Genomic DNA, 60948 nt, shown 5'->3' with positions numbered 1-60948 from the left:
CCGGGTGTCCCTGCATTTTTTTTTTCCTGTTATATACAAGGTGGTAATAAATGTTTGCATATCTAAACCTCTGTGTCTCTGGTTGCTTCCTTCCTTCCTTCCTTCCTTCCTTCCTTCCTTCCTTCCTTCCTTCCTTCTTTCCTTCCTTCCTTCTTTCCTTCCTTCCTCTATTTTGAAGTCAAATTAGCTTTCTTAGAGTGGAATGGCTGGGCCTGTCCTGGAGAGCAGGGGAGGTGGGGTGAGCCCTGGGTCTGAGAAGGGGTGTCGGTGGTGGTCTTGGGAAAGGGAGACCCTGGGAGCAGGGAAATGAGTTAGGAAGTCCCGAGGCCCCAAGAGCCACGGTGGAAATGGGACGGGAAGGTGGGAGCCAATGAGGAGACAGTGACTGGTTAGTCAGTGCCCACGTGGGGCCCGAGCCTCCTGCCATCCACGTGGAGGCCCTCAGGTGGCAGTGAAAGCCCCGCCCTCCTCACAGACCTGAGTGAGGCCCTGCTGGGTCTCTGGTTGGCAGTGCTAGTTGGCACCTCACCAAAATGGGAACGATAATAGCCTACTTCCTGGGATCACGGCGAGAACTAATTGAGGGAACGCCGTAAGGTAGATAAGGCACCTGGATGCTGCACAGTAACGCGTGGTCCCACGGCGGCCTGATTGCTGCGCTGCGCTGGGCCTGTGATGAGCCCCAGGCCTGAGCCCCCGCCTACGCGCACCCCCGGTGAGAAAGCTGTAAATGAACGACTTAAACCGCCAAGGCTCGCCCAGCTCTTACGGGTCCCAATACCCGGCCTTCTGGGCGCGGCCTGAACGGGCCCAGGCTGACCTCTCTCCGGGAGAAGTGGCCACCTTCGGGGCCGGGAGACTGACGCTCAGAGAAGTGGAGAGTGGCCCGGTGTAGACTCAGGCCTCCCAACTCTGAGCCCCGAGACGCGGTCGTGACGTCCCGGAGCCTCCCGCCGTTGGGACCTCCCGGTGCATGAGGATGGAGACAGCAGGCCACGCTCCACGGAGGTCCCTTTGTCCTGACTGGGCTGTGCCCTCATGTCTCCGCCGGCACCGCTCCCCGGGCTCCACTCCAGTGGCTCGGAGCCCTCCACCCAGAGGAGCCCCTTCCCCGCCGGGAGAGCGGAGCAAGCGGCACAAGGGGGCTGAGCCCGCGGAGCAGGGCGTGGAGCCGGGCCGGCAGCCCCGGGGAGCCCCTGGCTGAGCCGCCGCCAGGGAGGTGAGCTCCGTGCTCAGTGCTCACCGAGCAACAGCGGAAGCGAAGAGGAGCCGCAGCGGCTCTTCATTACACTTGACTGGGGCGGGCAGGGCTGCGGTCTGGAGCTTTCGGCTCTTTGTGCAAAGGGAGACGTCAGGCTCACGCTTCCGCCACTTCCCAAACACGCGCCAGTGGCGTCTCTCCCAGTCCGGGGGTCCACCGCGCAGGGCCAGCCCAGAATAGTTTATCTTTCCCGCAGGACAGGACTGACCCCTCTCCCGGCAAGGTCTCTGGAGCTCCAGCCCCCACCGTCTCCCCCCTTCAGTCCCGAATGTTTATCATCACCCTCTGTGTTTGTCTCCAGCGCTCTGGCTCTCGAGGAACCTTCCGGTACCATCCTGTTTTCTCACAACAGGAAGAGCTTGGAATATTTCCTGATAGATAAGATGGTAAATCTGAGGCCCGGGGAAGGAAAGCATCCTCTGCGTGGCTGAGCCATGGTCCCTGAGCAAATACCCAGTCTGGGGTTCGATAGACTAATGCTCCTACCCAGTCCTTGTCTGGCAGGCTGGGGCACGCATGCATCCGGGCCACTTAGGAGACTAGGCAGGGGACCGAGTCTAGGCAGGGGACCGTCTCTCAGGCCTTTCTCCTTGGCCTCTGCTGGGTACCTGGGGGCTCCTCTCCGCTAGCCTACAAGTCCTCTTTGCTGTCAGCACCTGTGGCTGGGCTGAGACACCTTCAATATAAAAGGTCATGATAAGATCAGGGACGCCTGGGAGCTTATAGGGGAACTTGGGTCCATCTTGCTTTGCCCAGTGCCTCCCGGGTTCCCAGCTCCACAGCCACGAGGGCCACCTGCACAGTCTGGTGACGGGTGTACCCCACCTCAGCAGCCAGTCCCTTGTTCCTTTGCTCAGCTGCTTCTGAGCCTGGGCACGGCCTGGCTGCTTGACGCAGCCCCTCAGGTTCACTATCTTCCTATCCTGGAACGTGCAGGAGGGCAGGGCCCTGTATTTCCTTCCCGTGCTCACTACTGGCGCCAGCGGCTGGCATATAGCAGGTGCTCAGTAAAGACCGTAGAAACAGCAAATGTGACGTTGTGTGTGAGTGGTTATGTGTGCGTGGCTGTGTGCATGTCTGCGCCAACTGTCGGGGGCTTCCTGCCTCTCGGGGCAATCTCCCGGCACACGTCAAATAAACAGAGCCTGCAAGACGTTAGGCAGGTGTGTAGTCAGGTGGGATGCACGAAGGGGACCCTTCCCCTTGAGAGCAGGTGTGTAGTCAGGTGGGCTGCACGGAGGGGACCCCTCCCCTTGAGAGCAGGTGTGTAGTCAGGTGGGCTGCACGGGGGGGACCCCTCCCTTTGAGAGCAGGTGTGTAGTCAGGTGGGCTGCACGGAGGGGACCCCTCCCCTTGAGAGCAGGTGTGTAGTCAGGTGGGCTGCATGGGGGGGACCCCTCGCCTTGAAAGCAGGTATGTAGTCAGGTGGGCTGCATGGAGGGGACCTCTAAGTGGCTGTCAGTGGCAATGCTGGTAGTCTGGGCCGAGGGGACGGCACTCTGGGTCCCCATTCAGATGGGCCAATACCTGGCTCCGGAGACTTGGGCAAGTGGCAGGCCTCGTGCTCCTCACTGGTAAAACAAAGGAGTCGAAGTAGGTCAGTAGGTTCCACATCAAGCAGATGGTCAGAGCCTTCGGGGCGCTTGTTGAAAGCACAGAACCCTGGCCCTACCTGCAACCCTCTCAAGCTGGAGCCCGGGAATCAGCGTTTCCAGTAAGCCCCGCCCCCCTCATGATTCTGAGGTTTCCAGGCCAAGAGAATGATGCTCAATGGCTCTGAGAGCCAATCAAGAGCTCAGGGCTGCTGTCCTGGCCTCTGGTGTTTGGGGCCCGGGATCCTGGTCAGGGGTTCCTGAGCAGAGCCTGCTGCGTGGTGTTACACATATACACACGCTGCGAGCTCCTACATACCCACGGAGCCTCAGGTGCCGCAGTCCTGGGGAGTGCCGTCTGGCAGCAAGGGCACTCTTATTTCTCCATTTCCTGTATCTCGGGGTTTTACTTTCCCTGATCCCCCCCCTTATCAGAAAAGTCCCTGGAGAAGGAGCCCACATGGGCAGCTGGCCTCTGGCCGCACTCTTACCGCGCCTGGCTCTCAGTTTGCAGAAATGTGGCATGGAGACAAGGATCCTCCCTCCGTCCAGGAATACTATGGGAACGAGTGAGGTCAGGAAGACAGCACAAGCGAGCGTGCGGTGCAGTGTGAACGCCTGGACTATCTGCAGGTAGCGTCTGTTGATTCCCTGAGGCGAGCCCTCCCCTGGCAGCCCTGCTCTGGTCTTTCCAAGCCAGCTCCACACTCCCCTTGAGTCTCTGTTCCTGCCTCGACCTCCCTGGTCCCTGCTGTGCCTTTGAGACCCAGTTTGGGGGTCCCGGAAAGGCCCCAGCGGTCTCCGCCTCCTGCTGTATTTGTACGAACCCCTCCCCTTGAGAGCAGATTGGCCTCGTGACTAGGATGGGATGGGGGGTCCTTCTGTGATTAGGCTCCATAAGGCTGTGCTCTCCATCGGGCTCGTTCGGACCCTCGCCCTCGCTCACTCGCCGAAGCAAACTGCCATGTCGGGGAGGCTCCTGTGCCAGGAACCGAGGGTGGCCTCTGGCCCGAAGCCCAAAAGGGTGAGGCTGGAAGCAGCTTCCTCCCCCGCCAAGCCTTCCCCTGGGACCCCGCTCCTGGCTGACATCCCGACTTCTGACAGGGGCCCAGCCAGGCATTTCTGGATTCCTGACCCGCAGAAACTATGAGACGATAAACGTGTGTTGTTTTACGCTTCTTCATTTGTGCTAATTTGTTGCGTAGCAATGGATAAATAATACAGACGCCTCCTTCGGGATGGCTTCCCCTGATTCTCTTCATGCCCCCGTCATGGAGCACCCTCCCCTGCTCGCGTTCATCAGAGCCCGGCACGCACTCTTTCCGGCCTGACATTGGTCTACTTGTCTCCCTCTCGAGGTAGGGACCACGTTCCTTTCCCCCCCGGGGCTGGGCCCTGCGCCTGGCACACAACAAGACTGCAATTAATGTTTGCCGAGTGATTGAGATTCTAGAATCTCTCTCCGGCCTCACCTCCCCGTCTTTCCCCAGATTTGATGGTTTGCTTTTTTCAGAAAGGCGGGGGTCAGGTCACCCCAAGATTTCTGAGCTCTGGGCTGTGGGAGGGTGCCGGGTGAGCACAGAGAAGATGCTCAGGGCTCAGCCCAGTGGTTTGGGAGACCTCAAGAGTCACCAGAAAGCTGAGAGCAGGGGGTAGGGAAGAGTGGGGGATCTCCTGGGGCACTGCACCATCTCCCGCTGGCCTGCTGGGCACAGGACATCTACCTTCCTACCCCGGGATTATTCTGGAGTGTTTCCAGGCTGGAATGATGATGCCCTCGGCCAACTGAAAGTGCTATCCCATGTTCTAGGAAGATGATCTCCTAGAAAAAGAAATTACCCAAATGCAATATAAAAAAAAAAAAAAGAACTACTCTGCGAGGAGCCAGGCCAGGCACATGCTCCCCTCGTCCCACCAGGCCAGGGGAGCACAAGCAGCAGCTCCCTGCTAGAATAATCTCCTGGGTGGCTTGAACCCACAGAAATGTGTTCTTTCACAGCTCTGGAGGCCATGAGTCCAAAGTCAGCGTTGGGCTGATACCAGGCCGTTCTCCCCCCGGCGCGGGGGGCTCCGGGTGAGAGCTGGGTCCCTGCCCCTTCCGGCTTCTGTGGCGCCGGGTGTTGTTGGCTTGTGGCGGTGCCCTCCACGCCCTGCTCCCGTGGTCACGCTGCCCTCTGCTCCTCTGTCTGCAGTCTCCGTGCGCCTCCGTCTCATGAAGACCCTTGTCATGACACTCGCAGCCCGCCTGGGTAGTCCTAGATCATCTCCCCACCTTAAGATCCTTGCTGTCACGGCATTTCCAACGTCTTTGCCGCATAAGACAAAACTCACACGTTCCAGAGATTAGAATTAGCACGTTTTTGAGGGCCATTGTCAAGCTGACCCTGGAGGCTGTGCCCAGGAGAGAAACTGAGGCATAGAGCGGCCCCTCCCCCTCCCCCACATCATATTCTCCTCTAAAAGTTGAAGGCTGGAGTCTGAACTTCCGGACCTGCTTCTCTGCCGCTAACTCCTGTCTCCAAATGAGGGGAGGCCCAGGAGGGACAGGGCCAGCTCTGCCTTGGTCATCCCGGTAGGGGGAGTCCAGCCCTGTCTTCTCCTGGACCCCTTGGCTCCTCTTTCCTGGCCCTCCCCTCCGCTGGCGCCTGCGTGGGAGGCCCTGGCTGCATGACAGGGCAGTCTGGCTTCCGAGGGGGGGACTCTTCCTTTTCTCTCCTGAGAGCAGCATCTTTCCCCAGCCCCTGCCCGGTAGCCCCCTGCGGGGGAGGCTGTAAATCCCCCACCCAGCCACATGGGGAAACAGCTGGGTCCCAGGCACATCCTGTGGACTTAACCCTTTCCACTCCCTGGGCCCGAGCTTGGGCTCCTGCGTGTCACGCTGGCAGATGGCCCCAGTCCTGTTTATTGCCGGGCTTCAAGCCGCCCATCCTGCCGGGAGCCGGGAAGGGGCAGGGTCTGGGCTGCCCCCGGGGCTGGCCGGTGACGACCACGGAAGGGGCACGGTTGCCCCGAGCACATGAGCCTCCTCTGTGGTCATCACCAGCATCCAAAAGGCCTTTGTTCAGGACTGAACTGCACAGGGCTCTGGGATGAACCAGGATCAGCTGGAAATACCCATCTTGGCCCCAGGGCGAGGCTGCTGGAATCTGTTTACTTAGCTTTCTCCTCACCAGACTGCATGTGTCTAGGGAGTAGGGACTTTGTTTATCTTCGGCTGATAATAAATTCTGATAAATGGCCTGAATAATGCTGAAAGTTTCCAGCTGTCCAAAATTATTCTCTCTCTCTCTCTCTCTCCCGCTCTCTCTGCCTCTCCTGGCATTGGATTCATTTGGGAAAGTTACAATGGTTCGAAGGGTGTGAAAATGGTTTGTAAAGTTAGGAAATCACACACCTCAGGGATAAGTATTATTAGAGTCTCAGAGGAGCTGGAAGCAGACACCCTTATCGCAGGAGGGTGGGGAGGCCATCCATCAGCAAGTTCGAGGTGGTAATAATCTCTCTGCTGTGTGTGGCGGTAATAAAATTTCATGGGGCTTTCATAAATACATCTTATTTAATCTTTCCCACTGCTCGGAGCAGAGATGATCCTTCTCACTCGTGGGTTTAAGAAAAAAAAAATGAGAATGCAGAGACTTCCAGTAATTTGTTCAAGATCACACAGTGATTGTGCGATGCTGGGGCTGGGGACGGAACCCAGAGCTGCAGGGCTGCGAACCGGCCAGCGCGGAGCAAGGAGATGCTGTAGGCACCTGGGGAAAAGCAGAAAGCAGGGCCAGCAGGAGAAGCAGCAAACCCAAACTGGAATATGATGCCTGGGATAAAGGTTGGGTGGTCCTGGATCCCTACCCTGGGTGACTTAGGGTGGTGGCTGGGCAATAATTGCAGTCTGTTGAATGCTAGATGTGGGCCAGTACTCTGCTAGGTGCACGGTATGAATTATGAATAATTCATGTAATAAGGCAGCAAAGGAGCAAGGATGGGATGCAAGCTGTGAGGACAGAAGATGGGAATTGAGGTTTTTCAGGAGGAGGAAGGGGCCTGGGGCAGAGGCACGGAGATTAACGATCTGCTTGCCCGCTCAGAATAGATCGCGGCACACGTGTAGACCACGGGGGCTGCGAGGGGGCATCAAAACCCAGCACTCCAGAAGTGGGCTGGGGTGTCAGCCTGGACACTCTGGACCCTCCCCGATGGGCTCTGACTGGACCCGCCCCCAACTCTCAACAGAAAGACAATAGTCCCAGAGAGCCACCTCCTCGGGGACAGGACAGGCGGGTGCCAGCCTGCCCAGCAGGACAAGGAACCCTTGTGCCGGCCTCCATTCCAGATCCTGCTCCACCCTCCCCGGCCCTGGAGGGTGGTCGGAAGTTTAGGTCCTGGGGTGGGAGGAGGCCCGGAGCTGACACCAAGAACCAGCACTGGGGCCGGGGTCACCTGGAGGTCTCGGGGAGCAGGGTGGGGCTGGGTAGCAAGCTCCGGGTTTCCAGACTGGCTCCCCAGGGCAGCTTCTGGTGGAGCTTGAGGAGGTGGGAGCTTTACCCGAGGCCACCCGGGGAGTAAGACCCAAGCGGGAGCCCCGGGGTTCCTGCCTGTGGGGAGCGGGTAGGAGGGGAGGTGTGCGGTGTTGATCCAGGGGGCCCAGACCGCCTGAGGGGGGGCTCCCCTGCGGCACCCCAGGCCGCCTCTCCCCGGCCCCTGCCCCCAGCCCGCAGGCCCTGGGAGCGCGGGCCAAGCCTGCCGCCGTCCAGGGAGGGAGGCCCAGGGTCCGCCGCGGCCCAGATCTGCTCAGCTTCTCCTTGAAATTCCACACACCCTGCGCGTTTGGCAGGAGCCCGGAATGCGCTTCATCCGAACAATTTGTCTTTCATGGCGCGTTTGCATCAATCACCCCATTGTTTCCTTTCCCTTTCCAGGACCACTGGGGCTGCCGAGGGCTCCGTGCGCACTCGGGGAGCGGGGGACACGCGGGGGCCAGGGCACCCCCAGTCTGCACCCCCCCCAGCCCGCAGCCCCGCCCCCTCCCAGGGTGGCCCCCCGCGCCCACCACTCCCCATCCAGTTCCCAGGCCCCTGGGGGCAGCGGGGGAGTCACAGGATGGGAGGCAAGAGGGTGCAACACCGGGGCTCAGGCACTTCATGAAAGGAGGGGTGCTGTTGTGAGAAAACGGGACAGTCTGCGGGTCCAGGGCCAGGCTGCAGCCCCCTGGCTGCCCCGACACCCGGGTGGCCACAGGCGACTCAGCTTTGGGGCTCGGGGCCTCATCTAGGGAACGAGAGGCCTGGCCCGGAGAACGGGGTGCAGGGGGCCCTGGGTGTGGACGCCCGACTCATGGGGTCCGAACCCTGCCTCTGTCACGCGTGGCCGTGCCAGCCGTGAACTGGTGACCGTGATACGGCCGGTTGTCCCCCCGGTGGATTCCGTGCCTGCAAATCGGCCTGTTAGGACGCGTGCTGGCAGCCCCGTGGTCACCCACAGACTGGCCCGGTGGGGGCGGCCCGGCCCTGGTGGCGGTGGCCCTGGGCGTGCTCCTGGCCTCCCTGCACTGCTGGTCGGTGACTGCGCGGCTTGAAAGGGCCCAAGCGCGGGGCGCGGGGCTGCCGGGGTTCCTGCGCGCCAGGAGGCCGCGATACGTCCTGTTTTTTTCTTTTTAAGAAAATGCTCAGTTCTTTCAATGTGTCTGGAATATGAGAACAGCATTTCGATATGTAAATACGCAGCCCCGTTCCAAAGTCCAGTTTAGATTATCTGGATTTTTTTTTCTTTGCTTTTCTCTAACAATGACAACTAAGACCCTTCTACCCACAGTCACACACACACACACACACACACATATTTTTAAAGGGTTTATTTCTTACTTGAGAGAGCGCGTGCGCGGGCACAGAGGGAGAAGCAGACGCCCCGCCGAGCAGGGAGCCCGATGCGGGGCTCCATCCCAGGACCCCAGGGTCGTGACCTGAGCCTTAGGCAGACACTGAACCCACTGAGCCCCCAGGCGCCCCTGCTGGGATGTGTCTCACAGAGAAAATACATGTGCTAGAAAAGCTTTGTGCAGGTTGAGTTACGGTGCTGCTGGGCATGACTTCAATGCTAATGAATCAACCGTATATATTCATAAAGTGGCTTTTATTTTTTTAAAAAGATTTTATTGATTTATGCAGGAGAGACACACAGAGACAGGGACAGACACAGGCAGAGGGAGAAGCAGGCTCCATGCAGGGAGCCGGAGGAGGGGCTCGATCCTGGGACCCCGGGGTCACGACCTGAACTAAAGGCAGACCCTAAGCCCAGACGCACCTCCCCTTATAACTTGTGTGCACCTGCGGCCCCCGCCCGCCCCACTGCACCTGCCCCCACCTCCTGCTGCAGGCTGCTAGTTGGGCTGGGTATCTATAGCATTCTAATTAGCAACTGTTTTCCCTTAGAATTTTGAAGGCATTTTTTCTATTGTCTCCTAGTTTCCAGTATTGCTACTGAGAGATGCACAGCCATTCAACTTCTCAGTCTTTTGTATGTGACCCACTTTTTCTCCCTGGGAGCCTGAAATATCTTTTGTCCCCTCTGCCTTAGGTCCCCGTCGTAACGGCGCTGGGTGCTTGGCGAGCCCCGTCCCTTCCGCTCCGGGAGGCGTACGTTTCATTTCTCTGATAACCATCTCCTTCTAAATTCTCTGATCCCTCTTTCTGGAGCTACAGATAGTAAAACATTTGACGTCCTGGCTGATCCTTTTCCATTTTCTTATCCTTCCGGGTCTATTTCCCATACTTTTGAGAAGATTTCTTCAACCGTCTCCCCCAGCCCTTCTAGTGAATGTTAGATCGTTGCTATCGTATTTCTAACTTCCAAGAGTTTTAAAACACTTTCTGAATGTCTCTTTTCCTCTTTATACAGCACCGTGCTCTTATTTCATGGACAAAATAGCTTCTCCCTCTCTCTACGAACCACAGTTTCTTGACGCTTTGTTCTGTTCCTTGCATTGGGTGCTTTTTCCACATGGCTTTCGATCTGCTTCTTTGAGTTCTCTTTCAACTTAGACATTTTCCTTAAATATCTGGTGATTCTGGGGCACCTGGGTGGCTCAGTTGGTTAAGCGTCCGACTCTTGGTTTGAGCTCAGGACATGATCATGGGGTCCTGGGATCAAGCCCCACATCGGGCTCCACACTCAGCAGGGAGTCTGCTGGAGGATTCTTGCTCTCTTTCTGAAATAAATAAATAAATCTTTTTTAAAAACCTGGTGATCCAGGGGAGCCTGGGTGGCTCAGCGGTTTAGCACCTCCTTCAGCCCAGGGCCTGATCCTGGAGACCCAGGATCGAGTCCCACATTGGGTTCCCTGCATGGAGCCTGCTTCTCCCTCTGCCTGTCTCTCTCTCTCTCTCTCTCTCTCTCTCTCTGTGTGTGTGTGTGTCTCATGAATAAATAAATAAAATCTTTAAAAATAAAAATAAAATAAAATAAAATAAAAAACCCGCTATCCTTAAATGTCCATTTGTATATATACATTTAAGACACCCAAAAGCTGACTGGAAGCTCTGTGTATGGGTGGGGCTGGTTTCTCACGGCTCTGACTCCAGGGCGATCAAGCGGCAGCGTGGTGGCCCCATGGCAGGTCTCTCCAACGTCAACGCCTTCTCTTGGGAGGGTTAGTTTCCCTGAATCAGAATCTTCAAGTCTCTGGCCAGGGCGGGCCTAGTAGGAGCTTCCGCCTCTGGACCAGAAGTAGGAGGGGGTGAGTGGACCTTACACTTCCATCTGTCACCTTCCCTTAACCCCCTTGTTTTTAATGTGAGGGCCCTGTTCCCAGCTGTGCCTGCTGTCCCCGAATCCCAGAGCGCTCTGGTCCAGGGTCCCTGAAGAGAACACCTCTCTTTTACCACGAAGGCCTGAATCCTAGTATTTTGGTGTTTGCACTGAAACCATCCCACCAAGACTTCCCACTCGCGGGAACACCGTTGGTGGAGAGAGCTTCTAGGATGTTGGCACAGTTGATTACCCCTCCTCTCCCGGGACTCCGTCTCCTCTGGACTCCCCTGCTGAGCCTGTTCTACCCACATCTCTTTTCCATCCGCTCCTCCGGATTCCTTTCTCTGCCTCCCCATCACATGTCCATTCCTCTTGGGGCTTCAGCCTCAGCTTTGGGCTCCTGCCTTTCCCTCCTTCCTCTTTCCTGCTGTCTCCCCACGCTGCTGCCCGGCTGATCCATGCCCGTGGCTTGAACTACTGTGGGGGACTGTGATCCACACTCTGCCTTTCTAGCCACCATCTCCCTTCGAGCTCTTTTCTTTTTTAAGATTTTACTTACTTATTTGAGAGACAGCACAAGCAGGGGAGGGAGGAGGGGCAGAGGGAGAGGGAGAAGCGGGCTCCACACCAAGCAGGGAGCCCCACGGGGGGTCATAACCCGAGCCAGAGGCAGACACCTACCCGACTGAGCCCCCCAGGCTCCCCTCCACTTGAGCTCTATGCCCGATTATCCAACCCACAGGCTCCTGGCTGTTACCACGTGTCTGTTTACTGAGGATCTCCAGTCCTCCTCCAGAATGGAGCTCATCATCATCCTCCCAAACCAGTTCCTTCTCTGACATATTTCATTTTCAGTTGAAGGCACCGCGCTCATCCCGTTGACTAAGCCAGAAAATCCATCGAGATTCTTCTCCTTTTCCACCGCCATCGCCACTGCCCCTCCACCCAACACACATCTGCTCAGCCAGCGCTGAAGATTGTCCTTCAATTGCCTTTTGGACCTCCTCTGCTCCATGCTATTTTTTTTTAAATATTTTATTTTTTTTAAATTTTTATTTATCTATGATAGTCATACAGAGAGAGAGAGAGGCAGAGGCATAGGCAGAGGGAGAAGCAGGCTCCATGCACCGGGAGCCCGATGTGGGATTCAATCCCGGGTCTCCAGGATTGTGCCCTGGGCCAAAGGCAGGCGCCAAACCGCTGCGCCACCCAGGGATCCCCTGCTCCATGCTATTGCTGCTGCCTTCATTCAGATCCTCCGCAGCAGTCGCCTCTTATTATTATTATTATCATTATTTGGTTATATTTGTATATTATTTATATTATCAGTTTTTATTATATTTGTTTATTATTATCATCACTCCCTCTGAGCTGGGTCCCCGGGGCCTCCAGTTCTTCCATTGTCTAATCCAGCTTTTTTACTACAGTCTTTTGTGAACTTTCTACATTTCACACCTGACCGTGCTACGCGGCTTTATTACCCTTTAATGGACCTCAGTTAAAGGTGTGAAGTCCGGGCTCCCTGGCACCTAACATGCCGATCAGGTTTTGTGACTTGTCACCGTCCCACATCTACTCCCAGCTTCGTCTCCTCCTGCTGTGCCCAGCCCGAGTCTTTCCCACCCTGGCAAGAGCAACCTGCCCGTGGTTACCCACACCTCACACCTCTGGCGGCCGCGGCATGCCTTGGGGCATGATGCCCTTCTCCCTGGATGCCTGATGAACTCCTGGACTTCCTCCAAAAGGTAGCTCAGGGGTTGCCCTCTTGTGAAGCTTCCTTTGAGTCGCTTCTTTTTGTTTAATTATTATTTTTAAATTTAAGCGGGCTCCATGCTGGGCCCATGCGGGGCTTGAACTCATGACCTTGAGATGGAGACCTGAGCTGAGACGGGGAGTCAGCCCCTCCACCCAGCGGGCCGCTCGGGCGCCCTGGCGGCCCTTCTGAGGGAACTCATCACACCTTGTCGGGACGGTAACAGAACCCGCACGTGGTCGTGTGTACGGCAGACGTTTGAGGAGCTTTTGAACATATTCACGTGGACACCAGCGCAGGAGACGAACGGCGGGCGTTTTAGTCGGAATCACGAAGGACCCGCGTGGACGGGGTAGCGGGAGGATGACGGGGGTCTAGCGAGAGAGCAGCTCACCCCAGGCTGACGGCACAGGGAGGTAGAGGCGCTGGTGAGTGTGAACCGCTGTGTCACGGGCTGCGAAATACGTTGGCCCCCGGCCCCCACAAGGCATCCTGAGAACCCCAAGTGCCTTAAATAGCAGAAACAGTCCTAGGAATGTTCCTCATCCTTCCATACCTTTATTCTTTGCCTACAGACGAACCAAGAAATGGTCCCTTCAGTCCTTGGTCCACACTGCTCTCTGCTGTTGGCCGCCTTGTCCTGCAGCTCCATTTGCTGGGCTCCAGGCACCAGAGAGAAGCAGGGGCTGGAGGTGCCCCCCCCCCCCCCGCCCCCGCCACCCCAGCCCCCAATGAGAAGCCCTCAGACCTCGCAGTCAGCTGCACACACCCCTGGCTCAGCCGGTCCCCTCTGGTGAGGTCCCCGAACAGGTTTTCAGAGGGCCTCGGCTCCCCAGATTGATGTGTGTGAAGGCTACGACTTTTCTTTTTTAGGATTTTATTTATGCATTTGAGAGAACGAGCAGGAGCACAAGCTGGGGTGGGGGGAGGCAGGGAGAAGCAGCCCCCCCGAGCAGGAAGGCCGATGTGCCAGGGCAGCCCAGGCCCCGGCATCTGCAGCCCAGGCCCCCACCCCACGGGCCTGAGCCGAGGCAGCCAACGACTTCCCACATGTCCTTTAAGGAACCCGTCCTTAAAAGATTTCAAAAGCCTTCAAGAAAGTTCGAACCCTTCCCAGAAAGTAAAGAACCATGTAAGGGCTGAGATCCTCCAGGGAACTCCTAGACTGGAGGGAGACAGGCCTGCCCCAGAGCCCTGAGCCCTGAGCCCCGAACCCCGAGCCCCGAGCCCCGTATGGGGCTTCCAGGCACCGCGCTGAACCCCTGCCGCCCGGCTGCGTGGGTGGCCCCGAGCTCCCTGCTGCCCTGGGCCCCGCTTACCAAGTGGGGGCACAGATGTGCCCGGAAAGTTCTGCCTGTGAGGGGGACGCGCTGGGACAGGACCACTTCTGATGTCCTCCGGGGTGGGGGCGGCGGGGGGAGAGGCAAATGGAAAGGGATTCACACCTGAGGTTTGCACAAACGATCTCATATACGGAGTTGGCAGGGGCCAAGGAGAGGCCGCACACAGGCTCGCGCTCTCTCTCTCTCTCTCTCTCTCTCCTCCCCACCCCCCCTCTGGTGGCGAAGAGGAGAACTTCATCTCTTCATCTCCAGCTCCTAAGAACCAGAATTTCATGTTGGAGGATGCCCGTTTCCTCACACAAAACCACACAGAGGACGGAAATAAAAATCACAGGTGCACAACCTGTTTAATGCACTTTCTTTTTTAATATATTTTATTTATTCATGAGAGACACACAGAGACAGAGGCAGGGACACAGGCGGAGGGAGAAGCAGGCTCCCTGCGGGGAGCCCGACAGGGGACTCGATCCCGGGACCCCCGGGGTCACGCCCTGGGCCGAAGGCGGACGCTCCACCCCCAAGCCCCCCGGGCGCCCCTGTTTCGCACACTTTCTTATGAAAATTTCCCTCGCGTGTCATTTTAGGGATATTTTATTAAGCCACAAAACCACAAAGTCCGCTGTGGCCAATCCTGCCTTTAATAACTTGGATATTGTGACCGATTCCTGTCACTGCCTGTCATTTGACAAAATTAAAAATCATATTTCATTTTTTCTTGATCATTTTTTTGATCATTTTTAAACTGTATTTTATAGATAAAATAAGTGAATCAGGAAAATAGCAATAATAATCTACTAAAAACATGAAATGATGATCCCCAAATTTGGGGCATTTAAGACCCCTTTACACTCTTTATTGAGAACCCTAAATACTCTTTGCTTAAGTAGGTCATAGCCATCAATATTTACCTTATTAGAGGGGCGCCTGGGTGGCTCAGTCAGTAAAGTGTCTGTCTTGGGCTCAGGTCATGATCCCGGGTCCTGGGATTGAGCCCCAAGTGGGGCTCCCTGCTCAGCAGAGAGTCTGCTTCTCCTCTGCCTGTTGCTCCCCCTGCTTGTGCTCTTTGGCTCTCCCTCTCTCAAATAAGTTAAATCTTTAAAAAAGATATTTACCTTATTAGAAATTAAAACAAGAAGTTTTAAAATACTGATTTAAAAAAATAATAATAATAAAAAATAAAAAATAAAAAAATAATAAAATAAAATACGGATCAATCCATTTAATAATTATAACAATATCCCACCTCACATGTTAATAGAAATAAAATATTTCAGTAAATCCTATAAACAAAAATAATGTAAATGAAACGAATGGTCACTATCTGTTTTAAACAAAACGTCTTATAATAAAATTACAAAATAAAACTACCTAAGAAGAGTGACTTATTCTACGTTTTTATAAATCCTTTCCACGTTTGGCTTAATAGGAGACAGTGGCGTTCTCATACCTGCTTCTGCAGTCCATCTGTTATGATGTTTTGGTTGAAGTACATGAAAACATCCACATTTACAAAGGCGTGGTTAGGAGAGAGAGGAGCCTTTTCAGAGAACTGGGCATAGTCTTCTATATTAAAACTCACCAGGGGGAACACCTGGGTAGCTCAGTGGTTGAGCATCTGCCTTCGGCTCAGGGCCTGATCCCAGGGTCTGAGGATCGTGTCTCATATCAGGCTCCCTGCAGGGAGCCTGCTTTTCCCTCTGCCTGTGTCTCTGCCTCTCTCTCTGGGACTCTCATGAATAAATAAAATACACACAAAAAATTAAAAAACAAACAAAAAAAACTCACCAGGGGCGCTGGGGCGGAGCAGTCGGTTGAGCATCTGACTCTTGGTTTCAGCTCTGGTCGTGATCCTGGGCTTGTGGCCTCTGCGTCTTGGGATCGAGCCCCAAGACAGGCTCTGTGCTCAGCGCCTCACCGGCTTCAGCTTCTCTCTCTCTCTCTCCCTTTGCTCCCCCGCACTGTGCTCTCTCTCTAAAATATATGAATGAATCTTAAAAAAAAAAAAAAAAAAATCAACAACTCACCAAGAGGTTTTTTTTTTTTAAAGGTCAGCTACCATATGGAATCTGAAAGCACCTAATAGTGTTCATAGTCTGTTACATTGAAATCCAATGTTTCATGTAGCACCTTTTAAAGATTTGTATTTATTTATTTGAGGGAGAGACAGTGTATCCAAGTGGGAGGAAGGGCAGGGGGAGAAAACCTTCCAGCAGAGCCCCATCCACGCTCGGTCCCAGGACCCTGAGGTCATGACCTGAGCTGGAACCAAGAGTCCGACACCCCACCGACGGAGCCCCCCAGGTGCCCTCATGTACTGAATGGATCTTTTGCCCACGTGTGGTTTTGTAGCCCTCTGCGTTGGGCATTTGGAAAATATTGGAACTCTGGCTCATGCGTATCTTCCCAACGTGGACACACTTATACGTGGTACGATGATTTTTAAAGGTCGCAGTCTTTCGTATCAGTGCTGATCTCATCCGAAAAGTCTGCATATTTGGGAAACTCTCGAGTCCACAAAGGCGGATACACATTTTGCCAGATTTGGACTTTCCCTTGAAAGCTTGAATTTTATAACTAACAACAAATAATACACGTAGCTGTTTTCTCTGCAGCGACAGTCCCATTTCTTTCATTTTCGAGAAAATTATCCACCAATGCGCAGGTCCAACTAACTGTAGTTTCTCACTTAGCTGTTCTATCGAGTAAAGGTGACACGCCGTGACAAGAGCAGCCGGAAGCGCTGCACTGCATCCCACTTTGGTGTACGGCTGATGAGCAGGATGTACACGAACCATACTGGGTAGGACACAATGAGCACCTCCTCCTGTTTCATCGCAAGTGAATAGAGCTGGCCTTTCCCCGTGAGCGGACGGCGGGAAGCACACAGTGACCACTAGCGGCGCTTGTTTGGTGCCACTGCCTGATTCCTGTTTTGGCATCAGCAGCTCTCGCCACCATTGTCTTTGCACCATTGGTTCAAATACCAACGTGATGAAAAAGGAAAAGTGACGTGGAGCCAAGAGTCAGCAGACCGCCCCGGAGAAGCACAGCCGCGGACAAGCACAGGGCGGCCGTGATGGGGGAGGGATGGTCTGTCTTGTAAGGCCCGACCTCACCTCCACCTCCGGCTTGGTCTGGGAGGATGAGTGTCACCCCACCCCCGGGGGTCCCAACCTCTGCTCCAGGGCCTTCCACCTGGGTGCACAGTACTGTTTCCCCTGCTGGACGGCACCGAGCAAGTCCAGGGCGGGGCTGTGGGTTATGAAGCCTCCTGTAGGTGAGACCTCGGATGAGGAGAGAGGGGACGGGTGCAGTTGTGAGCTGGCCTCTGGCTGGGAGTCTGCAATGGGGAGGACACAAACGAGGGCATGGCCTTCCTTGCACAGGCAGGAGCGCCACAGCTCCCCCCAACCCCTCTGTGCCCCAGTGTGAAAAGGGGTGGGGGGCACCCACGGAAGCTCTGCCCTCAGAAAGAGATTCCCTCAGCCTTGGGGTTTTGGGGAGCCTGGCTCGGGTCTTTTTTTTTTTAAGGTTGTATTTATTTATTTGAGAAAGGGCGCGAGAGCAAGCATGAGTGGCTGGAGAGGGCGAAGCAGACCCCCCGCTGAGCAGGGAGCCAGGTGCAGGGATGCAGGACTCCACCCATCGCAGGACCCCGAGATCAGGACCTGAGCGGGAGGTGGACACTTAATGGACTGAGCCCTGGCGGGGACTTAGGGGAACTTCCCTCTGATGGGAAGGCCCCCTCCACATCAATTCCTCCCCAGGATTCCTGAGACACAGCCGTGGCCTGGGGGGCAGGTGTGAGGGAGGGTGAGGAACGGGGGCTGGAGTCTGCAGATGAGGGTTTGGAGCGAACGGAGAGGGGAGGAGGACCCGGCAGGGCCCTAGGTGTCCACCAGGCGTCCCGGCGGGGCCCTTTGTGGGGGCCTCTGCCCCTGACGTCCTGGCCCAGCCTGGACCAGGGGTGAGGAGGTGGTCATAGTCCCGGGTGACCTCTGGGAGGCTAAGTTTACCATCAACAAAGGCACAGCTGTCCCGCTGTTGTTTCTATGTCTGTGTGAGCACATTGTTGGAGGGGACAGCAGGTCATCACCTGTGTCAAGGTCAGTGAGTGGCTGTGGCTGCTTCTCCCAGGGGAGGGAGCCCAGACCGCTGGGTGCCAAGAACTCGAACGAGGAGGCTTCCCAGAAGCTCTTGACCTGCTCCCTTAGCCACGAGCACTCTAATGTCACTTCAAGACCCCAGGGAACAAGGAAAGACTCTCCAAGCCCTGGGGGCCAATTTCCTGCACTGTCTTTGGTCATAAGGCTCCTCTGTGTGTGTGTGTGTGTGTGTGTGTTTTAAGATTTTATTTATTTATTCATGAGACACCCAGAGAGAGAGGCAGAGACACAGGCAGGGGGAGAGGCAGGCTCCCAGCAGGGAGCCCGACGTGGGACTTGATCCTGGGACCCCGGGGTCATGTCCTGAGCCCAAGGCAGATGCCCGACCACCCATCTTTGGGGCCCCCCGAGGCATCTCTCCCCTTCACTGAGCACTTATTGAGCACCTACTATGTGCCAGCCGCTGTGCTGGGCACTGAGGATACAAAAATGAATAAGACATGGTGTCAACATTCAAGTTTGTCCAGAATGTGACTTGAACTTCGTGGGTTAAATGCGGGGAAAGAGCGACACACGGAGGCTGTGGAGCCTGGACGAGCGCTCCTAACGCGGTCTGGGGTGGTCAGGGCAGGCTTCCTGGAGGAGCCAGTGTGCTGCTGAGACCCGGAGGAGGGTAGGTGCGGTGGGCCTGGGGTGGAGTGAGAGAGAAAGGCCTTCCCGGAAGCCTCTGCAGCTCCCTGTGGCCAGAGCTAAGGGGGTGTGGAAGCCAGGGAAGCTTCCAGAGAGATCCCAAAAGGCATGTAACTTGATCCCAGGGTTTGCATTTCATCCTGAGGGTGGTGATGGGGGACAGGGGAAGTGAGGGGACTGAGGAAGATGGTTCAGGAGGCAGGGGCATCCTGGAGGGGCTGCAGCCAAGCCAGCCACACGCGGTGGCCCAACGGCAGCGGCAGGTTGGGGACCCCGAGCGGGGAGCCACCGATCTCCACGCACGTGGTCACGCGGAGCGGAGAGGACAGGAGTGGTGCATGCCCCGGGGACTTGGGGTGGGCTTAGGTGGTGGCTGTGCCATTTCCTGTGATGTGAAGAACAGACGGAGGCGCCCAGGTGGGGCTCAGGGTGCGACCGCGGTGTGAGGCCGCGCTGGCAGGCGGCTGGACGCCCACGCAGGAGACGCACCCTGGCACCACGCCGGGCAGCAGGCTGGGGCGCCGCCGCTCACTCACCTTCCCGCTCGCCCTGGGACTGAGCGCAGCCCTCTGGCCAGGAAGAGGATAATGCCTTCCGCAGCCTGGGAAGAAGGAAGGGGGAAAGGGTGGGAGGGACCGCGACATGGGACACTCGAGTCCAGGTGCGTGAGCCTGGCTGCCGCCCCGGGCGCTGTCGGGGGGTCTGAGGCTCATCGTGCAAACCGCAGGGCCTGGGGCAGGGCCTGGGACCCAGGGGCCCCCGCCGGCTGTGTGGGGAGACCTCCCCAGTCCCCGAGTCCCCTGGGTCTGGAGCCGGAGGGGAAGAAGGCAACGGTGGGAGGCCGGCGGGCCAGGCTCTGCAGAGGGCAGGGCCGTCGCAGGTCGCAGGTCGGGTCAAGCCACCAAGAGGTGTGTCTGTCCAGAGTGAGGGCCTTTCCTTTTATAAAGATTTTATTTATTTGAGAGCGAGACAGCGCGTGCACACTAGCGGCGGGGGCTGGGGGGGAGCACAAGCAGGGAGAGCAGCGGGGGGGGGGGGGGAGCAGGCTCCCCGAGGAGCAGGGCCTGGATGTGGGGCTGGATCCCAGGACCCCGATCCTGACCCGAGCCTCAGGCCGACTCTGCCCACTGAGCCCCCAGGCACCCCAGAGCGAGTCTCCCGCACCCTCCCGGAGCCGCAGGATGGGCGCCCGAGCGTGAGTCACGGCCGCACATCTCCAGGTCTGGGCGCTGCCTGAGGAGCCGGGACACGCGGCCACCTGGGACGCTGACGCACCCCGAGGGCAAGCAGCAGGTGGGCGCGGAGGCCTGCTCCTCGGTCACTGGGACCCTTCCCCTGCCCCCCCCCCCCGACTTTCCCAGTGGGGAGGGAAGGCTGCACACCTGGGGAGAGGTGGAGCAAGGGCTAGAAAGAATGAGCCACGCAGGCAGGCAGACCTGGGCAACACAGGGATGTGGAGTCTGGGAAGGCTTCCGAGAGGAGGTGGCTTCCCGCGGGGACTCCCTCGGAGCCACAGTGGAAGAGAGTAACTGTTTCTGCTTCAAAGGCGGCCAGCGAAGGTGCAGGGGTGGAAACCCGGGGGATCTTGGGGGGGGCTGGACCTCCCAGGGCTAGGGCAGAGGGGCAGGCAAGCTGGGAACTGGGTGGACAGGCCGGGCTGCAGACCTGCGGTACCCTGGGGCGGGGGGGAGAGGGGAGGCGGCGACGTGGGGGACACAGCTGCCCCCCCTCCCCCGGCTCCAGGCTTGCTCACCGGCCACACGCCACCCGGAAAATAATTTGTTTGAGCTTTGCCCCCTCACCCTCCAAGCTCTGTCCCCCACCTCCCCTCCTGCTCCGTGGAGTCAGCCCCCAACCCCACCTGCTCATCTCGGGATTTCTGGAGAAGCAGCCTGTTTTCCAGGGACCCGCAGAGGCCAGGGGTGAACAGCACAGAGGAGGTCTGGACGGGGGTGATGGTGGCCTTTGGTCCCCGTCCTCCATTATAGCCCTGGGCTGGCGGGGGAGCTGAGCACATGGCTGAAGAGGACTCAGGGTGGGCATGGCTGGGCCGGGGGAGGAGGGAGGACCCAGGAGGTGTGCGCGGGGTGTGGGAGGCCGTCGGGGGCATGGGAGCCCGTTGGGGGTGTGCACGGGGCGTGGGAGGCCGTCGGGGGTGTGCATGGGTGGCAGCGAGGGCTCGGAGCTTTGACGGAGGGAGTGTGAGCAACGCTGCTGTTGAAGGGATGGAGGCAGCCCTGTCTGCCGTCCTTGGGAGCCTGCGGAGCTCCCCCTACCTTGCTGCCCCTGCTTCCAGCCCAAGGGCTGCCCCCCTCACCCGCCGCAACTGGGCCTCCCTGAAGGGGCAGGGGGAGGGGGCCTCCCTGTCGTGGGGCATCGGCCCGAGATACCGGTGGATGCCGACCGTGGCTACGCAGCCCTCACTGGTAGGTAGGTAGAGACGAGCTGATCAGAGCATCACTTGCAGGCTTTGAGGTTGTCAGGGAGTCTGTGGGGCCTTGGGGCCTGAGCGTGGTCCAGCCTACACCCTGGTGCGCTCCCCGCGGATAAGCTCGGCCCCTGTTCAGGGAGCACTCGGGAGCACCCGCTCGGGGCCGGCAGGGGTGGAGCTGGCTGAGGAGCTGAGGCCTGCCCCGTCCCTGCGGTGGGATCTGGGGGGCGTTGCTTAATCAGCTGGTTGCCCCGGGTTCCTGGTCGCTAAAGTGGGGTTAATGAGAAGACCTACCTCGGGATGCTGCGCTGGCGCCTCGGGAATACGCTGGGAGCTGAGGCTGGCGGAGCTCCGGCATCGTGCGGGCGTCGGCGGGGCCTCCAGGTGCGGTCCCTCGCTCGGCCTCCCAGCCGCCCCTGCAGAAGGAGAAGTAGAGGCTGGGAAGGGGGAAGCGCCCAAGTCAGGGAGGCGAGTGTGCAGGGCCGTCCTGGGCCCGTCCCTGAGGCCACAGGCCCTGAGCGTGAGGCTGTCTGTGGCAGAGAATCGAAGGGTGGGGGCTTCGGGCTCCTGGGTCCTCGGGCTCCTGGGTCCTCCGGCTCCGGCCTCCTCTGCCCACAGCCCTGCCTCCTCCCAGAACTCAGCTCCTGGGAACCTGGCCCTGGCTCAACGATGGGCTTAAGATGGGCTGTGGGGGGGCCGGCTCCCCTGGGGTGCCGCGGCCTGGAAGGCGGGCGGAGCCTTGTCACTTGCTAATTTGGGCTCCTGGGCTCCGAGGATGCCAGGGCAGTGGGGCTGACAGGTGTCGCCACCACCACTGAGGGGACGAGGGGACGAGAGGATGGGCCCTGGCTCTACAACCCGCAGCCTTACAAGGCTTAGCTCCTCTGTCCAGACGCTTCCTTCCTCGCCCCGGGGCCTCCCGAGCCCTGCGACGCTGGGATCCGGTGGGACGGGAGGCTGGAAACCCCTCTGGCTTTTCTCCCGTCACCTCACCTACCCGAACTGCTCCCTCTTCCTGGATTGGCGCCTCCCTCCCCGCATCCGCCAAGTCCTCTCCTCCGGCAATTGTTCTGTCTGTTTTGCATTGAGCTGCAAAGTCTGGGGGATCTGAGGGGGCACAGACCGCTGCCGGCCCAGCCAAGGCTGCCCCAGACTCTCCCTGAACTTAAGGCTGCTCCAGACTCTCCCTGAACTTGAGAAGATGCTAAGGGGAAGCCATCCGCTTTGCCTCCGGCCCCCAGGATGCGGGGTCCCCGCGGAGGCCAGGCTCAGCCTCAGGTCGCCCGGCACCATCACCGTAAAGCCAGTTTCCAGATGAGGAAGCCCAGGTTCAGAGAGGACATTGCAGGCGGGTCAGCGGCAGCGACCCTCCGCTGAGGTCGGGCCTGGAAGGCGTGCAGAGGGTTAGGCTAGGGTAGGGGCAGGGGGAGGGGCGGGGGCGCCGAAGCTAGATTCCTGGGCTCGTGACAGGGCGAATGACCCTGCTGTCGGTGCAACATGACGAGGGCGCTGGGCTGGCCATTAGGAGGCCCCTTCTCTCTGGGCCCCAATTCCTCAAGGACACAGTGAGAGCGCTGGGCAGCCTCCCCGCCCTGACTCCAGGGAGGCCCTGGCTGGGTGACGTCCCGGTGAGCTCATCCCGGTGAGCTCACGGAGCGCCGCCCCCCCAGCAAGCGTGCAGCCTGACGCGTGGAGTCCTGGGGACCAGAAAGGTGTTACAGGGTGTATTAGTTTCCTACAGCTGCTGTAACAAATTGCCGCAACCCCAGTGATTGAAAATAACCAAAGTTGGGGTAGCCCTGGGGGCTCAGCGGTTTAGTGCCTGCCCTCAGCCCAGGGCCTGATTCTGGAGACCCGAGATCGAGTTCCGCGCTGGGCTTCCTGCAGGAGCCTGCTCCTCCCTCTGCCTGTGTCTCTGCCTCCATCTCTCTCTCTCTCTCTCTCTATCTCTCTCTCTCTCTGTCTCTCATGAATAAATAAATAAAATCTTTAAAACAACAACAACAAAAAAACCAAATAATCAAAGTCTATGATCTTACGGTCCTGGAGGGCAGAGGCCTAAAATCAGTCTCACTGGTCTAACAAAGTGTCGCGGCCCTGCTTCCCTCTTGAGGCTCTAAGGGGTGTGTGTGTCTTTTTCCTTGACTTTTCCAGCGTTTAGAGGCTGCCTGCATTCCTTCGCTCACAGTCACGTCCTCTGTCTTCCAAGCCAGCAGCACGGCATCTTCTTTCTTTTTTGATCTTTCTTGCATCATCGGGTGTCCTTCTGCTGACTCTGATCCTAATGCCTCCGTCTGACAAGGACCCATGTGGGTAGATTGGGCCCACGTGGATGATCCAGGATGATTCTCCGACTCACGTTCCTTAATTTCATCAGGTTTGCAAAGTACTTTTTGCCACATGAGGTGATGTTCTCATTCCTTCTCTTTAGGGCATGGGTGACTTTGGGGGCCATCATTCGGCCTACCGCAGGGAGCTCTGCTGGGGGTCCTGTGGGGCCTGAGGACTGTTTCTGGCTCTGTGTCTGGGGAGGGTCCCCGCTGGCCAGGTGAGGGTCTGTGCCAGACACGGGCTCAGAGCTCCAAGGGCAGCTGCTCCTGCTCCCCAGGAGGGGTGGCAGGTGGGTGACGTGGCCGCTGTGCAGATACGTGCTGAGAAGGGGGTGACAGTAAGCGAGGACGGCAGGAGAAAGGCTGCAGAAGCACCCTGGGCAGGGGCAGAAAGGGGCCCAGGGCCTGTCACCTCCAGTGGTGGCCCCTCAGCTACATGTGGGCAGCTTCCAGGCCGACATCGCCAGCCTTGCAGGTGGACTCCGGAGGCCCCTGCCTCCACGTGCAAAGGAAAACCGGGGCAGGTGCAAGGACACCAGGGCACGACAGTCCCATTTCTGAAGGCTGCTTGTCAACAGAGGCCCTAGAGATGCTGACGGGCCGTGGTGGATCTGAGAGTGGAGAGCTGCCCCGCATGGGGAGGTGGGATGGTGTCTATGGGGCCTGGGACGAGGGGTCCTGGCCCTGCTCTGTCCCGTTAGAGACTGAGGAAGGATGACACCCCAGGGCCCTGAGTCCGCAACTCATCGTGGTCCCTGCCGACCCTCGTTTGTTCTATTTGTAAATGTTTCCTTTGTTTTCCCTTTCCAGAAAGCAGCATAATCCGTGCAGAGAATTCATTTCCGGGGTGCATCTTGACGTGTTGTAAGAAAAGTTCTTATATAAATTATAAACGCGATGAGCCAATGTGGTAAACGCCAGTAGACTCATCCCGGCCTTCAAACCCCTTCTCTGACCTCCAGCTGCTGCTCCGCGGCTCATGCCTGCCCTTAATGTCCATCCCAGCCCCTCCACTCAGAGTCCCATGCCTCCCAGCCCTATAACTTCGCAGACCCCGTCCCCTCTCCCCGGCAGCCTTCCAGCATCGGGGCTTTCCCAAACAGACGTGACCCGAGCCGAATCAGAGCAGCCTCTGAACACAACCAGAATGGCAGGGCCTCTCACCCCTCTGGAGGCACCGCGGGTGGTCTCCTCAGGACACCCCGGCCCGCCAGCTCCCTCCTCCACCACCCTCCCTAACCTCCTGCTGCTCGTAGGCCTCTCGCTGGCCTCCAAGAGGGGTCAGTATCCTGCTTGTCCCGTCCCAGCCCGGGATCCTGGCCCAGGAGATGACCGACGATAATAGCCACAGGATTAACATAGCAGGCATTGTCTTTCTCTGACTATGGGGTGGGTATTATGTGTTCATCAACTGTCCTAAAAATACCCGGGAAACAGGTGCAGCCTCTACGGCTCCGGCCTCCCTGGATTCTGGCTGGAGACAGAGGGTAGGGCAGGGGAGAAGGTGGGCTAGCCTGAGTTCCAGGCCTGGGTGTGGGGTGCCCTTTGGGACCCGGGGGAGCCTAGATTCCCAGAATCCTACGTGGAGAAGGGAGCAGTGTCCACAGACCTCCAGGAGCATCAGGGTGGACTCAGCTTAACCCCTGGCATCAGCCTGCCACGCGGTTGACGTCACCCCCAAGCCCGGGCATCCTCCTAGGGCCCGTGTAGCAGAGCCACCCGAGAGCCCCCAAATCCAGTCCTGAGCCCTCTTAGGCTTTTGGGGCCTGAGCTCAGGGGCCTGATTTCCACATTTCCTTGGGAGAGACGTCGGTCAGCGAGGCAGCTCCCCTTCCCCGGCCCCTCCTGGTGCCCGCGGCCTCCCGGTGCCCCCCACCAGAACCCTGCACTCGGCCCCGGGCCCCCGCTGCTCAGTGCCTCGTCTGCTCTGGTGCCCGTCGTCCCCCTGCTTCGGCGCGCGTCCCCCCGGGCGGGTGCTGGTTTCCTCGGTGAGCGGCCTCCGTGTGCACAGGACGTGTGTGCTCCCGAGCCCGGGTGCATGTGTGTTCAGCGGGTGCCCGCTGTGTGTGCTGCGTGTGTGGGCTCGGGGGGAGGGGAGCGGAGGGGAGGGGAGGGGGGCAGGGGAGGGGCAGCGGCTCTGTTCTATTTTTACTGGCCAGTTGCCGCGGCCCGCAGTTTTCATAGCCTCCCCTCCGCCTGCCCCTCGCAGTCTGCGGTCCGCGGCGACACAGCCAGCCCAGCTCCCGGAGCTCCCAGAGGTACGTGTCACAGCCCCGGCCTTCGGCCTTCGAGTCGGGGCCGGCCCCGAGGGAGAAGCTGGAGGTGGCCGGGGCTTGGCGACGGAGCGAGACCTATACCCTGGCCTGGAGCATGGGCTGGCTGGTGGGACGGTCCCCAAACGCTCCGGCCTTCTGTCCTGGGCACGACATCTCTCCAGCCAGGCTGGCGGCAGGTGCCCACGGCCCATCGGAGGCTGAGAGCCAGGAGCCGAATTTCCCACCAGGGTGCTCCGAGGGCCCCAGGGTGGAGCCAGGCTGCCCAGCAGGTGTCTGGGGGGAGGGGCTGCAGGGGGGCAGGGGTGCGGCAGAGTCCGAGCCTGGCGGCGGCTGCTGCAAGTCCAGGACCAGCCTGGGCGGCGGCCGAAGTAGCAACGCCTGTGGCCGCAGCAGGTGCCCAGCTCTGTTGCACTCCGGGGCCCAGAGCTCCAGCCGCAGCTCCTGCGGGCGGAGGAAGCCGTCCTGCCCCTCTGTCCTGTGTCCTGGGGGGCCGTCCTCAGCACCCCCGCAGCCGCCTGAACAGCCGGGCGAGCAGGTGAGGGCAGGCTGCCAACCCCGCGCCAGGAGCCGCCCCGTCCGCAGCCCCGGCTCCGAGGAGTACAAGGTGGTTGGTGGGGCCCGGGGCCTCTGGAGGGAGGCAGGTGGGACCGCGCCTGGGCCCGGGCACCTTCTCCACGGGAACCACGGCTGGGCGCTGGGGCTGAGGCGGCACGGCCACCCCGTCGGGGCGACGGTCCCACGGGAGCTCTGAGATTCGGCTTTCCTGTGGAGCGAGGGGGCTCCGAGGGGGCTGCGGGAGCACCAGGCTTGCTCACGACCAGAGGACTGAGATGCCCTTGAACTGGGGTCCAAGGTCAGTTCCTGCCCCTGCACACACACACACATACACACACACACACGCTATCGCTCAGACACTTGTCCTTACACACAGACGCTCGTACGCCCAGCCTCGGTCTCCTAGTCTAGTTGATATTCTTGGTCCACCCCATGGGGCCTCGGGGAAGGGAAAGCCCAGCTCCAGTCCCCCCCGCCCCCGGCCACCCTTTGCCCCCTCCCTCCAGTGGTGGGTTTATGGACTTATCTCCTCACTGGCTACTCGCGGGGGAGGGGAGATGGAATGCTGCCCCGCCAACCTCACGTTTGCGCTATCTGCATCCCGACTTCTTATCAGGTTTCTGCTTGTCTTCCAGGGGACCTGTCAAGGGGTCCCGTCTGCTGGGTATCAGAGCACAGGGTGGGGACCCCTCGGCCTGGCGTTTGTCAGTGGGGCAGGCTGGGGGGCAGGCCCTGGCGCTTGGCAGGAGGCCTGGACTGGCCTGGACCGGCTGGGCCCCAGGCTGGTGACAGTGGGCTCTGAGGGAGGCGTGGACATGGCCAGATGCCCGCCAAGGCTGAGGCCATCCCCACTGGGCTGCGACCTGCTGCCCCCCGGGTACTGGCATTATGGGGGGGCCGCGATGATGGACAGAAGGACCTGGAGGTGTTTCTTCACCAGCTAGTGTTTCTTTTTGGACTTCCTCGCCAGTCTTCAGAGGAGTGGAGCCCTCAGAATAAACAGCTGGTGATAAAATCTAATTTCAGCCAAATATCTGGGGAATTTATGGATTGGATCCTACCTCTCCCTCTGTGCCCCAGGGTGACAGCTGAGACTCTGGGGTCATACTCCCTCCCCTCCTCCACCCCAGGAGGCCCAGAGGGCTTTCTGACGGGGTGGGGAGATGCAGGACAGGTGGCCAAGCCCCACTCACGGGCTGGGGGGAGCTTCCCGGGCATACAGGAGAGCATTGAGGCGGAGGTGGGAGGTGGCTCCAGAATGAAATCACCAGTAGCCGCTTTACAAGCGTCCTTGAGACTCTGCCCTCGCCGGGACCAAGCCAGGTTCTTGGAGCAAATTCCAACTCCTGACCTGCGGTGCCCCATGCCCCCCGATGCGTACACACTGGCCTCCCCTATCCTTCACTGTGGGACCCAGCTGGGATTCCTGTCCCGCCTCGCCCACCTGCTCCCACCCGAGTTATCCTTCTCCTTCCCCCGATCTTTTGCACAGTCCCTGCCCTCTACGGGAACGCTCTTGGTCCAGGCCCCGCAGGACGCTGAGCTGGGTCTGGCTTTGGAGTCGCCCTCTGTGCCGCCTCAAAGGACCCCCTTCTTGGCCTGGGTCCTCCAACTGTCGGGACTAAAGGGAGCCCCAGTACAACCCCCGTCGGGGGCCTTCACAGTGCTCCACGGCCAGGGGCCTCCGCAGAGGCCCACAGGGCTCCTATGTCCCCCCTTCAGCCTGTGCCGTTTGCTCTTATTGCTGGAATTTGTTTTGCTTCCAATTAGAATTTGGTTTGAACAAAGGGGTGAAGAGCTTTTTTTTTAAGTGGACAATTTGTCTAACCCCGATTCTTGCAGAGGAGAGCTGGCCTGGAGCGGGTCAGGATAAAGATGGGCGTAGAAGGCAGGATTTGGTAGGGCCTCTCACCGCCCTACCCAGGGGTGCCAGTCACACTGCCGGGCCTGGGCACGGCACCCCGGACACCAGGACATGGCCCAGCGTGTGCACGGCGCCCCCTGGAGTTGTGCCAGGTGGCACTTACCTGTGCTCCATCTTGGCTCTGCGCCATCCACCTTTCAGTTGGTCTCCCCCCTGGGGACTTCGGTGACCACCCTCAGCCCCAGGACTGAGCCCCTCTGAACGCGGCATGGTGTTTAGGGCACCACGACCTCAGTTTTCAGACAGATTTCTGTGGATTCCATTCTGTTCCGCGGGGGTTGGCAAACGTTTCTGGAAAGGGCTTGATAGTAGATATTTTAGGTTTTGCAGGCCACGCAATGTTCTGTTGCATATTCTTTATTTTACAACCCTTTCAGCTTTTTAAAAAGAGGCGGGAGGCAGGAGGGTTGGGTGGGGGTGGGGGTGGGGGTGGGGGACGGCAGATTTGGCCTGGGGGCCGTGGTTTGCAGACCCCCCCCCCCCGCCCCGCCTACATACCTGTCCAACAGAGCTCCTTTAGGTTCTTATATCCATTGCTTCTTTGCTTTGTAAGATTGCTCTCTCTCTCTCTCTCTCTCTCTCTCTCTCTCTCTCTCTCTCTCGTGAGCGAATGAGTGAATGAAGGAAAACAAAGAACCAATGGACAAGTGCTTATCCCATCCTCACCTGTTGGAATCCATTCCCCGAGAATCCTTCTTCCTGCTGTCCGGCTGGCCCGGGCTGGCGCAGCCCCAGGGCCCAGCTGGGGCGGGGGTGGGGGGGGGCAGGCCTTCCACCTTTCCCACCTTGATGATTGCTTTGTGCCTCCAGGTGCTGCCCCACCGCCACCATGCCTGAAGTGTAAGTAGCGCTGCCCCCGCCCCGTCTCTAGGCCGGCCAAGCCCTTTGCCGCAGATTTTGGCCCGGGGGGGAGGCACCTTCCGCTCGGCCCCCAGGAAGCCAGGTTCTAGAACAGGAACAGTCCTGAGCCACCACGTGTCCTAGACTTTGAGCAGAACCCACGTCCAGGTTGCCTGGGGAAGACCTCTGGGTGTCTCTGGGCGGCTCAGGTGGCTTGCCCGTGCGCTGGGCCTCGATGTGACTTTGGCCCAGCAGATGAACGTGGCCTTGGGAATTTGCCCATGAGGCCAGGGTTGGAAGCTTTCACATGCTGGAACCCCGCGGTGAGGCTTCCCTGAGCCCCCCCCCCCCCACCAGCTGACGGGCCGCAGCTCCCCACAAGACCTCCAGTAGTCCCGAGGCCCCCTGGACTTTCATTCTGTCCTGCTGGCACTTCTTGGGCTGGCCCCCCTGCCCGATGCCTCATTCCCTTCTGCTGTGTGCCTGGCACCACCCCGCCCCTGCCCGAGCTCGTCTGCGTGGTTCTGCTGTTGCAAATGTGATACGAATTGCTCACGCTCTGTCTTTTGCTCTCTCCTGTCCTTCCTGTGATGGATCCCTAAAGCGAGGTAAGTGAGATCTGGGGTATGTCTTTCCTGGTTAGGTCTTCAGACTGGTGAAGGTGGGGTGAGCCGGGTGTGGGGGGGCTGTCCAGGGGCCGAGCAAATTTGCCAGAGAATAGAAATGTTGAGTGAAGACTCCGGGCAGGGGCTTCCGTGGGCACGGCCTCACCGGAAGGTCATCCGGGGTTAGGGCTACAGCACGGCGGTGTGACTCTGCTCCCTTGCTGAGCGCTGGGCACATTCCTCCTCATTTGCTCCGATCACTTGTCCAGCCTTGAGGGACCATCTGGGGGTTTTTCCTGCAGAGCCAATCCTGTGCCAAGCCAGAGCAACAAGGGATCATCACTGGGTTCTTCTACCCGCTGCCCAGTGACCAGACGTTGAGGGAGGAGCAAGGAGGTGTCCTCACACTCCCCTCAGGTCTTAGATAATTCTGACCCTATGACAACCCAGATTTATTCGGGTTACTGAGAGCGGAGCCTCTGCACCCCCCGGGGCTGAGGAGCTGCAGGGACAGGGCTGTGGACTCTGAACTGGCAAGGGTGGGAATTAGCAGCCGTGCTGGACGGGGACGGGCGCAGGGACTCCCAGTTACAATCGAACGCCCCACTTTTCCATAGTCCCGTGAATTTCTCAGTAGGAAAATGAGTTGCCACTGATGGGTAATCAGACAAGGTGGCCTCTGAGCTCACCGAGCGGTGAGGAAACGACGTTGCCACGGGTGGGCGTCGGGGCGTCCCCGGTGACAGCAGTGATTCCGGAGGCAGGCCGTTTCTCCCGCAAGCACGCTGGGCTGATGTGCCCGGACCTCCCTTTGGGAGGCGGAAGGACGAAGCAACCACCCTGAAGAGTCGGATTGGGAGTCCCACATTCCGAGCCTACAACATGAAGCCCATTCATTCCCCCCTTTCCTCCCTTAAAGGCCATTGGCTTCTGCTTTCACACTAGAGTAGCCACCGGGGCGAGGCCCCCGCACACCATGTCCCCGAGGTGGCCGCTCGCTGGCCGCCACCAAAGTGCCAGCTTTGGGTCCCAAAGAGCGACGGGTGCTCAGAAGGCCTCTCAGCCTCATGGGTGGGGGGGTGAGCACCTTCCCTATCCCCTCCCCTGAGGGGACACGGCTGCACCTGTCTAGTTGGCTGGAATATGTCGGGGATTTTTAATTAATTAATTTATTAATTTATTAATTTATTTATTCATTCATTCATTCATTCATATTTTATTTATTTATCTATTTATTTTGCCGGGGATTTTTTAGTAGGAAAAGAAAACAATGTTTTTCCCCCTTTTTTTAATTAAAAAATTATTATTTTTTAATTAGAGTGCAATTTGCCAACACATCACATAACACCCAGTGTTCCTCCTGCCACGTGTCCCTCTCAGTGCCCGTCACCCAGTCACCCCCACCCTCCGCCCACCTCCCCTTCCACCACCCCTTGTTCGTTTCTCAGAGTTAGGAGTCTCTCATGTTTTGTCATCCTCACTGATATTTCCACTCATTTTCGAGAGAAAACAATGTTTTTAAACCTGAGAAAGAGTAATATGGACGGTGTCGACGTTGAAAAAAAAAAAAAGAAAGTTGCGATGCCTAAAAGGATAAACTTCTTCGTGTATGAAATTCAGGGCTTCTGTGCAAGGCAGGTCACCCAGGTGCTGGCCCGACTGCCGGGCGCTAACCGTGCCTCCCAAAGTGTTTGCGCATCCGTGATGTCACATGATGTCATTCTGTGTGTAGGAACTCCGGGAACTGAGGACGGTGGGTGGCAGCAGCATCCTTGTTTATGGACCAGGAAGGGAGGTGCCCATAGAAGTCATGTGACCCACACAGGACACCCCCCCCCCCCCCCCCCCCCCCCCCCCCGCACTAGAACCCGGATTGAAAAGTGAGGGCCTCAGCCTCTAGGTCAAGGTCAAGGTCGCCGACTCCAGCAGCATCCCCCGAACTTGGGGGGGTAAATCACAAAGATGAGGGGCCCCTTGAGGGGACCCTGTGGCGAGGGTTCTGGGTAGTGATGGTGAACCAGGCGGGCACGCGTGCTGGCCTCCACCAGATTTCCAGGTGTGCAGCCTGTCCCTCACCACCCGTCTCTCCCCTTCTCACCCGCAGAGAAAGCCCAAGATCACAGCCTCCCGGAAACTCCTGCTGAAGGTGATGCCTTGTGCTGGCTCTGGGGGGACATCCAGGGGGAGACTTGGGGGGTGCGGAGCAGTCTGTGGGGGTGCGGAGGCTTGGGGGAAGGTGAAGAGGAAGGAGGCCACAGCAGGAGGAGGAAGGGGAGGAGGGGGAGGGGGAGGCAGAGGGAGGCTGGCCTCACCTGGAGCCAGGTGGTCAGTGAGGGGGAGCCTGAAGCTGGAGACCCGGCTCCTGCCCAGCTACCCGGGTGGAGGCAGTGACCAGCTTCAGGGGCCAATCCACTGGTGAAAGCCAGAGGGCCTTGCTTTATTTTGGCCACCCCCCCACCCCCCCCACCCTGCGACCGTCTCATCCGCTGGCTCCCGGGGCGGCCTGGCCTGGGCCTCAACCAGTACGACCAGTACAGGAACACGCTGCTTGTAGAGCCGGAGGCAAGGCCGGTGCCAGCCTGGGGTCCTCCTTGCCGCCTGCCTGATGCTGGGTGGGGACCCGAGGGCCCTGGGCCCCTGGCTCAGCTGGCTCTGTCCCGCCCAGAGCCTGATGCTGGCCAAGGCCAAGGAGTGCTGGGAGCAGGAGCACGAGGAGCGGGAGGCTGAGAAGGCCCGCTACCTGGCCGAGCGCATCCCCTCGCTGCAGACGCGCGGCCTGTCCCTCAGCGCCCTGCAGGTGAGTCTGCGGGGCTGACACCAGGGCCCCGGGGTAGGGGTGGGGTGGGGGGGAGCAGGAGCCTGTGCTAACAAGTGGCTCATCCCCATCTCAGGGCCCCTGGAGGCGGTGCTGGGGGATCCCATTTCACAAGGGCAGGAAGGGAGCCTCAGGACTTGTCTGTCCCTCCCCTTCCAAATCAGTTTTTAATGTCCGTAAAACCCGGATAACTGTTCAAGTGCCGCTGACTGTGGAGAAAAGAGACTGGAAGGAAATGCACCGAAATGTCACCAATGGTCACCTCCCCCTGGCGACATCACTCGTAGCCTGTATTTTATTCCTTTTGTTCAGTGCATAGCTTTCACACTTGCTACAATTCACTTATGTCATTTTTATTGCAAGAAAACTGTGCGAAGAAAACCGTGACATTTTGGGGAAGGGAAACAAAGGGCTTACCCGGGCGGGAGCTATCAGCAGCAGCCGTGCACCCCAGGGGTCCAGAATGCAGACCTTGCAAGGGGCTGGCCATGGAGGCAGGAAAGCGCTGCTGGTCCCTCCCCTCTTTCTGTCCTTGTCTGATCGACCTCTGCTTCCCCCAGGACCTGTGCCGGGACCTGCACGCCAAGGTGGAGGTGGTGGATGAGGAGAGATACGACATTGAGGCCAAATGCCTGCACAACACCAGGGAGGTGAGCTCGCCGGACAGGAGGGGCTGGCGCCGGCTGCGGCGGGGGCGCGGGGGCGCAGGGGGCCGTGGGGGGATCACGGCACGGATGCTGCCACCCGGGCTAGGACCCCGTCCTTCTGCAGGGTTTGGCAAGTGGCCACTTGGGAAGCTCTGGGTCCCCCACTCCAGCCCCCAGGGGCAGGAAGAGGATAATCACACAGCTGAGAAGCACGCACTTGCCCCCGGCTGACCCACGGGCTCCTCAGTCGCAGGGGAGCTGCCGCCCTTGTTCACCCACATACTCACGGGCTAGTGACAACTTCCCTTTGTCCCTGGCTTTCATGTCCTTGCCCCTTTGATCCTCCCTCCACGCCCGTCATCTGCACCTTACAAAGGAGGGCACTGGGGTTCAAAGACTGAGAACGTCGGTCCGGGTCACCCAGTGGTGGCTGCGGCCCCCGGTGTGGGCGTGGGCGTGGGGTGTTGGCTGCGGGGCGTGGGGTGTGCACTCTGTCCCCCTGCCGCTCGAGGGGGCTGTGCCTGGTACTTGTTCAAGCAGCAGGAGGGGGAGGGCGGATCAGAGAGCTCTTCCTTCCTTCCCCTTTCTCCAAGCACCGACAATGATTTGGGGCATCACCAATCTCCCCAGGATTCTGTCCAGAGATAGCACCCCGGAACTCCCCGCAGGGCCTAGCGCCTGGGGGCTCATCCGCGCTACTAGACCCACGCCCTCCGTGAACTGCCGTGTGGGCTCACGGGGAGGAACTAGCTAGAGGCAGGAATGGGGCCGTAGGACGGGGAGGAAGCAGCCCACACCCAGCCCCGGCTTCTGAACCGGACTTGTGCTGAGTTGGTGGAGCTGCCCGTCTATTCACGTGACCGTGACAGGGATGGCCATGGGCTCCATCTGTCCATTTACTCATTCGCTCATTTTTTTTTAAAGATTTTATTTATTCATGAGAGACACAGAGAGAGGCAGAGACACAGGCAGAGGGAGAAGCAGGCTCCCTGCAGGGAGCCCAATGCGGGACTCGATCCCAGGTCTCCAGGATCACACCTTGGGCTGAAGGTGGCTCTACACCGCTGAGCCCCCCGGGCTGCCCCATTCGTTCATTTTTAAAAAGATATTTATTCATTTGAGAGAGAGCTTGCGAGCGAGAGCGAGCGAGCACAAGCAGGGGGAGGGGCAGAGGGAGAGCAGGTTCCCCGCTGAGCAGGGAGCCCGACACCGGGCTCGATCCCAGGACCCCGGATCATGACCTGAGCCCCCCCCCGTCCCCTCCCCCGCGCCCCAACTCATTCATCAACGAGCACGTCTGGGTATTCCAGAAGTGAGGGGCGGGTCTGAGTGTCGCGGAGGGCCTGGCCGGGAAGCTGGCGAGGTCGGGGTGTAGCTTTGGCTGAACTCTAGAGGTCCGAGACCCTCAGGGAGGGGGCCCTCGGGTGCTCTCTGTCCACGGACCCTCGCTCCCCCTCACCTGCAGATTAAGGACCTGAAGCTGAAGGTGCTGGACCTCCGTGGGAAGTTCAAGCGCCCGCCGCTGCGCCGGGTCCGGGTCTCGGCTGACGCCATGCTCAGGGCCCTCCTGGGCTCGAAGCACAAGGTGTCCATGGACCTGCGGGCCAACCTGAAGTCCGTGAAGAAGGAGGACACAGAGAAGGTGAGGACTCCTCTCCTCAACCTTTCGGCCCTGTTACTCCGTCACATGGCCTCGGGCGGGAGCTCCCGCTGGCGGCCAGGCGGCCTGTTAGAACATTCTGGAGCTCTCTGGGAGGCCAGGGACGAAGTCTCGTGATTCTGTTTCGGGAGAAAGAAGACTCGCTCCCCTGCCTCAGGCTGCTCGCCACCCGAGGGGAAAGTAGGACGCAGAGGAAGCCCGAGCGAGCCACAAGGTAGAAAGTGTAGCCAGTGCGAGAGGATGCGGAGTTAGGGTGATGGGGCGACCAGGGTGACCCCCGTCTGTCCCCACGGGGGCGGAAAGACATCATGGTGGTCACAGGACACTGAGCACAGAAATTAGAGCACCGAGTTCAGTCGCTGATTCAGCAACAAATCCCTGGAACGGATGGGCCGGGCCGCGTGCTCAGAGGGTTGGGCTCAGAGGGCCCGTGCGGAGGCGCTGAGGCCGTGCGTGTGGACAACCCAAGGCTGCGAGTCCGCTGGTCAAAGGCAGAGCCGGCCAGGTCGGGAGGAGGCGGCCTGCTCAGAAGAGGTGGCCCTGAGCCGGCCCCGGGCCCGAGCAGGCGGTGGCGAGGGTCGGGAGGCCGGGGCGCCCAGCTGACACGCTCCCCTCTTCCCGTGCAGCCTCGGCCTCCCCGAGTCCCGCCCCCCCACGCGTCCTTGGGCCCCACCTGTGGGCAGGCGTGTCGGGATTTCCTCTTTTCCAAGAGGCTGACTTTGCATCAGCAAATTTCTCTTGTGATGGGGGGCCCAGCTGCCCTCTGGTCTCTGACGCGTGTTGGGGGGCCCGCCCGTAGGAACGCCCCGTGGAGGTGGGGGACTGGAGGAAGAACGTGGAGGCCATGTCCGGGATGGAGGGCCGGAAGAAGATGTTCGATGCCGCCAAGTCTCCGACCTCGCAGTAGAGGTAGCTAGAGACCAGCTCCCTTCTTGGGGGGCCCACCGGAATCCAACAGCTCCCGGGGGCTCCGGGACGATGGGCCCAGCGGGGGGCACTGAGGCGGCCCGCCCTGGCTCCAGCACCCCGACACCCTGGGCGCTCCCGGCTCCCCGTCCGCAGCACTGGGGGTCCAGCAGGGAGCGTTCTCCAAGGGCGTCCCGGTCCGGCCTATCGGTTCCACCTGCAAATGCTCCTGCTTCACCCTGGAGCGATTTGATCCCGACTGTGGGGTGGGGCCTGCCCCCGGGGTCCCTCCTGCAGGACCTTGGGAGCTGGGGTTGGACGAGCCCTGAGGGCCCTTCAGCTCTGACTTTTCGGAAAGTTGAAGCTTTTAAAAATACCTCCTGGCAAAGGACCCCAAACTCGGAGTCCCCGGGCCCCGGTAGGCGGTGGGGGGGTCCGTTCAGAGAAGACGAGACCACCCCCTCTCTGAGGAGAGAGAAAAGCAGCAAGTGTAGGGCGCAGAAAAGCCCCACTGTCGCTCCGGGGAGGTGCGAGCGGGTGACGGGGAGAGGGCCGAGCGCTGGCACCGCGGGCTTTCCGGAGCTTTCCTCTGAGGAAGCGATGGGCAGGCGCTAGCAGACGCAGGGCAAGGGCGCTGCAAGGCCGAGGGCACGGGGGCGGATTAGTGGGGGGCAGGGGCAGGGCTTCAGAAAGGGGAGCCGAGGGAGCCGGGCCTGGCTGAGAAGCTGGGGTTTCCTGGGAGCCCCCCGGCTGGCGGCGGCCCAGGCCCCGGGGCTGTGTCCTACCGGTTAAGCTGTAACCCGGCGTCTGCCTCTGTCCCACAGGCCGCCCTGCCGCCCCGCGCTCTGGGCTTCCGCGTCTCGCTCCTCCCTCCAGCCCGGCTCACCTGCCTCTCTGCACCCCACCCTGCCCCTCCGGAGCACCCCCTCCTGCCCTCGCCTGAAGACCTCGCCCCAGCGGGGTGTAGACGCCGGCGGGCTGCGGTGGAGCCAGGCTGAGGGGGAAGGGGTGTGAGAGCGCCTTCCCTCTGGCCCCGAGCTGCATCCCTCCACTGCTTCTCTGACCTGTAGTGCCCCCCACTCCGGGCATCCCAGCTTCTCCATTAAAATCCAGGCTCCTGGTCACCTCTGTCCCTCCGTGCTGGTCATGTCTGCACCGTGTGAGTGCTCAGAAGGGAGGGGGTCCGGAGGGAGGATGCGCCGGCTCCAGGCAGGAGCTCAGGGGCCCAAGGAGGTCTAGGGACTGGCAGCTGCCTGCCAAGGTCTCCCGGGCCCCTGCCGCCCAGTCCCAGTGACATCACCCCGTCACCACCCAGGATGCTCAGCCGACCCCAGGCCTAACCTCTGGAACGGCCCAGCCCTCCCAGCGACCCCAGCCATCAAGGTGGGCCTCTCTACGCAGAGCCCCTTGTCGCGCCTGCTGTCACAGTCCCCTTTCTCTGACAACCTGGACCACCGCTCCCTGGCAGCTGCTGGATGTTCCTGACTGTTCTAGACGTCCCTTCCGCCCCTCACCTGGTCCTCTGCCTCCCTGGCCCGGCCCCAGGGACACCTTGTGCTTGTGTGTCTGGCCACCAGGTGGCTCCTTTCCCCATCGCCGCTCCTGGGCTCACCCTCCTGACCCCTGCCCTCTCCACCTTCATTCACGCTCCCTCCTCCCAACCATTTTCTCCCCACACTGCTGGTCACATCCTCCATCCACTCGTCTCAAGGTGGGCCGGCCAGGGATCTGTCCTCTAGGTCAGGTCCTTGCTCCATCCCACTGATAATCTGGATCCAACGCCTGGGGAGGGCTGTGAGCCTGCTGGGGTGCAATGTGGGAAGGGGCAGCCGCCCTCCCTGCCTGCCCTCCCACAGGCCCCCCGGAGAGGCTCGGCGGGGCGGACACCGAAGTTCTGGCGGGGGAAGGGGGGGGGGGGAGGCAGCACCTGGCGACGCCGGAACTGAGCCTCCAAAACCGGGGCCCTTTGACTCTTTCACCCAGACGCTGGCCCCAGGAGGGGCTGGGCCCCCTGAGGAGTCCCCCATCCTCCCGCCCGAGTCCCTGGCCTGCCCTCTGCTCCCAGCGTATGACTGGCCATAAGCACCAGAAGCTGAGTACAAAGTGCAGTGCCAGCTGCTCCTTGGGGCAGCTGCTCGGGGTGGGAGAGCGACCTCGGGAGGGGCCGGGGGAGGCTTGCTCGGCCAGAGCTGACCCCGGACCTGATGCACGGAGAGCAGGGCCGGAGCGGGGCTTCCCCGGGGCCCAGAGCAGCTCCCGCTTATAGCACGTTGACCCCACACACCTTCACACTGAACCTTCACAACAGGGTACGATTCCTGGGGCGTCTGCCTTCAGCCTTCAGCCCAGGGCGTGATCCTGGATCCTGGATCGAGTCCCATGTCGGGCTCCCTGCATGGAGCCTCCTTCTCCTTCTACCAATGTCTCTGCCTCCCTCTCTGTGTCTCTCGGGAATAAATAAATAAAATCTTAAAAAAAAAAATAGAAAGAGTCCCCAAGCCGACTCCCTGCTGGGCTGAACATGAAGCCCCGATCTGGTGGGGATGGGGTGGGGGTGGAGGCTCAATCCCAGGTCCCTGAGATGCGTGTCCTGACCAGAAACTGAAACCGAGTCAGCCACTCAGCTACCTGAGCCACCCCGGCGCCCCAAGAAGTAGATACCCTTATCTCGGATGGCTGCACAAGGACCCGGAGGCTGGGCAAGGTGAGGGAATCCACCCTGAGTTACAGGGTTTGATAGCTGCACATCAGCAGTCGGGACCTAGGCCAACCTGCCTTTGGGGCTGTCCTTTCCTGGGGCCAGATTTGCCAGGAGAGCCCAACCAGCCGCTTTCCAGAAGGGACACCACCGGGCGCCAGGAGCCCCGCATATGCACCTGAGGAATTCCAGTAACCCCAGCGAGGGGAAAGATAGTCAACTGAGAAGCAAATGCCACCAACTGTGCAAGGGTTTTGTCTTCCCCCCAACACTAGGGCCAGAGCTGGGGGTGGAGGATGGGGGGCTTCTGGGGGGACACCTGTGGCAAAGCCGGGGAAGCATCTCCTGTGCAGCTGGAGAGGGACCAGGTGCTCCTCCGTCCTTGGTAGGAACGACCAGGGCACAATGCTACCCCACCCCGCCTGTCCCAGAGCCCTCGGGTCACAGCTGCTGCCTCTCCCTCCCCACGAGGTCGCTGTCCACATCGGGGCTGGAGGCTGGGCCCCCTGTCTGTCTGGAGCCCACCGCCAGCAGGGCGCTCGGGGCAGGCCCAGCGTCCGGGGCCCAGGGCAGCAGGGCTAAAGTGCCCTGCTGAGGGAGCGGCCCAGTTAAACATTAGCCCCAGAGGCCCCCCGCGAAGTGAGTCAGACTCCCCGCAGGGATCTGGGTTGGGCAGCCAGGGGGGCAGTTTCGTTCCAGGTGGGTGACCAAGCTACAGAACACTGGGACAGCCTGCTGGGACCAGCGCCGACGGCAGCCTCCTCTCCCGCCCGCATCGGGGCCGTCCCCTCCAGGATCCCCCGCACAGGCCAGCCTGAGGCTCCTTCACTGGAGCCGAGGATCAAGGACATTCTCTCACTCCCAAGACACACCCCTAAGCCACCCGTGGGTCCCCCGAGGCGGAGCAGCGTGTGTCCCCACAAGCCCGTGGCGCTGGCACAGAGAACTGCGGGCGACGCCTTCAGGCCCGCAGAGGGACAGTGACTTGTTCAAGGTCACAGACATAACTGGGATGGAAACACAGGTTCCCTGGACCCCCAGTCTCCTGAGAAAGCTAGACGTGGGTACAGCTTTGGTATCGCCGCGGGAAGCAGCGGCCTGGTGACCCGCGCAGGTGGCAGGTGCACCTCTTGGGCTCTGGCTCCAGGGCCAACATCTGCCTCACTCGCTGCTCAGCACAGACCAGGGCAGGGGGCGGGGGGTTAACCTCTGCTGCAGGTTTGGGTGAGAAGTATGGCCTCACCTGGGTGCCAGGGGTTCCAACCTCGGAGCCCCCCAGCGGAGGAGTGCGTGTGCGTGAGTGCTCGGGGCCGCTCGGTGGAAGGGGAGCTGGTGCGTGCGCAGGGTGTGCAGCGGCCTGCCTGTCCCCGCGTGGGGTGGACGCTTCCCAGACGCGGCTCTGCTCGTCAGCTCTTGGTGACCCGAATTTCAGCTGCCCCACTGCGTGGTGAGGAAGTCGGGGCCGCGGCGTGGAAGTTTCCATGAAGCCAAATGTACTCGGTGATGAGGACTCTCCTTTGTTCCAAAAGTATGCATGCCTTAAGTTCATGATTTTATTTTATTTATTTTTTATTATAAATTTATTTTTTATTGGTGTTAATTTGCCAACATATAGAATAATGCCCAGTGCTCATCCCGTCAAGTGTCCCCCTCAGTGCCTGTCACCTAGTCACCCCCACCCCCCGCCCAAGTTTATGATTTTTAGTATTAAAATATTGACTTACAGAGGGGGAGGATGGTAGGTGGGTTTTGCTTTTTTTTTTTTTTTAATGTTCTTATTTTGCAAAATGACACGGTGGCAACACCATTCGGGTATTCGTATTTAAGAAATGCTATTAGGGCAGCCCGGGTGGCTCAGCGGTTTAGCGCTGCCTTCAGCCCAGGGCGTGATCCTGGAGACCCGGGATCGAGTCCCACGTCGGGCTCCCTGCATGGAGCCTGCTTCTCCCTCTGCCTGTGTCTCTGCCTCTCTCTCTTCTCTCTGTGTATTCTCATGAATAAATAAATAAAATCTTAAAAAAAAAAAAAAGGAATATTATTAGTTTGTAAAAACCCGAAGCCAGGGAACTTCCTGCCCTGGATTTTTTACGGTAGGAGCATGATTACCTCATTTATTTGTTTTCGGCCTCCCCCGAGACTGGCCTGGGTGGGAGGCAGCTGCTCGGTGGGTGCCCACGGGTGGGAGTAAGCCTGAAATGTCAGGGTGCGACTTACAGACCCGTGTGCGTTGGGCCAGGAGGCCCCCTGGGTCCCCACCGAGGCCTCCCTGGAGAAGGAGAAGCTGACCTCTGAGCTGTGTAGGGAGGGGTGGGGAGGGGATCCCAGAGCCCTCAGTTCTGGGCGGGAGGAGCGCGGGGACCCCTTCCCCCAGTGCCGGCTGCGGCCTCCCGGAGCTCCCCGCCCGCCCGATGAGCCCTATCCCGGCCGATCCTCCTCCGAGGAAGTGCCCAGCACACGCTTGTGTTTTCTCACGCACGTACAGCTGAAGAGCCGTAGGATGCACAACCGCCTGCCAGCTACGCGTGTTAAGAACCAGGTGCTGCAAAGGCTTTCAAAGGCACGAGGGCGAACAGGATGCTGGGCGCCGGGCTCCGGGTTCTCTTGGTCCTCCTGACCGCGCTGCCCGCGTTTACGAGCTCCTCAGCAGATACCGTCTGCCTCTGCGTGGTTTTGGTTAAACCTGACACACATGCATGCTTCCTGCTTTTGCCCCTTCGAGGGGAAGGTGGGAAAATCCACCGCTGTCGATACTCCTGCCGCGACGTGACAAGAGGACCGTCATCACTTTCACATCCGTTTTCCTGTTGACGGACACCGAGGTGGTTTCCAGAATTTTGCTACCATGAACCGTCCTGCTTCTCTTCTGCTGCTCCTGCTCGGGAGCGTGTCTCCCCGGGGGAGCGAGTGCTGGGCCGCCAAGCACGCTCACCTTCACCTTGGCTAGGTCGTACCTCGGACACCGCCTCCAGCAACGCTGCCGGTTGCCGATGCTCGTCTCCCGGTTTTGCCATGTCCAGGAGGCCGCGGGATGCTTAGCGCCCCCCCCCCCCGCCCTCGCTTCTCCCTGACCCAGCTCCCAATGGTGCACTCAGTGGGCTTTTTGGCCAATTCGGGGTTTCCTGCTCTTCCCAAAGCAAGTTAAGGCAGTTCTCCAAGCCTTTATTGAGCACCTACTACACCCGGCATAGAGTTGAGGGGCTACTGAGCGACTACAGGGGCTCTGGAGATGCTCACAAGAAGCCCGGGGAGCCAGCGTGGGGGCGCAGACATCTCAAGTGGTTCTGTCCCGCTCCCTGGCTGGTCCTTGGGCCGCGCCCCGCCCCCGGCCTCCGCCTGCTGTGTGGTCCACGCAGGCCAAGCTGCCTGTGAGCACCCCTCTCCCACAGCCCGCGTGTGCCGGGCAGCTCCCCTGGCTTTCCTCAGGGACCTTCAGAGCCAGGACCGCGGCCAGGCCTGCGGCGGGCGCCTCCCTGTGCACGGATGGCCCCGCGGCAAAGCGCTGTCGGGCCACGAGGCCCATGATGCTGAGGATGAAGAACCCCCGGCACTGTACGTCCCCGTCCGCCCCAGACCCCCTCCTCCTCGTCCTCCCGCATCCCCGTGTCGTCCGGTGCCCCTGCCCCGCAGGCTAGGGGGACGCGGCAGGGCGTGTGTCACCCGTGGCGGCCGGATCGTCTCTGCCTCCCGTCCCGGCCCAGCCCGCTCCCTCCGTTTCTCTCGTGGTCTGTCCCAAGCAGCCCCCTCACGCGGTCTCCCACCTCCGATCTGACCCCCGGCCTACGGCCTCCTCGGTCCGCTCGCAGGGTCCACAACCTTCCCCGTTCCGAGGCCCCCGCCCCTCGCCTTTGCCTCAAGCTCCGCACATTGTAGGGCCGGAGGGGCCCCCGGAGCCCCGCGCAGAGGCCCGGCCGCCTTCCCTGCTCCGGCAGGTGCTCCTCCCCGGCACGCCCGTCCTCTCGGCTCCGGAACCGCCTGCACGTCTGCCCCTGCCTCGCCCTGCTGCGTCTGCTCTGCGGCCTCTCCGGACACTTGACCCCCCCAGCCCGACCCGGACGTTCGTTCCTGTGTCAGCCTTGCCCATCCCTCCGTCAGAGTCAACCCCTCCCGAGGACACGACTTCGGTTTTCATCGCAGCCCGTTCTGCAGTGAGGCTCGGGCCTGCGTCTCCATTGCCAGAGCGGGGAGGTCGGTCTGTGGCTGGGCCGCTTTTGTGTCCCCGGAGTCAGAGCCACCTGCGGCTTGTGGGGCCCCCAAAAGATCTGTTTAACCCTCAACCCCTGGCAGCTAAGAATGTGACCTTACGGGCAAACAGGGTCTCTGCGGATGTCATGGAGGTGAAAGGGCTCCACACCTGCTGCATTCCGTGCGCCCTCACCTAATGACTGATGCCTTTGTGACAAGAGGGGGACACAGACACGGGGACGCGGAGAATTCCTTGCGACCAGAGAGGCGGAGATCGGAATAACACAGCTGTCGGCCAAGCAACCCCGGGGATCGCCGGCGACCACCCGGAGCCAGGAAGAAGCAAGGAGCGAGGCTCCCCCGGAGCCCGTGGACGCGGCCTGTCTCTGCCAACGGCCTGGTCTTGGGCTTCTGCCCTCCGGGACTGTGAGAAAACGAATCTCTGTCGACTGAAGCCGCTTAATTTGTGGGGCCTTGTTACAGCCGCCCCAGGAACAGCCACCAGGCACAGCACCTGGCAGGCCCACAGTGCCTGCCCTCGAGGAACTCTCGGCGCTTTAGCACGTGCCTCATTTACGTTTCCCTATTTCTCGAGTCATCTGCAAACCAACTTCCGGCCTTTGGGTTTTTATATCCACAGAGAAGGTGCCTGATTGTGGGTTTATAGACACCTGCCTGTGCCCTGGCTTCACGAGGTGCCCCTGAAGGCTTCACATGGCTGGGCGTGTTTTTTTCTTCCTAAGGTGAGGTGCCACTACTGACCAGTCTCGGAAAGAACATTCCCCCGGGCCCCAGGGAGAGAGCTGGCTCCCGGGAAGCATCCAGGGACATAGATTAGTATCCTGCCCTCTTGCTCCTCCCGTGGAAGAGCAGACGGCTCCAGGTCCCGCCTTGGCTTCTGTCCAAAACCTTCTGGGGCTTTGTCACCCTTAACACTGCTCACCCCCGTGCCGCCAACGCTCCGTGATTGACTCGTTGGATGCCCACAACCTGGGAGCCGAAGTATCACGATTGCCACTACACAGAGGAGGAAACGAACGTGATTTGTCCCGTCACATGGCTCGTAAACAGCAGAATCCAAGCTCAAAGCCAGATCTCCAGGCTCCCAGTCCAGCTCTCGTGCCTTAAACCTCCCTCCTCACCTCCTATGGCAAGAAGGAAGGCTCCCTGGAGGAGGGGGCGTTTGGGGATGGAGATGCCTTAGCCCTGTGCCTGGATTTCCAGGCTTCCGCTCTGCAGCTGTGAGCTCTCAGAGCTGGAGGGCACAGGGGTTGGGGGGGAGCCCGTCAGTCCTGGACCAGCGACAAGGGGGGGCAGGTGGGGAGCACCTCACCCCGGGACTGCCTCTCACCCCTCTCACCCCTCTCGGAGCAGGAGCTGCGGCTGACCTTGCAGTTCTGACCCATGAAGGGAGATAAGATTCTCTGGGCTCAGGGACGGGCCGCGGCTCACCCACCTGAAGCTGGTTCCTGGGGAGGCAGCACCTGGGCCCCGCTGCTTACCCTGGGGACGCCGCGGGAGCCAGGTGGGGCTGTGGGTGCCTGAGCTGCCTTAAGCCCCCCCCGCCCCCCTGCTGTGTGTACTTCTCCCAAAGCTGAGCCTCCTGGGCCTCACCCGACCGTCGGGCAGCCCCCAGCCAGTATCCAGAGTGAGGACAGCGCCTTTGACATCCTGGGGTTCATATGTGCTGAGTGGAATCTAGGAATCCCATTGGGGAGCCCAGGCCCCGGGCGGGGGTGGCCAGCTGTTGGGGGTGTCCAGGCCTGGGATGGGGGTACCCAGCCATTGAGGGTGCCCAGCCCTGGGGTGGGGGACCCAGCCATCAGGGGTGCCTGTGCCCAGGCCTGGGGTGTCCAGGCTTGGGGTGGGGGGTACCCGGGGTGGGGGTGCCCAGGCCTGGGGTGGGGGTGCCCAGCTGTTGGTGGTGCCTAGCTGACCAGGGTGCCCAGCCATTGGGGGTGCCCAGGCTCAGGGTGGGGGTGCCCAGCTGTGGGAGTGCTCAGGCCCGAGGTGGGGGTGCCCAGGCCTGGGGTGGGGGTGCCCTGCTGTTGGTGGTGCCTAGCTGACCAGGGTGCCCAGCCATTGGGGGTGCCCAGGCTCAGGGCGGGGGTGCCCAGCCGTCAGAGGTGCCCAGGCTTGGGTTGGGAGTGCCCAGCTGTGGGGGCATCCAGGCCTGGGATGGAGGTACCCAGCCATCAAGGGTGCCCAGCCCTGGGGTGGGGGGCCCAGCCATCAAGGGTGCCCAGCCCTGGGGTGGGGGGCCCAGCCGTCAGGGGTGCCCAGGCCCAGAGTGGGGGTGCCCAGCTGTCAGGGGTGCCTAGGCTCTGGGTAGAGGGTGCCCAGGGTGGAGGTGCCCAGCCATTGGGGGTGCCCAGGGCCGGGGGTGCCCAGGCTTGGGTTGGGAGTGCCCAGCTGTGGGGGTGCCCAGCCATCAAGGGTGCCCAGGCCTGGGGCGGGGTGCCCAGCTGTTGGGGGTGCCCAGCCCTGGGGTGGGGGCGCCCAGGCCCCGCGCTCCGACCTCCCGGGCCCAGGTGGGCGGCCCCGAGCTCGCTCCCCCACCCCTGCCCGAGGAGGCGGCGCCGAGCTGGTCCGACGGGTTGGAGCAGGAAGTGCCCCGCCCTCGCCCCGACCCGCGCCGCCCCGGCCGTCGGTCCGTCCGCCCCGGCCGCGCTGGTGGGCGGGGACCCCTCGCGGAGGGGGCGGGGCGGGGCGGGGCGGGGCCGCGGGCCCACCTGGCGGCGGGGAGGGCGCGCAGGTCCCGCAGGTGCGGCGCGGGCGGCATGGCAGGCGGCAGGAAGGACTGGTCGGCGCTGTCCAGGTGAGCGCCCCGCCTGGCCCTCCCCGGGGCTCGCACGGAGGCCCCCGCGGTGCTGGGCGGCGGCCGGAGGGGCCTGCGGGGGGGGGGGGAGGGGGAGGGGCGGGGGGGGGTGGGGGCAGCGCGGCGGCGGCCCGGCCCGAGGGGAGCCCCCGGCCACACTGGCGGCTGGAGAGGGGGGCTCAGCCCCTCTGGGAGGAGCAGGGGTGCGGGTCCCCGGGGTGGGGTCGCAACGGGTCAGTGAATAGGGGCCGTTGGGCAACAGGCCCCCTCCCAGTAAGGGGGCTCACCCTGAGGGCAGCGACCTCAGGGCGGCTGCTGACCCCCACCCCTACCCCCACCCCCGTGCTTCCGTGTTTGTAGGCTGGTCTGTCAAAGGGTCGGGACCCTGGGCATCTTATCCCTGCCGCTGGACATCCTGTCAGGGTTGGAGGAGCCTGGGGTGTGCGGGGACTGTCCTGGAGGTAGCACCCCACTGTGGCTGGTGACCCCCCGGGACTCCTCCTGGAGCTACCCGCACCTCCCCTCAGACGTGTTCCGGGGAGCATCTTCATCTCCTCATCCCCCACCGTCCCTGCCATATACGCCCATTTTGCCCTCCAAGAAACTGAGGCCCGTGCAGTAGCTCAGAGCCGGATTCCTGCTCCTTTGAGCCCCAGGGTTAAGCCAAGTAGAAATTGTCCTTTTCGCCCTCGCAGGTGGGCATTTGGAGGCAGGGGTGCTCTCCGCGCGTGCCGTGGCACCCTCCCCAGGCCCTCCCCATCAGGGCGGCTTTCAGGCATTCTCCGGGGCTCTAGGATCTCCCCCGCTCCCTCCAGAAGGGCTCTGGAGCTCCTCCAGTGTCTTAGTCTCATCCTCCCGGGCCCGGGCTTTGGGGGGCACCTCCTCAGACCCTCAGGACCTCACTCTGCTCTGAGGCACGGCTGCCTGGTCTCCCCCATGGGGGGGCCCAGGGGCTCTGGAGGGGATAAAGCAAGCCCCAAGGATGGAAGGAACTCAGTGCCCTGGAAGAAGGAACCTGGGCTGCCAGGGAGGCCGGACACACCCCAGGGAAGGTCTGCGCTGAGGGTGGGGCCGGGGGTCCAGACCTTGGACTCTGCATGTGGATCGGTGTGTGCGGGAGGGGTTGACGTGGGGGTGTGTTTGCCCGTAGGTGTGGGCATATCTGCGCCCGTGGATGTGTGTTTACATGTGTGTGTGCAGGTGTATGTGCGGGTGAGCGCGTTTGTGGCCTGTGTGGGCGGCAGGTTCTTACGTTGCTGAGTCTGGGCCGTGGGAGGCCGAGGATGTTTGCTGTGAGTGTTTATTGAAGCCCTCCGTGGAGGGCCTTGGGAGAAAAATGCAAACCACACACTCCGTGGTCAGGAGCTCACAGGCCGGCGGGACGCGTGTGACCTAGTGTCTGAGAGCGAGCCTGGTACGCACAGGGTGTGTGTGCTGGGGGGCAGCTGGGCCGGAGACCTTTAAAAATGAGAGCGGGTCTGGTCGCAGCTTGTCCACGGCTCGGGTGGACATGTGGCTGCTGGGGTGGGGCCGGGTTCCCACGGGATGGCCAGGGTGAGGGCCAGGAACGCCCTGGGGAACCAGTCCTGCCACGGGAGCCCCCGGCCTGCCCTCCCCGGCGGCCCCAGCCCCCGCACAGCCCCGTGGGCAGACGCAGCTGCTGCCAACAGGCGCCCGGATGAGGCACCTGGAGCGGAGGACCGCTCCCGCTCGCTCCCCGGCGGAACGACAAGCCTCGGCGGGCAGGAGGGAAAGGGCTGTGAGTCACTGTCAACGAGTCTCCCAGGCTGGGAGGACGGTGATGAGGGTGTGACCGGGTGGCCCCCGGCAGGCGCAGGTGGGGAGCCGGGGGCCAGCCTGCAGCCCATCCTCGGCGTGAAGTAGACATTCGGACGCTCCGGCTCCGGGGGGGGGGGGAAGGGGGTGGCAGCTGGCTGGCAGGGCGCCCTGGTCAGCGGCCTTGTCCTTTCCTCCCGGCCGGCCAGGTGAGGGTGAGGCTGGGCCCGGCCTGTCTGCAGGGGGTGAGGGGCGGGTCTGAGGGTGCCTGGGACTGAGCAGCCTGTGGTTAATCATTGCCCTGCCTGGGCCTCGGGCAGCCATCCAGCCTCCCTGCGCTGCTCTCCGGTCCCCACGCCTGTCCCGAGACCGGCAGGGCTGGAAGGGACTCCGTCACTCCTCACGGTGACCCCTCGTTGCGTAGAAGCGGAGTCTGGGACCCGTGTCCCGCAGGGGCCGGAGACTGGCCCAAGGTCATACGGCCGGGCAGAGCTGGGCCCCCTTGTCTGTTCTTTGTTTCAAAAAGTCGCAGATCCTGCTCCCTGAGACCCAGGGTTCCACAGATGCTTCTGGGAGAGCCTTCCCACCCCTCAGCTGCTTTGACCAGAGCGGCTGAGCCTCGGTCTGTTTTTCGAGCTTGTTTTGAGGTCTCCCGCAGGGGGGCTCTTCCTTGGATCTAACTTCTCTCCGGCAGCTGTGTGAGTGCAGAACTGGGGGGCACAGCAGCCGTGCATGGAGGCGAGATGAGGGTGTGGTTGCCAAGTGAAGGCCTCGAGGTAGAGGAGAGGATTGGTGGCGAGGAGGGAGTGGCGGGGCAGCCGCCTAGGGCTGTGGCATCCGCTGGTGAGAGCGGCGAGGACTCCCACACGGTGGGCCCCAGGTTCCGTCCTGGACCTGGCTCGGGCCGGCGAGCTGACCACTGGGCTTCCCCAAACCTCTTGTCGCCCAGGCTGCGCCCCGAGCTCTGGCCTGTCCTGGGGTGGGGAGTCCCACACGGTCGGAGGCCCTCCCCGGCTCCGCTGCTGCTTCCTCTGAACCAACCCCCCCTGCTGTTGGGCTGTCGGAGAGGTGGGCCTCGCCCTGGCTTGGGGCAGCCCTCCCGGGAGTCCGTCCTGGCGTCCTGGCGCTTGGAATTGCGGAGGGGATGGGCTCTTGAGAAGCTGACCTTGGTGGAATCTTCTTTTGTTTCTTTTTATTACTTGTGCTATCTTGGGATGGTGATTAGCCCCCGTGACCTTCCATTTCCTCACCTGTGAACTGGGGCTAACGCCACCTACCTCCAGGGGTGGTTGGGAGCTTTCACATCACTGTTATTTGCAAAATCCTTCAAACAGCGCCGGCCTCACGGCAAGCTCTTACGCGTTAGCGGCCTCACGGCTTGACTCTTACTTACTGACGACCGTGCGCAACAAACAGCAGCGAGCTCCTGAGTGTGCTGCACCGTTCTAAGGCCTGTGCTCATTTATTTATTATGGGGTTTCACCAGCTGCACCTGCTGAGTTCCCTCTTGGAGCCTGACCCTTGCTCCTCCGGCCCCTGCAGTTCTAGCCGTTTCCTCATCTTATAAGCAAGAGTTCTTGGCAAGAACCTTCCTTCCCCAGGGTGGGGAGGTGGTAAAGGCGGTGGAGGTGAAGTGAGTCAAGTTCTACCGGGGGTTGAAGGCAGCCCCGTGATTCCTGGGCAGCAGGGGAGTGACCAAGTCATCTTGGCTGAATTGTGGGGTCATGGCCTAAAGCTGCTGGATGTTCAAGGACACCTGGGCCTCGCCTCCTGCCGATCCAGCCCTGAAGACCCCTGAGGGTTGGTGCTGGCCTGGGGAGCGAGGGGGGTGAGTCATTTCCGAGGAGACCAGGCCCTGGCAGATCATACTCCATATATGGCCCCACTGGAGGATAAACAAATAAGCTGCTTCCCCCAGGGCTGAGAGGAGCGTGTGGGAACGGGGTTGCTCAGGACGGAGGAATCCTGGAGGCTCCAGCCTGGCCCAGCCGGGTGTGGTCAGGGGAGAGGAGCTTCCGGGTTTGTGGGGCACTTTACCCAGTGGAGGGACCCCTCAACTTTGGAGGGCAAACGCTGGCCCCAGACTGTACAAAGGGGGAGGGGGTCAGCGCGGAGAACGAGAGAACCGAAAACATGGCTCGGATGAAAGCCGGCCGAAGCTGGCATTTCCCAGGCTGATGGAGAAGGGCTCGTATCGAGGCCCCACGATCTTGACTGCAGACTATTTTATTATTTTTTTTAAAGATTTTATTTATTTATTCATGAGAGAGAGACACAGAGGCAGAGACACAGGCAGAGGGAGAAGCAGGCTCCATGCAGGAAGCCTGATGCGGGACTCGATCCCAGGGCTCCAGGATCACGGCCCAGGCTGAAGGCGGCGCTAAACCGCTGAGCCACCTGGGCTGCCCGACCGCAAACTTTAAACGTGATTCCCATAGGCCCTCACCTGCCTCCGTGAGCTCCGTGTATCTGGAGACCGGTCATTCATTCATTCGCCCGTTCAGCACACGAATCCATGAGCTCTCTTGAGCCGGCGGTAGCCGAGCAGTGGTGAGGCATCAGCCTGGCCCCTAACGGGTGGGCGGACTGCTCTGGGGGAGCCCCGGGTGCTGGGGGAGCTCCTCCTGGGCAAGGCAGGGGTTAGTGATTCCCCAGGGAGGAGGGAGCCCTGCACTTCCGAGAGTCACACTTGCTCCTTCCACCGTTGGCGCTCGGCTGTGCCAGGCGCCGGGGGATGCTGGAGATGAGAGCTGGCCTCCCCTGTGGGCCCTCCTCTCCTGCAGCACGACATCTTCACGCTTTGCTTGCAGACTCCTCACACCCTCTCCACTCTCCTTCATTTGCGCTCCTTGAAGAAGAAAACAAAACCTCGTGTGTGTCTATTGTACATTAGTTATACCTCAACGGAAAAGCCGTTCCTTGAGTCCAAATTCTGCTGTAGGTACCGTCGCATTTTATTTGCTTCTCTTCTGACGAAACTTCTCCAAAGAGTTGCTGGTGCTCAGGGGTTCCTCGGTCTTGACTCCCATGCTCCCCTCGCTCATCTGGCCTGGCTCCAGCCCAGCCCTTGAGCCGCTCCCCGGGGGGTGGGGACCAGGCGCCTCTGTGTTCACTACACCGACCTGGCCCCCGACGCCCACGGTCCTGGACCCGACCTCATTCCTCCCCCCGGCGGGGTTCCTCTGGTCTCTCTGACTCAGGACCTTGGTCTCCTTTGCACCGGTGTCTTCTCCTCACCCTGAACAGCCAGAAGCAGAGCATTTCTCCCCACCCCCCCATCCCCACTCCCACTGCCGACATCTCCCCAAGCTCCTTCCTCCCCGGTCCTTCCCGTCTGACTGACAGCTCCAGGAATTGCCCAGGCCAGACGTCTGGAAGTTTTCCTTGTTTCTTCTCTTTGTCTCCACCCTCATCCCCATGCAGCCCATCTGCAACTTCTCGGCTCTTGTCTTCAAAATGTGTCCCCAATCCACCTCTCTTTCCTTCTCTCAGTCACCACTGCAGTTCAGGCCAATGGAGGTCTCACCGGGCCTCCTGATGGGAGGTGCTCTGTGTCCCCTGCCCCCTGCCCCCCTCAATTCTTCTTCCTTCAGTAGCCAGAGAGATTAAATCATAGTAGTCCTACATTCTATCGGGTCCCTCCTCTATGTGAAACTATCCAGTGGCTCTCCAGCACACTTGGATAAAACCCAGGTTCTTCCCCTGGTCTACGAGGCCCTTTTCTCTGGCCTCCTCCCCGTCCAAGCCCCCCGTGGACCATGCTGTGGCTCTTGGCCTCCCCCTTCCCTGAACACCCAGCTGTTGCACCCAGGGCTTCACCCTTGCTGTGCCCTCCTCCTGGGACCCCCTGCTCCCAGATCGGGCTCCTTCTCAGAGCTCTCCGGGAGGCCTCCCCTCCCAGGCACCGTCTCTCACATTACCCCTTACCTGGTTCTGTTGCCCTTGTGTCACTTCCTGACACCCTTTTGCTCACGCACCCATTTCCTGGCTCACGGACTACACACCCACCCCCTGCGATTTGTGCTTCTCGACGACGGGAAGGGCCCTGCCAGCTTCCTCTGCTGCGTCCCAGGAACTGTGTCCGGCTCGTAGTCAGGGCTCAAAAAATATTTGTTTGGTGAATATTGGATCAGCGTGACGTCCGACCTAGAAAACCAGATCGGAGCCATTGTGTGGTTCATCCTCCTCATTCTAAGAAGGAAAACGGGTGAAGAGGAAAGGCCGGGATGGGCGTGAGGGCAGGGGGAGTAGGCTGCCTTACAAGGCGCTGCCTGGAGGAACCTTTCCTTGGAGGCCCCATAGATGCATTTCATATGCAGTTTTGTTGGTAAAATCCCTGGGTTTTCATGTGGTGGTTTTTTTTCCCCCAGAAGCATGTCTGTTCCTTAAATTGGGGCTTGGTTGCAGGGCGATATTGTGCAGGAGGGGAAGAGGCCCGGGGGGCTAGGGCTGGGCCAGGACAGGCTGGGCGAGCAGGTTTGACACCTGGCAGTGGCGCAGGGACGGCCTTACAGTAACTGGGAGGGACGAAGAGGCCTTTTAGAGACTCTTCCTATCTGTAGGCCCCAGGGACCCCTGGGGGAGTCGCAGGAGGGCTCCAGAGAGGGCTCTTCTGCTGACTCTCGAGGGGTGCTATTTCCAACCCAAATTTTCTCCCAGGGTGCTGGCTGCCCCCACCCCCACCTCTGGCCTCAGGCTTTTGGGCCCTCCCTTCCGCCTGGACTGCCAGTTTCTCCCCGCCCCCCATCACCTCTGTTGAAATCCCGTTTGCCCACCGAGACCCAGCCCTGGGTGCGTCTCCATGAGCCTTTCTTGATAACCTTGGCCTGCAGTAAGCATTCTCCCTCCTGCAGAGCAATTTCTGTGCTTTGGTTGGGGGAGTTACCTGGGGACACGCTTCTCTTTCTCACTAGGTCGTAGGGTCTTTAGGGCAGGGACCCCACTTTGTTCTGTGAACCCCCAGTTCCTGACTTGCTGGCCCATTGCGGTTGCTTGGCAATGACGTATTTGCTCTTTGGTTAGGGTGGAAGGGTGGGTGGGTGGATGGAGGGTGGGGTGGGCTGGCGGCCTGGTGCATGGGAGGATGATAGGGCAGGTGGCTAAAGAGGATTGGTGGGGGGCACCGGAGTGGCTCAGTCAGTTGAGCGTCCGACTCTTGGTTTCAGCTCAGGTCATGATGTCAGGGTCCTGGGATCGAGCCCCACGCTGGACTCCATGCTCAGTGTAGAGTCTGCTTGTCCCTCTTCCTCCCCCTCTGCTCCTCCCCCTGGTTGCTTGCTCTCTCTCTCAAATAATGAATCTTTAAAAAAAAAAAACAACAACAAAAAAAAAGATGGGTGGGTGGGGTTGGGCAGGGAAATGGCGGGGAGTGATAGTGTTTGGATGGACAAGTGGCTGGATGAGTGGGGAAGGAGGGAAGCCGGTGGGTGCCTGGCCGTGGAGTCCCCAACTGGTCCTGTGAATGCAGAGCGACTAGGAGGAGGAACCCATAGTAGAGTGTACGGCATCCCCTCGCTCCCCCACAAGTGAAAGCTGGTTCTAGAAGGTTAGAGAGGCTCAAAGAGCTCCCGAGATGGGAGGCAGATATTGGAATCTTCTCCGGGTGTGATTGGTCTTGTTTGTGGGTTCTCCCCCTCTGAGCCGCCAAGAAATCCCATGGGTTGTTGGGAAACTCGGAGAAAGTTTCTCTCTGATTGTCCATTGATGGATGTTACCTACGAATCCAAGACCAAAAAGAAAAAGGAACTTGTCAAGTGTACCCACCTCCTTTAGGCAGAACTGTGCCCACCCTCCCGTGTTCCTAGTCACCCCTGGAGAGGGGGCCCCACATTCCCACTCCGGACTTCACGGTTAAGTCTAACCCACGGGTTGTCATCTGCGGTGGTTTTGTCCTGCCCAGGGACATGGCAAAGTCAGGAGACATTTTTGGTCGTCACAACCGGGGTCGGGCTGGTGCTCGGGGTCCAGTGGGTAGAGGTTGGGGTGCCCTTCAACCCCTGCCGTTCAGCACAGCCCCTGCATGCGGGGTTGTCGGCCTGAAATGTCAGTGATGCCCAGGATGAGGAGCCCTGGTCCAATCCAAATCCTTTTAGTACCTTTAGCTGAAATTTAACAGGCATGTAATGTGAACCACAGGTGCGGGACACATTTAAAATCGTCAATTTTCGGGCCCCTGGGTGGCTCAGCGGTTGAGCATCTGCCTTGGGCTCAGGTGGTGACCCCGGGGTCCCGGGATCAAGTCCCACATCGTGCTCCCTGCATGGAGCCTGCTTCTCCCTCTGCCCGTGTCTCTGCTTCTCTCTCTGGGTCTCTCATGAATAAATAAGTAAAATCTTAAAAAAATATATATTGTCAACTTTCTATAGATGACATACTAAGAAAGTGAAAAGGAACAGGTGATCAATTTTAATAATATCTCATTTACCCCAGTATACCCCAAATATTATCATTTCAATGTGTAATCCACATGCAAAATTACTATTTTTATTTTAAAATTTTTTAAAAAAATTATTGATTCCACAGAGAGAGTTTGAGAGAGAGCGAGCGAGCACAAGCAGGGGAGGGATGGGGGGGGGGCAAGCTCCCCTGGGGGCAGGGGCCCTGACTCAGGCTTGATCCCAGGACCCTGGGATCACCACCTGCCTAACCGACTGAGCCCCCCAGGTGCCCCAAATGCAGAATTCCTAATGAGATGTTTTGCAGTGTCTTTGGTATCGGGTGTTGGGGACACGCGTGTGTTGGAGCACACCCAGCTCAGCCCAGCCGCGGCTCCAGTGCCCCCTGCCCACGGCCCCGGCCCAGGAGCCTTGGCTCTCCCCTCCTGGCTCTGCAGGGGCTGCTTGGGAAGGGGGGCCCCGGGGTCTTGCGTGGGCTGCCCTGACGCTGTCCCCCGCCCCGCAGCCTGGCCAGGCAGTGGACTCTAGAAGATGAGGAGGAGCAGGAGCGCGAGCGCCGGCGGCGGCACCGTACCCTGAGCTCCGCCACGGACGACGAGGCCCCCAGGCTCACCCAGAACGGAGACTCGCCGGCGGCCGAGAGGTGCTCAGGGCGGGGCGGGACGAGGCGCCACTTCCCCACCCCGGGTGCCGGGACGCACCCAGCTGCCCAGACAGACCAAGGACAAGGGGTTTGGCCGGCAGGGAGCTCCTCACCCCCCGAGCCGCCGCCACGCAGCCACCGCCACCCTCCAGGGAGTGGAACAGGCTGGACGCTGGCGCAGCCGTGAGCCGGTCCTCGCAGGACCCCTGACTCGGGGAGAGGCCTGAAGCGACCTTACAGGGGGAGGCACAGCTCCGAGAGGTGGCACGGAGCTCGGAGGCAGGGCCGGGCCTTGTCCCCATCTGTCCGCCCTGTGGCTCAGCCCTCTGCACAGGCTGCCTCCCTGCGACCCCGGCCCCCGTCACCCCTGCTGAGGCAGGGACACGGGGCTACTCTTGCCACCTAGATTTCAAGGGTTACGAGGGAAAAGAAGTCCCCTGTGTGCGGGGGACTGGGCTGGGCACTCACGGAGAAGGAGTCTCGTTTCACCCAGCTTGCAGATGTGGAAGTTGAGGCCCAGACAGCGAATCGCATGGAGGGCAGGGTGGTGAGGGAGGAAAAGAATGTCCTGGAGGCCGAGTGCTGCGGCTTCTGGACCGTCTCCCCGCGTTGCGCCTGCTCCCGTGGGTCTCGAGAGAAGGGGGAGCAGGTGGGCGGCCGGGCTGGCCTCTGGGGCTGGCGGCCACGTGACCAGGAGCAGGGCAGGGTGCTGTGTCAGGGCTTTGGGTTCTCCTCCCAGTTCGCTATCTGTGCGACCTTTGGCACGTCCCCGACGTGTCTGGTCTTGAGCTGAGCTCTAAGGGCCAAGGGCGGGGGCGTTTATTCCTTCCGACCTCCAGCGCCCAGCGTGGGGCCTGACTCCTGGGAGGCAGCCGATGGGTCAGTGTTGGTTGCTGGGGTCTGAGCGTGGACGGGCTGGGCCTTGTGGGGGTTTCTAAACTCGCTCAAAGCGCGGCCTGCTTTGTCCGGGGGGCTTCCCGGGAGCCCAACGTGGAGTCAAGTGGTGGTTGGCCAGGGAGCCCCTGGGCCCGCCCGCCCTGGCAGCGTCTCTCCGGCCTCTGGTGGCCTCAGCCTTACCTCGCCCCGTCTCCCATCTTCCGGCCTAGGCTGCCGAGCGTAGAGGAAGCAGAGGTGCCCAAGCCACGAACTTCCGTGTCCAAGGACGAGGACGAGGACGTCCAGGCCATCCTCCGGACACGGCAGGAGCGGAGGCAGAGGCGGCAGGCGGTGGAGGCGGCCCAGGCCCCTGGCCAGCCGGAGGCAGGAGCGGGAAGGGAGCGCTTTGGCCCGGGGCAGGCCAAGCAGCAGCCCCTCAGCCCGAGCGGGGAGCAGCGGGGCCCCCGGGCCGGGGAGGACGAGAGCCCGGGGGGCCGGGGCTCAGCAGGCGGGAAGGAGGAGGTCTCGGGGAAGCCGGCTCCGCCAGAGAAGCCGTTAGCACCTGCAGAGAGACTGGTCTCGGCGGAAGCGAGCGGCTCAGCGGAGGCCCTGGGCCCCCAGAGGACGTCTGCGCCCGAGAAGAGAGCCATCCCGGAGAAGAAGTCCCTTCTGGAAAGAACAGGTGTCCCGGAGAAGCCGCCGGCCCCAGGGAAGACCTCAGACCCGGAAAGGAGGCTGGTGTCTGAGAAAGCGTCGCTCTTTGAGAAGTGTCTGGCGTCGCAGAAGACCCCGGCCGCCGGGAGCAAGCTGGCGCCGAGGAGGGCAGGGGGGCAGCCGGCCCCGGGGGGGAGCCAGCCCGCCGCCGCGGGGCAGCCGGGAAGGGCCCTCCCCGACGAGAGCCCCCCGTCCTCGGCCGAGCAGGGGGAACAGCGGGCGCCCGAGCCTCCGACCGCGGCTTCTTCGCGCCTCCCGCCCATCACACTGCAGGTTGGCGATGCCCCTGCCCCTCGCACCCCTGCGCGCCCCTCGCGTTCCGCTGCAGGCGGGCCCTGGCGCCCTTGTTTCCCGTCCTCTCTCCAGGACGCCGGCTCGGGCAGTTTCCTCTCCCTCCCTGCCTCTGGTCCCTGTCAGAATAGGGGACCCTGAGGCAGGGCCAGGCTGCGGGCAGCTGGGAAGAGCCCCAGCTGTGTGATAGAGCCCCTGCACCCCGCACCCCTGCACCCCGCACCCTGCCATCATCCAAGGCCTGGACTTCAGGGCTCCAGCAGCCTTTTGGGAAGCCTCAGGGCCTTGCAGAAGTTCTGCTGGAAAGCTCTGTGTGGTGGCCCGGCCCCACAGATCCGTGTCCGTCACCCCCGCCGAGAGGCGGAGGGCCAGGAGGCAGCAGGGGAAGGCGTAGGACCGTTGTCTCCCCCCTTCCCTCCTGCGGCTCCTGGGGCGAGCGGAGCCTCATGGGGTCCCCCTGGCGGCTTGGGCTTTGGGCTACCCCGACCTCCCGTGTGACACTCCCTGCCCCCCCTCAGGTGAAAATCCCCAGCAAGGAGGGAGAGGTGGACACTCTCTCGCCCACCCAGGCTACCTACAGCAGCTCCCTCAGACGCTCCAGCCCCAGGACCATCTCCTTCCGGGTGAGCGCCCGGGGCGCTGCAGGGCAGGCGGGGGAACCAGCGTTTGTTGCAGCGTCAGGGCCCTAGGTTAGGTGGCAGGTGGGTCCTTGGGATGGAGAAGGGCTTTGGCCTTGGGAGGCCCAGAGCCAGGACTTGGCTCTCAGAGGGCCGAGCAGCCCCACCTAGTGGGCAGGGCCCGAGCTGCAGGAGGGGGGCCGGCAGTTCAGCGGGGCTCAGGGGGCCGGGCCTGCCCTCACCGGGTCCCCAACCCACCCAGGAGGCTGGCGCAGGCGAAGGGTGGGCGCTGGAGCGGCGGGGCCCGCCTGCACCTCCCTGCTCTGCCTCTGCCCCAGCGGTCCCCGTTGTGCAGGCCGGGCCTCTCCGCTCACCCTCTGGGGTTCATGCTCAGTGTCTGGTTCGCGGCTGACTGTGCCTTGAGTTGCTGTCGTGCGCCAGGCCCTGGGGAGGAAGCGGGGGGCCTGCCGTTGACCAGAGCTGGTCCCTGCAGCGGGGAGGCAGGCGGGGAGACAGCTGGATGCCGTGGAGCTGGTGGGGCCGCGGAGGGCTTCTGACCCAGCCTGCTGGGTGGGGGCCTGTGTCTCCCTGGACAAGAGGAGGAGGTTTGGTTGGGGGTAGGAGGAGGACGAGGAGGTGCGGGACGCGTATTCAGAGAGCTCAGCCCTTCCCTGGTGCAGGGCCCTGGCTTCCTCGGGACTCTCACTCATCTCAGCCTTTCCTTCTTGTTTCAGATGAGCCCCAGGAGAGACAACCCGGAAACAACCTTGACCCGCAGGTCAGCGACCGGGAGGCTCTGGCCTGGTCTGGTCACGTTCAGCCTGTGTTTGCTCAGCGCCTGCTGCGTGCCCTCCCGGGCGGTGCCACAGGGCACCTGAGGGGAAGGCACCGTCCTTGGCCAGGGCTCCGGGTCCTGCAGGGCGATGGGATTGACGCGGGGATGGAGGCCCAGTGAGATGAACAGGGAGGGAGAGGAGAGCCTTTTGGAAGGAGGCAGGGCTTGGGTGGGGGGCTCTGCAGGCAGAGGGAGTCGGGGTGCAGAGCCCTGCAGGAGGGGAAGGGGGAAGCCTCTGCTTTAGCAGGCCTGGGAATCTGCATGTTCCAGGAGCACCCCTGTGCCCCATAATTTTGGTGCAAGTAGTTTGAGGACTGTGTTTTGGAAAAAAAAAAAGAAGAGGAAAAAGGGAAATAGGGCCTGAAAAGCAGTTGTGCTCATGTATTAGGAGTTTCATGCACTCGTGCTGAGGCGGACTGTCCCGGGCGAGGGCTGGGGTGACGGGGGCGGCCAGGGGGTACGCAGACGAAGGAGACGTGGCTGCCACTCTCCAGCACCTCACATCGGACGGTTAATCATGCAGGAGCCCCCCCATCCCTCACCCCCCGCCCCAACCCAGCAGGGAGGTGCAGGGACAGGAATGTGGCCCCGAAGTGGCTGCAAACAGCCCAGCCTGCGGGAGCCGGAGCGATTGACTTCCAGTTGGGACTTGAAATAGAGGGAAGAGCACAAGTAAAGGCCCAGGTGTGGAAAGCGTGAGGTGTCTGGCTAACTGGCCGTGAGCACGCAGAGAAAGGGGTCGCAGCGGTGGGGACGCTGGTGTCGGGAGGGGAGGCGGGAACCAGGCCCTGGGAGCCTGTGCCCTGCCTGGGAGTTTGGTCCCTGCCCTGCGGCCGAGAGCCTTGAGCTGGAAGGACAGGATGGGCTTTGGGGCGGGAGTGGCCTGGTGGCAGTGGGGGGAGAGCCTGGGGTGGCAGGCGGTGCTGGGGAGGGCGGGGGTCCGGGAGCCAGAAGGTGGAAGTGCCCAGACCGGGCGGGGGATGGCAGGCGTCTCTGGGAGGGGAGGAAAGGTCCCGGGCGTTCAGGTCGGGCTTCACCCCGGCCGAGTCGCCGTAGTCCGGTTCGGTGATGGGGCCGTGTTCTGCGTGGCCGCGGGCCGGGGGGTACGGCTCGGGGCGGGCTGAGGCCGGGGTCTCAGCTGCCCTGTCCTCTGTCCTCCGTCCCGCAGCGCCAGCATGAGGCTCCCGGCTGGCACGGCCAAGCTGGGGGAGAAGCTGGAGAGATACCACACGGCTGTCCAGGTGGGCAGGGCTCTGTGGGGGCGCCTGGGGGCCCGAGCGCCTCTCCTGCCCGGTCAGCCGTCTGTGTCCTCTCTTCCCAGAGATCCGAATCCGTCAAGTCTCCGGGCTCGTCCCGCACGGAGTTCTTCGTGGCGCCCGTGGGCGTAGCCAGCAAGCGCCACCTCTTTGAGAAGGAGCTGCTGGGCCAGGGCCGCGCGGAGGTGGCCTCGGGCCGGAAGGTGCGCCCTCGGGCCTCCCGATGCAGAGCCGGACCCTGGGGGGGGGGGGTTCGTCTCCGTAGCTGCGGGCGCAGCGCTGGGGGGGGGTTCCCGGACACGCGTGGCCCGTGCTGAGTGGGCCTGGGAGTGATGGAGAATCGCGTCCCTGCGCCCGGGCCTCCCGAGCGCCCTGCTGTAGCCGGCAGCCCCGAGCCCTGAGCCCCAAGCCCCAAGACGTGAGCCCCAAGCCCTGAGCCCCGAGCCCCGAGACGTGAGCCCCGAGCCCCGAGACATGAGCCTTTCTCTTCAGGAGAACCTGAAGCTCTCGGGGGTGGTGACATCGAGGCTCAACCTGTGGATCAGCAGGACCCAGGAGTCCGGAGAGCAGGACCCCCAGGTACCCTGTCCCTCCCTGAGCCTCATGCATGGGCCCTGCTCGGCGGCATAACCTGGGTCTGTGGGGGGCGGGGGTTCCCAGGCAGGGAGCCCATGGAGAGTCGGGGGGCTGGGGCTGTCGCCAGGAGGAGTGGGGCTGGGGACCCCAAGGCCCCCTGCATGCTGCCTCAGGCCGCCGCCCTCCCACCCACACTGATGTCCCCAACCAGGAGGTGGGGAAGGAGTCGGTGGCCACAAAGAGGACCCAGTGGGGACGGAAAGCAGACTCGTCCCTGGACGCCGAGGTGAGGGGCAGAGGGGGGCTGCCCTGGGGAGACCCCCCCGCCCGGGTGCGTTGTGCCGGGACCCAGAATGTCCTGCTTCTGCTCTCCGGCTGGTTGGACCCAACCTCGGGGACACTGGCTAAACCCCCGGGCTGGCCCCTCTTTCCCCACAGCTCTGCAAAGCCCCAAGCCCCTTCCACAAGGGGTTTTGGGGTTTCTGACCAGGGTGGCTGTGGGCCAGGGCCCAGGGAGGCCGTCCTGCCCAGAGACCCCCTTGTCTTTCCTGACAGACGTCTGCCCCGCAGGTGTGATGGGCGCTGCCAGGACAGACCCCGCGAGCCTGCCCCCCGCCGCCCTGCTCCCTCTCTGCCTCTGACCCGGGGCCAGGAGTGTCGGGGGGGCCAACGCCTCCTTCCCGGCCAAGCGCCCCCGCGCCCCTCTGCACTGGCACATCCGGGACCCAGGCCGGCGCAGGGCCCAGCACCCAGGGTGGCCTCCGCACCAGGCCGAGGTGGCTGCCGGGACCTGCTCGTCCAGGGCCGCGTGCTGCTGTTTCCCTGAGCTCAGGGTCCCCTCTGCGGCCTCCCAGCAGGTGCCTCCCCGTGCCTGTGACGTCACTGCCTCACCAAGGCCTGGGTGTGTGCACCGGGGCCCCAGGCCGCCCGGCCTGGATGGGAGCCCCTGCGCCTGCCCCGCGCCCCGGAGTCCTGCTTTGATTTCCTCTCCCGTCTTGGGCTGCGGCTCAGGCCCGGAGCTTGGGGCCCTTTCTGTGCACCCCTTCACCCTCCTGCTGCAAAAGCTGTTCTCAGGAAAGAGCTGATAAACTCATTCACTGCATCCTGCCTGGGGATTTGCTTTCCAGCAGGTCGTCGGGGGCGTGTGAGGACGATGGTTGTGACTGGACGGTGGGGGGGGGGTCAGCCCCCTCTTTTGCTCACGTGGAGGTGAGCTGCCCCCCATCCCGGCAGGGTGACTCACTCCCTCAGCGCCTTCTCCCCACGGCCCGTCCTCTACCCCCCGAGGTCATGGCCCATGTGAGCGTGGAGGATGCTGAGCTTTATGAGAATCTAGGACAAACCCAAGTCAGTCTGGTGCCCTGTCAAACCCCTTAGTGCTGTAATCAAAAAAACTAAATTGTGTGTGTGTGTGCGCGTGTGTATGTGTACACGTGTATGCGTCATGTATGTCCATCATGCACAGATACAGTCTATACCCCCCACATATATGCTCTATTACACACACACATGCATTTTTTTCCCATTTGAATTTGATGAGAAATTTTCTTCCTTTTTTTTTTTTTTTTTAAAGATTTAATTTACTTATTCATGAGAGATACAGAGAGAGGCAGAGACCCAGGCAGAGGGAGAAGCAGGCTCCTGCGGGGAGCCCGATGTGGGACTCGATCCCGGGACCCGGGGTCACACCCTGGGCTGAAGCCAGATGCTCAACATCTGCATCTCGAGAAGCAGACCCAGGCGTCCTGAGACCTTTTCTTCCTAACTGACTGCTCTGGTTTTACCCAGAACCAG

At 61.0% G+C, this 60948-nt stretch overlaps 3 protein-coding genes and 1 long non-coding RNA gene across 6 annotated transcripts; 3 read left to right on the top strand and 1 right to left on the bottom strand.

The window, feature by feature from the left end:
• Positions 1–15199: 15199 nt before the first annotated feature.
• LOC140595022 (uncharacterized) lies at positions 15200–21670 on the bottom strand. Of its 2 annotated transcripts, none has more exons than XR_011996422.1 (3): positions 21214–21670; positions 19025–19089; positions 15200–15682 (listed from the first exon to the last, which is right to left on the bottom strand). It is a non-coding gene; the product is annotated as an uncharacterized lncRNA (long non-coding RNA). The 2 variants fall into 2 exon arrangements; XR_011996423.1 differs by lacking the exon at positions 15200–15682 and adding an exon at positions 16992–17032.
• Positions 21671–24958: 3288 nt separating this feature from the next.
• LOC112934542 (uncharacterized) lies at positions 24959–30628 on the top strand. Its single transcript, XM_072733465.1, has 2 exons — positions 24959–25237; positions 25459–30628. Exon 2 carries the CDS (start codon positions 25620–25622, stop codon positions 26274–26276), a length of 657 nt encoding a protein of 218 aa, XP_072589566.1. The 5' UTR covers positions 24959–25237; positions 25459–25619; the 3' UTR covers positions 26277–30628.
• On the top strand, positions 26904–36601 carry TNNI1 (troponin I1, slow skeletal type). Its single transcript, XM_072733747.1, has 8 exons — positions 26904–26957; positions 29752–29845; positions 31429–31595; positions 32115–32246; positions 32825–32914; positions 34377–34553; positions 35371–35480; positions 36302–36601. The coding sequence occupies exons 1-7, from the start codon at positions 26904–26906 to the stop codon at positions 35476–35478; spliced, it is 822 nt and encodes a 273-aa protein (XP_072589848.1). The 3' UTR covers positions 35479–35480; positions 36302–36601.
• An 8440-nt stretch (positions 36602–45041) lies between these two features.
• On the top strand, positions 45042–60256 carry LAD1 (ladinin 1). 2 transcript variants are annotated; one of them, XM_072733464.1, is made up of 10 exons: positions 45042–45175; positions 53852–53989; positions 55096–55852; positions 56389–56493; positions 57222–57265; positions 58491–58563; positions 58644–58781; positions 59071–59157; positions 59366–59440; positions 59725–60256. In XM_072733464.1, exons 1-10 carry the CDS (start codon positions 45138–45140, stop codon positions 59728–59730), a joined length of 1461 nt encoding a protein of 486 aa, XP_072589565.1. In that variant the 5' UTR covers positions 45042–45137; the 3' UTR covers positions 59731–60256. The 2 variants fall into 2 exon arrangements, with proteins under 2 accessions (XP_072589565.1, XP_072589564.1); XM_072733463.1 differs by having other exon boundaries at positions 59710–60256.
• The last annotated feature ends 692 nt before the right edge of the window (positions 60257–60948 follow it).

The sequence above is a fragment of the Vulpes vulpes genome, chromosome 13, assembly GCF_048418805.1.
Source record: "Vulpes vulpes isolate BD-2025 chromosome 13, VulVul3, whole genome shotgun sequence".
Taxonomy (NCBI): domain Eukaryota; kingdom Metazoa; phylum Chordata; class Mammalia; order Carnivora; family Canidae; genus Vulpes; species Vulpes vulpes.
Note: the sequence above shows the minus strand (reverse complement) of the source record. Positions and strands in the feature narration are given on the sequence as shown.

Excerpts from the sequence above, each read along its gene's own strand:
- LOC112934542 (XM_072733465.1), top strand. The coding sequence starts at position 25,620 with ATGGGCTGGCTGGTGGGACGGTCCCCAAACGCTCCGGCCTTCTGTCCT.
- TNNI1 (XM_072733747.1), top strand. The coding sequence starts at position 26,904 with ATGCCCGCCAAGGCTGAGGCCATCCCCACTGGGCTGCGACCTGCTGCC. Across the intron at positions 29,846-31,428 it reads GTTGAGGGAGGAGCAAGGAG|GGGACCCTGTGGCGAGGGTT; the intron begins GTGTCCTCACAC and ends GGGCCCCTTGAG. Across the intron at positions 32,915-34,376 it reads GCCTGCACAACACCAGGGAG|ATTAAGGACCTGAAGCTGAA; the intron begins GTGAGCTCGCCG and ends CCTCACCTGCAG.
- LAD1 (XM_072733463.1), top strand. The coding sequence starts at position 45,138 with ATGGCAGGCGGCAGGAAGGACTGGTCGGCGCTGTCCAG. Across the intron at positions 53,990-55,095 it reads GACTCGCCGGCGGCCGAGAG|GCTGCCGAGCGTAGAGGAAG; the intron begins GTGCTCAGGGCG and ends CTTCCGGCCTAG. Across the intron at positions 59,158-59,365 it reads CCGGAGAGCAGGACCCCCAG|GAGGTGGGGAAGGAGTCGGT; the intron begins GTACCCTGTCCC and ends GTCCCCAACCAG.